At 51.2% G+C, this 52,364-nt stretch overlaps 13 protein-coding genes across 13 annotated transcripts; 6 read left to right on the top strand and 7 right to left on the bottom strand.

The window, feature by feature from the left end:
* Positions 1–494: 494 nt before the first annotated feature.
* On the bottom strand, positions 495–5,129 carry QC764_0074230 (uncharacterized protein; the record flags this gene model as incomplete). The annotated part of the gene is made up of 3 exons (XM_062940683.1): positions 495–554; positions 652–4,824; positions 4,896–5,129. 3 exons carry the CDS (start codon positions 5,127–5,129, stop codon positions 495–497), a joined length of 4,467 nt encoding a protein of 1,488 aa, XP_062798548.1.
* Positions 5,130–7,753: 2,624 nt separating this feature from the next.
* Positions 7,754–9,018, top strand: QC764_0074240 (uncharacterized protein; the record flags this gene model as incomplete). Its single annotated transcript, XM_062940684.1, has 3 exons — positions 7,754–8,060; positions 8,169–8,744; positions 8,807–9,018. The coding sequence occupies 3 exons, from the start codon at positions 7,754–7,756 to the stop codon at positions 9,016–9,018; spliced, it is 1,095 nt and encodes a 364-aa protein (XP_062798549.1).
* Positions 9,019–9,399: 381 nt separating this feature from the next.
* On the bottom strand, positions 9,400–10,544 carry QC764_0074250 (uncharacterized protein). The gene is made up of 2 exons (XM_062940685.1): positions 10,250–10,544; positions 9,400–10,176 (listed from the first exon to the last, which is right to left on the bottom strand). The coding sequence occupies exons 1-2, from the start codon at positions 10,455–10,457 to the stop codon at positions 9,407–9,409; spliced, it is 978 nt and encodes a 325-aa protein (XP_062798550.1). The 5' UTR covers positions 10,458–10,544; the 3' UTR covers positions 9,400–9,406.
* Positions 10,545–15,397: 4,853 nt separating this feature from the next.
* On the top strand, positions 15,398–19,031 carry PHO89 (Na+/Pi symporter). The gene is made up of 3 exons (XM_062947413.1): positions 15,398–16,961; positions 17,039–17,365; positions 17,426–19,031. Exons 1-3 carry the CDS (start codon positions 16,886–16,888, stop codon positions 18,790–18,792), a joined length of 1,770 nt encoding a protein of 589 aa, XP_062798551.1. The 5' UTR covers positions 15,398–16,885; the 3' UTR covers positions 18,793–19,031.
* An 816-nt stretch (positions 19,032–19,847) lies between these two features.
* Positions 19,848–22,061, bottom strand: QC764_501520 (uncharacterized protein; the record flags this gene model as incomplete). The annotated part of the gene is made up of 2 exons (XM_062947412.1): positions 19,848–20,396; positions 20,418–22,061. The coding sequence occupies 2 exons, from the start codon at positions 22,059–22,061 to the stop codon at positions 19,848–19,850; spliced, it is 2,193 nt and encodes a 730-aa protein (XP_062798552.1).
* A 3,628-nt stretch (positions 22,062–25,689) lies between these two features.
* Positions 25,690–28,833, top strand: QC764_501510 (uncharacterized protein). Its single transcript, XM_062947411.1, has 6 exons — positions 25,690–25,759; positions 25,843–25,872; positions 25,948–27,353; positions 27,402–27,898; positions 27,997–28,501; positions 28,591–28,833. Exons 3-6 carry the CDS (start codon positions 26,913–26,915, stop codon positions 28,699–28,701), a joined length of 1,554 nt encoding a protein of 517 aa, XP_062798553.1. The 5' UTR covers positions 25,690–25,759; positions 25,843–25,872; positions 25,948–26,912; the 3' UTR covers positions 28,702–28,833.
* Positions 28,834–28,845: 12 nt separating this feature from the next.
* QC764_501505 (uncharacterized protein) lies at positions 28,846–29,274 on the bottom strand (the record flags this gene model as incomplete). The annotated part of the gene is made up of 1 exon (XM_062947410.1): positions 28,846–29,274. The coding sequence occupies one exon, from the start codon at positions 29,272–29,274 to the stop codon at positions 28,846–28,848; it is 429 nt and encodes a 142-aa protein (XP_062798554.1).
* Positions 29,275–30,248: 974 nt separating this feature from the next.
* QC764_501502 (uncharacterized protein) lies at positions 30,249–32,889 on the top strand. The gene is made up of 3 exons (XM_062947409.1): positions 30,249–30,312; positions 30,560–32,010; positions 32,067–32,889. Exons 2-3 carry the CDS (start codon positions 30,918–30,920, stop codon positions 32,837–32,839), a joined length of 1,866 nt encoding a protein of 621 aa, XP_062798555.1. The 5' UTR covers positions 30,249–30,312; positions 30,560–30,917; the 3' UTR covers positions 32,840–32,889.
* Positions 32,890–33,093: 204 nt separating this feature from the next.
* Positions 33,094–36,052, bottom strand: QC764_501500 (uncharacterized protein). The gene is made up of 2 exons (XM_062947408.1): positions 35,553–36,052; positions 33,094–35,487 (listed from the first exon to the last, which is right to left on the bottom strand). The coding sequence occupies exons 1-2, from the start codon at positions 35,922–35,924 to the stop codon at positions 33,244–33,246; spliced, it is 2,616 nt and encodes an 871-aa protein (XP_062798556.1). The 5' UTR covers positions 35,925–36,052; the 3' UTR covers positions 33,094–33,243.
* A 413-nt stretch (positions 36,053–36,465) lies between these two features.
* Positions 36,466–37,782, top strand: QC764_501490 (uncharacterized protein; the record flags this gene model as incomplete). The annotated part of the gene is made up of 1 exon (XM_062947407.1): positions 36,466–37,782. The coding sequence occupies one exon, from the start codon at positions 36,466–36,468 to the stop codon at positions 37,780–37,782; it is 1,317 nt and encodes a 438-aa protein (XP_062798557.1).
* A 136-nt stretch (positions 37,783–37,918) lies between these two features.
* Positions 37,919–39,918, bottom strand: QC764_501480 (uncharacterized protein; the record flags this gene model as incomplete). Its single annotated transcript, XM_062947406.1, has 4 exons — positions 37,919–38,416; positions 38,511–39,069; positions 39,130–39,362; positions 39,417–39,918. The coding sequence occupies 4 exons, from the start codon at positions 39,916–39,918 to the stop codon at positions 38,319–38,321; spliced, it is 1,392 nt and encodes a 463-aa protein (XP_062798558.1). The 3' UTR covers positions 37,919–38,318.
* A 1,479-nt stretch (positions 39,919–41,397) lies between these two features.
* Positions 41,398–44,063, bottom strand: QC764_501470 (uncharacterized protein; the record flags this gene model as incomplete). Its single annotated transcript, XM_062947405.1, has 2 exons — positions 41,767–44,063; positions 41,398–41,695 (listed from the first exon to the last, which is right to left on the bottom strand). The coding sequence occupies exons 1-2, from the start codon at positions 42,114–42,116 to the stop codon at positions 41,398–41,400; spliced, it is 648 nt and encodes a 215-aa protein (XP_062798559.1). The 5' UTR covers positions 42,117–44,063.
* QC764_501460 (uncharacterized protein) lies at positions 42,720–45,797 on the top strand. Its single transcript, XM_062947404.1, has 2 exons — positions 42,720–43,947; positions 44,005–45,797. The coding sequence occupies exons 1-2, from the start codon at positions 42,730–42,732 to the stop codon at positions 45,670–45,672; spliced, it is 2,886 nt and encodes a 961-aa protein (XP_062798560.1). The 5' UTR covers positions 42,720–42,729; the 3' UTR covers positions 45,673–45,797.
* The last annotated feature ends 6,567 nt before the right edge of the window (positions 45,798–52,364 follow it).

Consider the following 52,364-nt stretch of genomic DNA (forward strand, 5'->3'; position numbering starts at 1 on the left):
CCTGGTGGTCAAAGTTGAAAGTCTCGCTCATTTAGAGCACCGAAGCATAAGGTAACAAGCATTTTCCCGCATGACATACCCCGATCCGAGGTTTCCTGGTCGCATCGGTTGCATCAGGAAGCAGTTGATTGCTATCTAGGTATTCTCAAGCTGAGCACCTATCCTGCCTGTGCGCAAACTTGAACGTGATGTAATCCGAACTTCAGGACCAATCTACCTCAGGTAATCAGCCAGAAATGACGCACCCGAGAGGGTACCTATCCAATCTAATATATACCTTTTATTTCTGCTACTTCAAATCCTCAATGTTACTTCTCTTTTCCCACAACTTTAACATGACTCTAATTGCCTGGCCCATTGTGTATTCCGCCGCACCAACACCACAAATCCTCATCCCTGACAGCAATTCTTGCACTCTACCGAATCAATCGGCGCTCCGCACTGTCCGCAATTAAACACATCACACGGATCCGTCGGTTCGTTGCCGAGTCCACCTACAAAACTGTACAAAAGGCACCCGACTTGAGTGGATCCACCAACGCCGCCATTGTCACCTGTTTACAAACAAGTAGTGTCAGCCAGGAGACCGTGAGAGAGAGAGAGAAAGCAGGTAAAAACAACCAACTTACACATTGTATAATCCTCCCTGACCAAAAGATAAGCCGTAATCAAACTCGGGCTTCCCAACGGGAACCCAAAGCTCTGCCTCGCCACCTCCGTTTCGCAACCGGCCACCCACTCAGCCTGGTAATCGTAGTTGACATCATTCCCGTCCGTCCAACGCAGGCGTATCGGGTTATCCCCCGGTCCGATCGTGTCGTCGTCGCCCATGTCAAGCCGGATGTCGCTGAAAGCGAGGGAGCCGTCGTTTTGTTCCCCGCTTTGGATGTCGCCGTGGCCGGGGAAGTCGGCCTCGTCGAAGCAGCCGATCGGGCCGCGGGTGAGAGGGGTGAAGTTAGGGTTGCTTGTGGGAGAGGAGGATGTGCTTGTGGTGTCGCTGATTGTTGTTGTCGGTGCGACGTAGCCTTCTGAACTGGGGTCTTTTGGGTCGCGGAAGCCTGGCGGTGGTGCGGTTGGGGACGGGTTGCACCAGTACCCGGAACAGACGGTGCCGCCGCAGGCGGTGCTCCCGCCTTGGCAGGTTGGTCCGGGGGTGGCGCCTGAGGTGAATTGGATGGTGGTGGCTCCGGCACTGGCCTCCTCGCGGGCGAGGCGTGATTCTAGAGCTGCTAACACCGCGTTGGTGTATTCATCACCCATCGTCATGGTGGCCCATGACTCGTCGTTGAATATGCCGATAGGGGCAGCTGTTTGGGTTCCAAACACATCGGTGGTGGAGTCCGAGACGCTGATGGAGCAACCGGTGATGGTCTCGCACCGTGTAGTCGAAGACCTTGTCGTGCCGTCCGTGACAAAGTTGGATGTGGTGCAAGCCTCGGCCGTCTGCTTGGTGCACTCGGGTTCCGACTCGGTGGTGAGGCGGTAGTCCCATCCGATGGTAATCCGCGGCCAGTTGGGGAGGTTACCGCGGATGTCGATTCCCGGAGGAGGGTGGATGATGCCAATCGGCGGGGGACCGGGCCCGTAGATTCCCGGAGGCAAGGTCCAGTGCCAGGAACCGATCCGGACCTCTCCAAAGGAGATGCAGAAGAAGAAGAACCAGGCCTTGCAGGGAACGTGTACGCCGTCGCCGTCCTCGTCCGGCTCAGGTTCGTCGATTTCCTCCTCTTCGGGCACGATCCTTCCACCTTGAGGCCAGGTAGTGAAGACAGGTAGCGGCTCCTCGGTCGAGGTAGACCCAGTCTTCCAGGCTGTCACTAGAGAGCAGTCAACGGTAGCATCCGCCAGGTCAGGACCGAGGAATGTGAACACCCGCGTAGTTGGGCACGCGAAGTTAAGCGTCAGTTCGGCACTTTCGGTACACGTAGTGGCAACTGCAATTGCTGGCGTGGCGAAGACCAACGATGTTGTCGCGGGACAGTCGATAGTAAAGACCTCTGTCGAAGCTGGAAACGTTACTGTTGTCACTGTGGCTCCCCGCACCGTAAAGAGGGTGCTGATGGGGGTGAAATACGTGGTATTCTTGGCCAGTTGGCCCGTACTGCTATTGAGTGTCGCCGGATCGGTGTACATAACTAAGGGACCGCCATCAATCTGAGGCCAAGGTGGAACGGTGACGGTTCGAGTGGTCTCGCTACCCTGACCATCTGGCAACGTGACAATAACAGGTGGGACGTTCACGCTTGGATAAAGGGTGATGGGCATCGCTCCTGTCGTTGAGACGTTGACGTTGGAAAAGGGGATGCCATCAGTGACAATCGGGGGGATCGAAAGAGTTACGGTAGTAGTTGTGGTCACAAAGACCGTCGTCGGAACTCCCCCGATAGTGGTGCTGGAGATTTCTCCATACTCCAGCGAGGTCGTGTAGCTGCTGGGATGGATGGTGGTCGATGATTCCAGGGAGCTTGTCGGGAGAATCATCATACAGGACTTGGCCGGGCAACTGAGAGTTGGTGTGTTCCACACATTGGTATCGACAAACACAATATCGACATTGTCTGACCCCGGAAGAGGTACCCACACGCTGATCTCGGTAGTGAAGCCACGCTGATTGCTATCCTGCGGGATACTGGTGTCGTCGATGCCAGTGGCGATGTTGACGGTGGCAACCGTAAACAAATTGAAGATGACCACGCCGGTCGAGCCCTTCACTTCGAGGATGCGGTCCTGGCAGTTGTGTGTAGGTATGCAGTCCTGAAGATACTCGTTGAAGAAACTGTAAAGGCCGGCAGAGTGAATCATGACATCCTTTGAATCAATGATCTGCAAGCCCCAGGCGTAGTTGCAACGATCATCCCGCCCATCGCCTGTGACCTCGCAGTCACTGAAATCTGGGTCGTTGGGAAAGGAGGCGGCAGCGCGGAAAGGCTCCGGAGGTCTGGGTCTGGGCTGATAATAAGGCGACTCGGTCTGGATATGGCCCAGGTACACGTTCTTGGCGCCGCTGATGAGGTAGTTGTAGAGAACCGAGTGCTCGGAGCCACCGCCATAGAACCAGGTTGGGCCCTGGGATTCAATGAGCATGCCCCGGGCACCAAAAATGGAAATTTGTGTGGAGCTTGAATCGGGGACGTCGACAATCGTCTTATCGTTGTCATGATCGCTGACCCACGCCCACACATTCTCAAAGTAGCCATTAGCCTGGGGGGTAATCCGGAACATTATAGAGGCGGCAATACACTCGGCTTTGTTGGTGAACTTTGGACATGTAGTGAGGTCAAGGTCAGTGCCCAAGGCGCCGCCGACACGGAAATGCGAATCCCACATCGCGGCTGCTCCTTGAGAGACCGCTGCAACGTTCCACTCCATCATAATGGCACCCGCAGTAGCGCCACGTACCGAAAATAACATGTCATTGATCTCCAGCGTGCCAATGTCGCCTTTGTTGCCGACTTGAACCATGACCTTTGGATTTTTCATGTCGCTGAAGTAGTACCCAGACCCAAGGATCTGAGACCACAAGGAGCCTTGCACGATGGACCCGGTAGGAATCAATACTGTAGATCCAACCGCATATACTCCGGCCGGAAAGTATGCGATCTTGTCTTCCTCCAGAGCACGTTGTAGGAAGCTGTTGATGCAGAAGGCCTGGTCACCGGTCGCGTCGTTCTTGCACTTCCCATCCGTAGTCGCGACCAAGAAGGCATCAGTACCACGGCTTCCGTACTGTGGCCGTGATCGTACAAAGAGCTTACCATCGTCGCCGTTGAGTCCTTCACCCCTGCCAGGTGCTTCAACGGGGCCGGTCTGGATAGAGCCTTCTGAGCCATTGTACCGCTTTCCCGTAGCCCACAGGTCTGTGTTTCCTCGGAGAAGGGTGCCACCGTTGCCTTCCGCGAGGACTGGGCTGACCACATTCTCGAAAACAGTGTTGTCGAGGACGATGTTTGGTGAACTGGGAAGGTCATTCGTCAGGATACCAATGATTACATCATTGATCTTGGAATCGATGATGGAAACACTGCCTATTCCTTGGCCGGCATCACCACCCACTCCTGAGATATTGAAGCCGACGCCACCACCGTTAACTGTGATTTGCTGCCAGTTCCAGCCCCAGTCCCAGATCATCTGAACAGCTGTCTTGCACTGGTTGAAAACAAGGTTGCGCGCAGTATATTGCTGAGAGCCCGCGCGCCAGCCGATGTTGCCCCCGTTGAATTCGATGTCAGAGACAAACCCGCCGCTGCCATTCTCGGTGAAGATACCCACAGCCGTTGTGCTGCTTGTCTTAGGCATATCAAACACCAGGTTTTGCAGTGATGTGGCTTGAGAGACCTGCCAATGGATTCCCGTGGGTGCCAGGTTCTGGTCATTCTCACCCGTCAACTCGGGCATCTCAGTGAGGTCAAAGCGAAAGTTTCGGATTTGCCGAAAGAACTGATTCTGATTGATATACCACTGCTTTCCTGAAGAACCAGGAATGTAGGGGTTCACGTCAAAGAGAGCGATGCCTTTGAAGTCATCGCACCCTTTAATGATGGGCATGTCGTTTGGGTTGCCTATGAACTGCGTGTAATAATACTGAACCACAGGCGAGCAGATCTTGTAGGTACCGGGAGGGAAGTAGACGATTGCGCCTTGCGAGAAAGTATTGCCGCATTCCTCGCCGCACCGCGTACGAGAGTCACCGGCTGAGTCTTTGTTCCAGCTGGCAGAGGCCGCGTTGAGGGCCTCACTGGCATCAGTTTCTCCCGTATTGTCAGCGCCAAAGTCATCGACGACATTACGGAAGAACTGGTAATTATCTCCGCCAGCATGTGGTTGCTATTTCAAAAGCAAAAGGTTAGATCATCAATGATGAGGGATTGACACTGAACAGCGAGGATGAGACTTACAGTGCCCAAAGGGCCTAAACTTGCGAGCCAAAAGTCTGACGACTGCCGCTTGCTTTTAGAAGTGAAACTCGTTGACTTGATGGCGCTGTCGCCTTTGTAGCCGCCGCGAAGGACAGTACCCTGACGGAGATTCCTGAGATAACTGTCCAGGCTCCCTGAGTAAGCCCAGACTGGGCCATTGTGTATTCCTTTATCAGGTGCTGCCTTGTAGTAGTTGTGTTGGTTGTCAACCATGTATGCCGGAGCGGGCTTTGAAGGGAGCTGTCAACATTCCATTTCTCATAGACAATGTAGGGCGGCATATCATACTTGCGAAGTGTAAGAAATTTTAGTCGTGTTGGAGTCGCGTGGTGCGCTGATGCTGCCAGCTGTGTGCGGGACCCAAACCGGGCTGGCCGACTGCACGAGGCTCCATAGTGTAGCTAGTATAGTAAAGAAAAAAGTCAAAGATGCCATCATGCTGCTGTACTGGTTCAGCATTCACAGCGATGGATCAATAGATGCAGAGCAACGTGTTAGCAGAAGAGAAAAGCCATGGTGGAGGGGAGGAAATCGTTGAAGATATCATCTAAAACAACGCTGACATAGAATGCCTCGCCATTGAACGGTCGTTGCGAGGCTATTGGAGCTACGACCAGTGTGAACGATACCCCGGCGTTAAAACCCCGTATCTTGGGACTAAGGACGGGCTATCGGAAGAGTCGGTCATGCGGGGTCATCCTTCGACATGGGGAAAGGAAGAGGACCGCATAAGCCTTGCTCGGGATGGTACAGTAGGCGCAGTGATCTTCAAAGCACCTCTTCACGTCCGAAAGTCCGAAGTGTCAGCCACATATTTCACGGTGATGAGGTCATGTACCGGCATTGATTCATGGTGTGATTCGGTAAGGTAGATAGGTAGCGACGATACCTGTACTACCTGCATGTGCAAAGCTGCGGCACATCCGTTTCAATTGCAACTTCCATCCCGCTCTATGAAATATGTTCACTACCTTACCTTACCTACCTACCTACGGTGATAATACCACAGACTCTATTCATGGCGATGTTGAACTGCCGAGGAAATCTAAATCCGAGCCTGGTTACCTGGCGGCCGTCGTGGGATGGGAGGACTGTGCCTAGGTACCTAGTAACCGGACAACAAGTCCGATCTTGTGATAATGCTTCCTCTAATGCTGACGAGGCTTTATTGGTACATGATATCTCTACCATTGGGAGTACCTCGAAGGATTCGGCAGGAGAGGTGGCTATAGTTTGGCATGATAAAGTTATTTCCTTCTTGTCCTAAGGAAAGCCAGAAGGGCAGTCCTTCTCAGAGTCTGCTGCTGTTCTCACCAAGTTTTTCCGCTCCATTTACACGCATTTCCACCACCATTGATGGCGGAATGAACTCATATTCCAGCGGCTACAGGACCAGTGGTAAGATAGGTACCTATCATGTTGTCGCTCTAGGCATGTGCAAGATCATGGTTCTGTAAAAGAGTAAGGTAGGTACAGTTGAGACTAACATAATCCAACACCCTTGGTTAAGCTTGGATTAGACAAGAATTTCCTGGTTTGCGTTGATGACAGGACGCTTCTTCCTGCGGCCTGGCATTTTTATGCTGTGTAATATCTATATGCGCATGGATGATTCGCCCAATATCGAGATGGATCATGATTCAGGCAACTGCTAGCCTGGAAATAATAAGATAGTATACCTACCTATTACATGGTCTCGGTACCTACCTAGTCTGTGTTACCATTGAAAACTTGAAATGCGACCTTTGTTGCAAAAAGTGGCTCATCCATCAGCCATTCATCAGCCTTGCTGGAGCAGCCTTGGAACCGCCTGCCACCCATTCTGCCTCGGACTTACAGATTGCGGGTCGCGATCTTTTTGTTCTTCTCTCTTCCTTCTTTTTGAGCTCTTACTGCACATACCCCACCATGGTACGACGAAGCACACAACATGGATCTTGGACCTCGGACTAAACCACATGACTAGGGTAGACATCGTTTCTCCAAACTTATATCATCTCGGACTCCACGCTACACATTACATAAGGTACCTTTCGAGCCGAGAGAGCTTCTGCTGAATCCAATCGCCAGGCGGTTGTTGGAGCATGACCTCACCTGGGTCAGACGGTTCGGTACACCACCAGTCAAACTATATCACGGCTTCGCAGTTGGCAGGATTCCCTCATAGCCTTAATCCAGAGTTAGAAGCCAACATTCGACAGGGCCAGCACCAATCAGCAGATCTTGTCATGCTACAGAATGGATCATCGGACAACCCCTTTCCGCCATGCGAGCCGGTGAGCAAAAGGTCGAGCCTTCAAAACAGGTTTATATCCCTGTTTCGTGAGTTCTTAATCGGCTGCACAGGCTTATCTGTCGGGCTGTAGCTCTGCCTTGCACGGCTGATCACTGGGAAGAACATAAGCGGGAGTTAGGCTACCTGCTTCATTCTCCTCACTGGGACCCTCGTTCCCTGATCCTGTAGAACCACGTGCCAACCCCTGTCATCCTGTAGGCGGGAAGCCTGGGGTCAGACTACATACCTGTTAGGCCCACTGAGTGTCACCGAACCCTTCAGGCGAAGCGGGCTTGTGCTCGAGAAGTGCGGGCTTGCAAAGCCCGACCGGAGCTATGTCACCAAGGCGTGGCATAAGTGATCCGAGATGACATCCGACGGGAGCGCTCAGCTTTGAGAGGAGCAGGATGTGCATCTTTACGCTTCATTAGAAGGTCATCCGCACGCTCATAGCTGTTCTACTTTTGACCAAACTGTGCCTGTCGAACTATCTCCTGCTCCAGTCGAGGATCGTCAACACTGGCCAGTTCTAAATTCCTCTAAGTCTTTGGCCTTGAAGAAAATGGCAACACTATCTTTTATTTTATCTTTGATTGCGTGTCTACTCACTCTCCTGCCACTGACAGTCGGAGTAGAGATCTACGACATCTTCGACGTAGAGCGGAATGCCGCCAACAATGGCGGCTGCGGGGCTCGAATGGCAACGCTAGATGTCTGGCTTTCAGACAGTCTCGAAAGCCTTGACGTAGCGTTGACCGCCATCGATAACTACCGTCAAAATGTCGGGGTCCGCAGAGCGTTGTCGACGTTCTTCGGTATCAGGAACACTGGAGGGCGAGCTACGCCAAAAGCTGTCAATGATATTAAAGGTAAGTGTTGACCGTCAACACCCTCATTCTCCCTAGAGCCCTTTGTTCCACGTTAGCTACAAGGCGACGGGAAGCACACGTACAAAACTGGACTGACGCGTTGACCAGATAACCTCGCCCACGTTTATGAATTTTTGAACCACCACCAGGAGAATGGCAACTTCTTCTACGACTCCACATACAACCACCTCCACTGCGACAGCACCTTCCTGGTGCCTCGCGCTCCAAACAGCCCAGCATTTGATTTCAATGGACAGGTCATAGTAGATCAGAACGGCAACCAAGTCACCATTGAGAATATACCAAGCTATCGCGCTGCTCTCGTCAAGGACGCACGTGCTTCGCCGTGGTGGGCTGGTGACTTTACCAACCTGAACGGCTATTACTTCGATGAACAGGGTGGTAACTTCTGCCAAGGGAACCATTTAGGCGCCACTGCTCACATTAAACCGCTGCTGACTGACGGCGCCACCGGAACCGATCCTAACAGACAGCATGCAAGCGTCATCATCTGTCCACACGCCTTTGTTGGAAGCACACAACCAGACAACTACAGGGATGCAAACAATCTTATCTCACAGGGCACAAACTTCGCCCTTGTTGTTCCCAAAAGCGCGACGCTCCTTCACGAGGTCTTTCACGTTGTAGGAGGCGATTACTATTTGTCGGGCCCAGCCGAAAAGTGTAAGCAGTGTGCATCCATATCTAGATCTGTTTCAGCATAGACACTAACTTGAAGATGTCAGATCCTCTCCTTGACGCTTTAGACCTTGCATCAAGAAGATCTGGACTAGCCCGGCGAAACCCGGAAAACTATGTCTTCTTCGTCGCCCACATGTACCACATGTTGGGTCAACCAGATGGGAATGAACCGTGGTCTATTGGGGGAAACTGGGACTTTAGTGTTACTGGCAGCGGCAGCAACCGCGTTTATGGGGCTACAGCGCCACCCCCGTAATAGGACCGTGGCGTAGAGTCTGATGAGGGTGACATTGGAGCGGACAAACAGAAATGTGCTTTTAGAGCATTGGGTGTCAGGAACAGTTATATACATTCTTTAGGTATGCTAGGAAACTCAGGGCACCAGCGGCGTGATTCGAACTGTGGACTTTGCTGCAAGAGGACCCAGCATCTTCAGTACAAGAACTGCACACTTGTATGTGATATACCCACCAGGTGACAAATAGGTACCTAAGGGACAAAGCAGTGAGCCAGGTCAACCTGGGCGAAGTTAAACATTTAACCAGATGTGTGAAAACCGCGCTGTTAATTCAGAACAACTAGCTACATACCTACCTGGGGAGAGTGTACAGATGGAATTGGTACTTTCAGGCTGAACTACAATGTCAGAAACGCGTTCCACACCACCTCACCTCCGGCTTGGGGTTTTCTCTGTGATACTTTATGAACTCCTCCAGCTTCCGGTGATGCTCAAGCTCCTCCTCAGTAGGCTCATAGGGCGGCTCGTAATACGGCAAAGGCAAAACATCCCAACGTTCTTGCACCCAAGCGGTAACGGGAGGCATGACCTTGGCCACGGCTTCATTCCATGACGCCGTCGCCTCCGGGTCCGATGCCGATACCTCCTCGTGCTCCGGCGTGGCACCATATTCCTGTGGCCAAAGGTGAAACTCGCAAATGACCGTCCGACCGTCTGTGCTCTCGTCCGTTTGCTCCGACTTCCCAAACTTGTTGTGCACCCATTGATCTTCCTCAAGCGCGAAGAACCACGTATTCATGTAACATTCCCAATGAAGACCTGTGCCTGCAATGAATTCAAAGCCGCGTGGTTGAAAACTGCAGAGTTCGTCCCTCAGGGCATGGTACGCGTTCCATGTGGTCTCGTGACCTTGTTTATGTGGTACCAGGAATGCGTTGAAGGTTACACGGCCTTCCACGTCCGACTTGGGTCGTTGGGTGGATTCTCGCAATGTGAGGAATCGCGACGCTGGAGATGAGGATGACGATGCGTCTTCAACAGATGAGGAGCTCTGTTCTGAAGAGGAGCCGTCTCTGGAAAGTTGCAAACTGTGGTCGTTTTCGGGTAGATTTTGCAGAAACGCGGCGCATGCAGGAGAAGACCGAAACTGTTTCAAGTGCTCCAGGTCTTCCCACTCTAGATTCATGATGACAGATTAGCCGTGGGCTCTAAAAGGACCTTTGCGCATGTGGCAGTGGAAAAACGCTACCGATGATATAGGCAGCCTGCTCAGGATCTTCCACCATTCTTCCCAACCATCCCTTTCTCACACCGGTCACGTCATCCAGTGGACCGAAGTGCACATTCTCGTGATCCACCGCCCATGTCGGCCACTCTCGCTCAACTGGTAGATGGAACCGTGTCCAGGTCACCAAACTGTCGCTGCGCCTCCTCGTTATTTCCTTTGTACGGGCCATATTGTGAATGCAGGAACTTGGCGATGATGAGGGTGCTGTTTGCTGATGATGGTGATCAATGTCAATGGCTGCGAGCAGCGAGGTTTGGTTTCTACAAGAGCGGCTCCTGGGGGGTACTTATAGTCTATATCTGACCACCAACAGTTGTTTTGCGCGCAGTGGCAAAAGCGGGGTACCTACCTGGCAATCCGAACCAGCGCCTCCATCAAGTCCGCTCATCAGTCCGAACTTCATCTGCGCTATGTAAATGAACCTCTAAGAACCCTAACCCATTCACACGCTGCAAGGCCCTTATTAATTGGAAATTCCTCTAAAGTCCACATTATGATGAAAATTTGGTCAAGACTTGGAAACAAGCTGCGTGATTTCAGGGACCGTATCTGCATAACTGATCACACTAAGTACGTAAAGTACTTTAGGCGTAATTGAGCCTCGACATACGCAGCGGCTCGTGTATTGACACGCTTTCTAGCGGAAGTTGATCGATCTGCTGACGCTTCTCATTCTATCTGGAATCAAAGTGGGACAATCAGTAGCCGTAAAAGCCACAAGTCCCCATATAGATGGTTTTTGTTTGTTGCAAGGTGGAGCTCAAAATTCAGGGGTTCAGGGGTTCAGGGGCTGGCTCCACTCTGGTAAACAAGGACATCAAACCTGAAGACAAAGGTGCCTAGGTAGCTATGCTGTCACTTTTATTCTTTTCATCACTGAACCTTATATTTCACAAGGTTTTCACCGAGGCATTAACGGCTTTCGCTCGCTCCATAAACCTTGGGGCATTGCACACAATGCAATCCTTGTCACAAGTGAGATAGTGCAACGCGAAATGCTAGGAGCGGACAAGACTAGTATCGTTTAACGGGTAATCACCTAGTACCCTAGATAGCTAAGGCAACAAAAGAGTGACGGGAAAACAGACTTGACAGCCCAAAATGCTGTCAAGTGGTTGTTGGGTGCAGATCCAGCGGTAGGCGTTTGATCCACCTCGACAAATCTCTAACCAAAGATCAGATTTACGCGATCTTTCTGTTTACCACAAGAACCATGATTAGCATTCTTATTCGCGTATCAAACGACGATTTCGACTCTGATATTAACCTTACTTTTTTATTCTTTTTAAGAGCCTTCGAATTAGTAACGTATTAAAAGCTCCTGTTAAAATAGGTGCTATTGAGGCTTGTAGATACAGGCTCAAATAGCTATCGGCGCTGTACACTGAGAGCGAAGAAGACTTTGACTGCAGCATTCGACAGTTGCCGTGGCAGTGAAAGAAGGTGGATTACAGGGGCGGCGCCCTATAATATATAGACGAGAATCACTGTAACATAGGCTTGTAAGGCACTAATAAGTGTGGTGAACCAGTATATTGATTGAACCTTATAGACTAAAAAATACCACAGTGGATAGGGTGTGAGGCAGAGGTCTTATAGGCCATCGGCCCTTTACTTGCTCCCCGAAGGTAATTCCGTTTCCGGGCCTGAACTGTCACAGACCAACCATATGGTAAGGCAGGATGGAGACTGCAGCCGGTCGTGGTGGCCAATCAAGTGGAAGGAAACGACGGAGCTGCAGGATAGTGGGGCGCTCACTCTTGGCAGAAGTGAGCCGGCTCACCTGGCTCACTGGTGAGCGTGGTGAGCCAGGTACGGAGGTACCTGGAGGATAGAGGTCTATATATACGGAGGAACTGGCTGGTGTAGATAGACAGTTCCGCAGTATGCAATACAAGTCACAATCGTTGGTATTCAGACTATTGTGATTGAGACAAGCCATTATTGTACACTTTTTAGCTGTACCGAACCAGGATTGTTCAGAAGTGCCTTCAACCAGTATCCCTTTCAGAGGTTCTGGATAAGGGTTCGTCACATTATATTTAGCCCTCTAGTAGTCGTATTTATATATAAAACACGTCCGGAGTTCTAGTTAACGCTTAACAAAGTTATAAGCCTATCGTACGCTAATAGGAGACCCGTCGCGTTCGCGTGGTAATCGATTAACTGTATCTTCCACATACGTAAACCGGGGATAGAATACGTATATATATAGCTTAATTATATATTTAATAATCGTCTTTTCCTTTAGATCCGTAAGCTTACGCGAATTGGCTGGAATATCGCGTCGTACAGGTTTACCATCACGTCGTGCAGGTTTACCATCGCGTCGACGCATTCGTGTTGCAGGATCAACACCGTAGATCTTTGCTGCAGCTCGAAGGCCAAGATTATTATCGTTTTTGAGAGCTGCTACGGCAAGAAAAAGCCTGCTTTTGTACGAAGGTTGTTCCATTATTAAACGTGGACAAATTTGTGGTTGAAGATGAAAGGTGCGCAATGCCGTGGAGCGTGTTTCACTCGCTTATCACGCACGTTATGCTTGTTTTGCTTGACATAAAGTCAGCTTGGGTAAGTCTTCGAAGAAAGAGTCCTCAATGTTTACTTTCAGAAACAAATTAAACATTGCGCATTTACCTGAAATCTTTGCGAGGTTTTATGATAGACGATAGCATGGAGAGATACTAAATTATATCGCTACAAATTTTGCCGGATTAATTCAAGTGGGCAGCAAAATGCATGAATGCATAACATCAGAGAATGGAAATCTGTGAAAGATTACCATCTTCAAGTCCAACAGGTCCTCTCCGGACGACAATTATGGCATAACTAAGGTGTGTGACATTCACATGAACAAATCAATCAAGATATATGTTTCCATCAACGTTATTCGTTGTTAAAAAAAAAACATCCATGTGTGTCATTTCAGAGTTTACTAAACTGGGTATATCGACTGTTCTCGCTATTACAAGCATCTCAATTGCTTACAAGTCTTGTCATCATGCAACTGCGTATGTGAATCGAGAACAGCTGCGATGAGAGAAGGTGACATAGGATCATATTGTGGCATTGCAAGTCTCAAAGCAGTACATGGTTGCCGTCAACGTCTACTATTATCAAATCTCGAGCGTTCCACAATTACTAACGTCACTGATCAGCACACATCAAATCATGAGTTTTCGTACGAGAATACATCAAATTGCCACAAGTGAGCTTGAATAGCACAATAGGTAGACAGAGAAAAAGAACACGATTGTGTCGACTGATGAAGGCGAACATGGTCCAATTATTCGCCGTTCACGCCTGACAAATTGTCACAACCTTTTCCCACAGGGCAGCAAGTCCTACTTGCGGGTCGTGCACGTGGCTGTCACGCTCAACAACCATTGGCTCCAGATTTCTCCCACTAACAGGTCGCTCTTCGCCCATTCGGCTTCTGATGGAACTTTTCTCGTCCAAGACATTACCATCACATCTGTGCCTCACCATCAGCTCAGAATTTTCACTCGGCGCCCGCCGCCAATCCAACAATGGGAAGAGTCCCGGAGCCTTGGTACTGGCGCCTGTGCCACGGTGCATGAGCAGACTATGCGTAACGAGATGAGTGGGAAAAGCAGTGACTAGGCGTCAGGCACCGCATGATGCCCACGCTTTTCTTATGACATGAGGTATACCCTCTGGGATCTTCATTGCACGACTTTAGACTGCAGCTGTATCCACTGTTTCTGATTAAGCCACGAGACTCGGATGTTACGGTGGACGGGACCCTGAATGTGGTGGTGTTGGTTCACAGGTGGGACGGCATGGGTGAGGATAGAACGACTCCCTGAGTTTGAAAAGAGAAAAAAAACATTCATCACATGTGTTGGGTCTCCATGAGAGCCTTTGGATGACATGAGAAACTACCTACGGATAGGGATGTTGAGAGAGGTGACTGGACATCAAGCCAGAGATCTCATTACGAGAGAGCTCTCTTCTCATACACCCAAAAGTTTCTCTAATACCTCTCTTAATCTCCATTCGGTAGCTCTTTTGAACAAGCTCGGTGACCAAACTGGTTTGACATCTTCACATGCCACTTTTTTTCTCCTGTAATATCCCGCTACCTTGCATCCCATGATGTTTAGGAACGGGCATGCACATCGTAAAGGGCGACATCCCGCGGACATGAGCCGTCGATCATACCATTCCGGTATCCCCAGCCGGGCTAGGGACGTAGCGCAGATGCTTGTTTCACTCATGATGCCGCCTTCGGAGCCGGAATGGGATTTTGAGGATGAAAACACACGTGGGCGTGGAAACACAGCGTCTCAGCCATGCTGTTACGCAACGCCCAGAGCCTAAAGCAACCTGATAGTGGAGGTTTCAAGCCATTCACACATGGCTATCGACTTGTCAACACACCACAAATGTCTTGTTCTGCTAGCCTTGCTCTCAACACTTCAAGGGCCTGCCCAAAGTGGAATCAAGACCATCCGAGGTTCATCTCCGGGGAAGACTGATGACTGCCCCCCCACGTATCATCAATGCAGGCTGGACGGGATAGGGCCCGTGAGCTCAGCCAGCACGAGCACAATGGGGAGGAGCTGATTGGACTGGTGTAAGCGTACACCCTGCCACATAAGTACGGAACAACCAATGGAATGGGGGGTACCATTTCCAGGGGTTGGCTTCGACTTTGAGCTTGAACCCCGCGAACCACTTGTGCCACCCGTTCTCTCGGCGATATGGGATTTAGACTTTTGGTGCAATTTGAACAGCAATAAGCCTTTTTGCCAAGTTCTTGGGAAGCCAACACTGGGACTGACATCCTCGCCCACCACGCCGCCGTAAATCGTAACGGGCGCCAACCATCAAACTGGGGAAGGAAACAGGCAGCATTCCATCATCATCCCTGTGGTGGTAGGTCATTGATTGTCCATACAAGTGTGCGGCACTCACCAACGTGGGACACTCACTGCTCCTGACGATCTCGAAGCCGGTGGTTCGTCTCGAACAGCCATGGAATATCAAAAGTCCAGGACGGAGGTTGGTTGGTCCAGACCCCGCAAAAATAGGTCCCGGCTCTTGTTATCGCCATCAGCCTCTTGATCGTGCACGTTGCTCAAACAAAGACTCCGATTGGATCATCTCATAGAGCCAAGACTTTCTGACCTCTGCCAAGGACATCGCCCGCATGGCCAAGAGCGGGACCTGGAGACTTGGCGACCGGGGGATTGAACCCCACGTGTGTCAAATCTCGAACGCCAAACGTCGAAGCTGGTTTTCCCTCATTGTCTGAACATTGCCATCCCTCAGCGCTCACTGGCTGCGAGAGCCCACCAAACGCACATCGTCGTCCCCGCGCGAACCATGATGCAAGCATATAAGGATGATCGCTTGTTCCGTCGCCCTCAGCCAAGCCTGCCAATGCTTGGCCCCGTGGGGTTCTCCTCTTCAATGGATCCGAGGTGGATTTCTCTTCCCAAAAAGAAGCGGTGTCGTTTTTTCCCATGATCCGCCCGCTATTGCCTCCCTCCCCGTCACTCCTCGGGTTGGCTTTTTTTTTTTCTCGGTGCTTGGCCTTTTTTTGTGGGACGGACTTCGAAACATACCGTTCATCCAACATCGAGATTCTCGGCTGACGGCTTCGTTGAGCTTCGGCCGGCCGGGGGATCACGGACGTCTCCTCTCTCACCTACTAGTATCTGACGACTGCCTAGGCAGGTGATATCTGCTCTAGCGGCATAGAACTACACACACTAAGAGGACAGGTTCAATATTCCATTTTTGAACGCGGCACGCGAGCATACCGCATACATACTGTGATGGTGCTCTCTTTCGAGTGCATATCCCACACATGTCCACGGCCCTAGTATATACACTACATCCGCCATCTATCGGCTTTGTACATGATGCAGCCAAGATGCACAAACGGATCTTTCTCGCTAAAGCTAGACAGCGGGAGGGTTGCGATATGCGTATTCCCCTCCCCTCTCGGGGGACCAAACGGAACCACTCATTGCGACGTCTCACATCACGCACATCAGAGAGTGCCTGCCAGCCTTGCCTCTTCTTCTGACCGAGGGAGGAACGAGTTGGATGTCAGAGAAAGAGACAAAAAGTCTCGGACGCGTGTGGGTTGGACGGGAACAGGGATGGAGGGAGACAGGCCTGGAAGCGCGATCGGCTCTACCCGCCAAGCCCCAGTGCCCCCGCCGTCAAAGGCCCACCCCTCCAGCAAGGGTTCCAGCAGCTCCCACCCACCAGGTTGTCCCGACCAGCATCTCGACCCCCCCGATGCAAGCAGAAGCAGCAGGCGAGCAGGTCTTGTTTTCGCCAAGGCACCAGTACTGTGGGGAGAGGCAAAAAAACCAGAACCATTCATTCGACAGCAGCAGAAGAGCTCGAAGAGCCAACCCACGTGTGTGCCACCGCTGGCTGATGTCCCCCTGCGCTGACCATCGCCTCTCCATATGTCCGTCTGGTTAAATACAGACGGCACAACCTGTGTTTCCTCCTGACTCTGCATCCCTCCTCAACAGGTCGATCAGCCACCCGCTACAACAACCTTCGCAGTCTCGTCTCTGAGCACGCGACATCCACCGTCCAACTACAATGGCGGTCCTCCACCAATTCGACTACCTCTTCGCCATTGGCACCATCTTCGCAGGCCTCGACGCCTGGAACATTGGTGAGTTGATACACCAACATGCAACCATCACCACCGCCTGATATCAGCTCCTAACCAGCTCTCTCTCTCCCCTCCAGGTGCCAACGATGTGGCCAACTCATGGGCCACCTCTGTGGCTTCCCAGTCCGTGACCTACCTCCAGGCCATGGTTCTCGCCTCTATCATGGAGTTTGCCGGCTCCGTTGGTGTTGGTGCCCGCGTTGCCGACACCATCCGCACCAAGATTGTCGACACGGCTCTCTTCAAAGATGATCCCGCTCTTCTCATGCTTGGCATGGTCTGCGCTGTTACCGCTTCTTCCATCTACCTCACCATGGCTACCAAGATTGGTCTTCCCGTCTCCACCACCCATTCCATCATGGGTGGTGTCATTGGCATGGGTGTTGCCGCCGTTGGCGCCGATGGTAAGGCTGACCAGGCTCTCGGGTACCTTTTTGACAGGCCGCTAACTTGGTGATCTCTAGGTGTCCAGTGGGTTGGCAAGGGTCCCGGTACTGGTGCCATCAACTCTGGTGTCGTCCAGGTCTTCCTCGCCTGGATCATCGCTCCTGGTCTCTCCGCTATCTTCGCCTCCATCATCTTCTTGATCACCAAGTATGGCGTCATGCTTCGCAAGAACCCCGTCTGGAAGGCCTTCATCTACGTGCCAGTCTACTTCGGTCTCGCCGCCGCGCTCCTTACCATGTTGCTTCTCTGGAAGGGTGGCAACTACGAGGTCAATCTCACTGATTCCCAGCTCCCCGGTGTCATTGTTGCCGTCGGTGTCGGTTTCGCCCTTCTCATGTGCGTCACTTTGATGCCCTGGCTCTACCGCGTTGTCATGCTCGACGACTGGCAGCTCCGCTGGTACCACATTCCTCTCGGTCTCCTCCTCCTCCGCCGCGGCCCCGTCCCTGAGAACCCCGACGACGAGTATGAGGATGAGCCTGTCCAGGAGATCAGCCCCAAGGATGAGCTCGCCGCCACCAAGGCCGCCCAGCGTGGTGATGTCGAGATCTCTGCCGCCGGTGCGCTCCCCGAGAAGACTGTTGGCGCCGCCGACTCTACCGATGGTGCTTCTGGCAACGACGCCGCTGCCCCTGTCCGCCGCAAGAAGCCCTCCGACTTCCGCAAGCCCCACAAGAAGCTCCTCAAGGGCAGACCCGAAGGCAAGTGGTACTCTTTGCCCGTTGTTTGGTACGGCATCAAGTGGGCTTTCCTCCACGGTATCGATCAGGATGTTGTCAACCTTGCTGGCCAGAAGAGCGCCCTCGCTGGTGATGTGGAGGAGATTCACGCCCACGCTGCTCGCTACGACAACAAGGCCGAATACATGTACAGCTTCCTCCAGGTCATGACTGCCGCCACTGCCTCTTTCACCCACGGTGCCAACGACATCGCTAACGCCATCGGTCCCTATGCCACCGTCTTCGAGATCTGGAACTCCGGCGTGCTCCCCGAAACTGGCAAGGCTGCCGTTCCCACCTGGATTCTCTGCTTCGGCGCTGCCATGCTCGTCCTCGGCATCTGGACTTATGGCTATAACATCATGAGGAACTTGGGTAACCGCCTCACCCTCCAGTCGCCATCCCGTGGTTTCTCCATGGAGCTTGGCTCTGCCATCACTGTCATTCTTGCCACCCGCTTGAAGCTCCCCGTCTCCACCACCCAGTGCATCACTGGTGCCACCGTCGGTGTCGGTCTCTGCTCTGGCACCTGGCGCACCGTCAACTGGCGCATGGTCGGCTGGATCTACTTCGGCTGGTTCATCACCCTCCCCGTCGCTGGTATCATCTCTGGCTGCCTCATGGGCATCATCATCAACGCTCCTCGCTGGGGCTACTCTGGTTAAATTGGGATTAGCATTGGCGTTTTTCTTTTGGATTTGATTGTTTGAGAGTGTGTGGGTTCGAAAAGTACAGGGATCTGCACATTGGTTGAAGGATGTGATTATTGGGAAGTATAATAGTTTGTGGTTCCGGTTTCAGAATACCCCCTGGGAGGCTTGGATATCTTGCGAGTAGTAATAAAAAAGGTCTTGGACCTGTACCTACCACTTTTGTCTTGATTTGTCTGATCTTCCACAGCCACATCTACTTTCTCCTTCCTTCCTACCGATCTTGCTGCTGCCCTCTTGAATGTGTTTTTGTCCCCGAACAACACTTATCGGATTCCATCCATGCCTAAGAGCTCCCCGTCAAGGCACCCAAGCTCACAACCAATAAAGAAAAGTTGCATGTCTGAAGTTCATCCCATCTTCAACTCAGCCACTTCCCATGGTTCTCTTTGTCTATCGTCTGAAGGCATATCAATTGCAAACAAAGGCCTATTCGCGTATCAACAAGGCGTTGTGATTGGCAACACTGCACGCCCTCTCACTATCATCGGAGGGTATTTTTACCCCCGTTTTAGGCCTTTAGCTCACAACTGCACGCCTCCTACTCCCATCTAAAGGCATGCCAACCCCCTTTTTCACGCCAATTCACATCCAAACAACATGTCACACGCTCAAGCAGCCAAATCGACAACTTAGAACCCCTTTTCCATCATACACCGCCCCTGTTATTATAAAAACTATATAATACACGGCAATGAATCCGCCAGTTTGACAACTCCCCAGATCATGTGAAAACCGAATGCAATGAACCCCCCAAAACGCAAGCCCAGACGCAAATAACTCCCCGGACTATTGTAAAACCAGAATGTAACCACCCAAATACCGCTTACTTTGGTGCATAATAAACCCACTTTTGCAATCCGTAAAAAAGGCCCATATGAACCTCTCTTGACCATGGGTATGTCCCAAAAACAAAACAAAACCGAGCCTGGAAAAAGGCAAATAACTCCCCCCAAATATCTTGACGTCCCTGGTGCTGCTGCTGTCATTCTCACGGGCGAAAAAACAGCTCAATTCTTGCGCTCCATCCACCCAACCGGAGCAGCGAGGTGCATATCCATGCCACCCTCATCCTCGTTCTTGTTCTCGTCGTCGACATTTCCGGGGGCCTGTTCGTCATTGTTAGTCTCGCGTGCATCTTCTCTTCCAAGCTGTTCATGTACAGTCTTACCTGCCTTCTTTTCCTCATTCTTCTGGACCACCACCTGGCCCTGCTCTTCATCAAACTCGGTATCATCAGCGTCATGCCCAACCCCTACAGTCGGGGGAGCGGGAGCCGCAGCCGCGGGGGCGGGGGTAAAAGCTGAGGAGGTAAATACCTCCTGAGCTGTGGTTGTACCAACCACCGTCGTTGCCGTCGTAACCGCCGGAGCGGGAGCAGCAGCCAGAGGTCGCAGCCCACCAGTGGTAGGCCGGCCAGGGCGCGCGGGACGAGGGTCCGTCACCGTCGTCACGGTGATCACGTTCTTGTTCTTCGGGAGACGACCACGGGTTCTCTTCGGGGCTGGGGCCGGGGCCGGAGGGGGGGATCCAGACCGGGCTCTCTTGGTATCGGCCCTCGGGGGAGGCTGTAAAGCCCCCGGGGAGGGGGTCACAGAACGGACACGGCGTCTCTTGTTCGGGCCTGGCGTCCCCGTGATGGTGCGGCTGACGCCGCCGGGTGCGGTGACCTCGAGGGAGGGGATTGGTCCGGCGAGGAGGGCAGGGTCGGGTCCAGCGGGGGTGGGGAAGACGACCTGGGCGCCGGGAGGGAGGTTGTAGGTGTTGCCCACGATAGTCACCGGCGCCACTGCCAAAGACTGGGGAGTTTCCCCCTGAGGGGCGGGCCTCACAATTCCAGCCGTGGGCTGGGGGCCGGACTTGGGGTGGGCGGGGAAGTAGTAATAGACCGGGCAGCCACACTCGATCTTCATCACCCTGATAAACTCCCAGACCTTGTTGCCTGGCTTGGGGATGCTGGCATCAAGTCTCTCGTCCGCAGTCATCTCGATGCTGTCGGCGTGGATACGCTCGACGTCGATGTTGGATTTGATAACTAACTGGAGCGTCTTAAACTCCTTTCTAACGTCCAAATCCATCCTCTCTGCGCCAAAACAGGCGAGCATATTCCGGATTCTGGCCAGGACGGTTTCTTGATGTTGGATATGCATCGTTGTTGTCTGAGCGGCGGCGGCTCGACGACCTTGCTCAACCCCGATGGGGAGAGCGGCTTGCCAGCCGAGGTCGTATCCGATCACCACCCGCTGATCCATATCGGCGACGAACTGGGGGGCGGTCTGACAGCCGCTGGGAAGGCTGTGATATGCCGACCGGGGGTCGAGGGCAGCCTCTCTCTTCGCCATCTCGGCCAGTCTTCTCTCGATCTCTTTCTCTTTTGCCGCGTTCTCCATGTCCTTCTTGACGAGGCTGGTGTTGACGGCGACGAAATTCCTGTTCTTCTTCTTCAACTCCTCCTCCTTCTCTTTCAGTGCCTTCTCCTTCTCTTTCAACGCCTCCTCCCTCATCCTCAACCCCTCTTCCTTCTTCCCCAGCTCCGTCTCCTCCGGGGGACGTCTCTCCTTCTCCTCCAGGGCCCTCTTCTTCTCCTCCAGGTTCTTCTCTTCCTCCTCCAGCTCCCTCTTCCTCGCCTCCAGGGCCTTGTTCTCGTCGTCCAAATCCTCCCTCCAAAGCCGGAGGGTGACCTTTTGGGTCTCGACAATCTTCTGCTGCTCAAGAATAGCAGCGGCAGCCTTCTCCCTTACCTCCAAATCCTCCTTTTCCTTGTCGAGGGCGTCCTCCCCAGCCGTGAGGGCATCTTCCCGCTCATTGAGAGCGGTTTCTCTCTCCACAGCCACAGCCTCCCGCTGGAGGAGTTCCGCCTCACGGGGCTCGAGACCCGCGAGCTGGTGCTTCTTCTCCTCGATGGCTCTGGTGAGGCTATCGAGGGAGGCTTTCGCCTCAACCTCGGCCTGGAGAAGCCGCTTCTCCCTCTGGCGGAGGATCTTCTCGAAGTCGGCGAGCCTCGCCCTCTCTCTGTTGAGAGAGGCGGCGGAGACGGAAGACAGGGCCGGAGAGACGACAGGGACGGCCGGGGCGACAGGGGCGTTGGTGGCGGTGGCGGTGGCGAGGTTTGCGAGGACCTCACCATACCGAACAATGTCGGTATGGGGGACACTAGCGTACCCCCAGGCGTTCTTCCCCTCCACAAACCTCTTCTCCAGGGCTGTCTGCTCCCTTCGGAGCATCCCCAGGATGTCGTGAGGATGTCCTCCGGGAGGACCAGCCGGCGAGCCGGCGAGAGGAACGGCGATGGTGGCAGGAAAGCTGCCGAGGGGAGTGGTGGGGGGAGGGAGAAGGAGAGAGGGAGAGGTGGGGTCGAGGGTAAGAAGGTCGGTGCCAACGGGAGTACCCATGATAACTGGGTACCTCGCGGCCGGGGTCGGAGTGTCCACCTGGAAGGGCGGACTCCCCGTGGTGGGGATGGGGGGGTCGGAGGATGGGTGGCCAGGAGTTTCCCCCTGGCCGGGGATCGAGGTAAACTCGAGAGGCATTATGTTCTCCTAGGAGAAAAAGAAGAGAATGTCAGTCCATGTTAAGCTGGGATGTTTCTTGGTCATTTGTGAACGCTGCTGTCTTGCGTGCAAACGACATGACTTGGTGAGGAAACGGTGTTATCTCGTGTGAAAACGGTGATATTTTGTAAGGAGACGATGAGGTATCGGTGTGTACACGGCTATGCATCGTTTGTGAATGTTTATGTAACTTCAGACTTTTAACTTGCACGTTTTCTCACGATCTTGGGGTTCATGAAAAAACAATGCTAAGTCAAAATCTGTGGTTTGGAAACGCCAAATCCTTGTGACTAGACGAATACCACAACTCGTGAGAAAACGCTGCTAAGTCAAAATCACACTCGTGAGAAACGTGCCAAGTAAAAATCGCACTTATAAGATAACGCAGCTGAGTTAAAATCACACTTGTAGTGAAACGCTGCTAACCTAAAATTGGTCTGGGAAAAGACAAGGTCCATGTGCCAGACAAATCTCAGATCCTAAGAATTGCAAACTTTAAGTTTGACTTGGATATCTCTTCACAATTTTAGAAATTGTGAAGAAACAGTGCCAAGTCAAAGACCAAAGTTTGAATCCTTATGGCCAGATCACACTCGCGAGAAAGCACTGCTACCTCAAGTCAAATTTGGGATTTGAAAACACAAAGTCCGTGTAAAGACAGATCTCAAATCCTTGACTTGAATTGTTTTTTTCTGTGCTCAAATTGACGAGAAAGTCCCACATATGTGAGAATAAATGCCAATTCTGAAAAGGGGGGTTTGGAAACAGACCTCACACTTGTGAGAACATGCTGCAAGGAAGACAGGGTTTGGGGGTTGAAAGGCAGAATGCTTGCCAGGAAGCAACGTTCAAAAGCATTTGCGGCAGTGCTCGTGTTGTGTGTAGACGGGGTGGACTTTTGTGAAGTCTTGTGGCGGTATGACGTTGCAAGAAAGGATATTGGTGTAAAGGCAATACTAAGATCAAAACCTTTTGTGCGTGACACAAAGGTAAGATCAAAGACTTGGTGCGGAAGCAATGCTGAGCCCAAAAGGCTTCCATGCATGGGGAGGATGCCGGTGTAGAGGAAGGGAGGAAAGGGTGTTGATGTAGAAGGTATGTCCAGATAGAGGATCTTGGTGTGGGAACAATGTCAAGACACAAACTCTTGTGTGGAGACAAGATGGATGGAAGTGTGATGCGAATATCAGACTGGAATAGGAATGGTGTGCGGGAATGGTGGAATAATACGTACTCTCGAGCGGGCGAAATTTGGTTGGTTGTCTGCGAGAACAGTTAGCAAAGGATCCGAAAGTGGTAGTGCTGTAAGCAATTGACAAGACATTCGCCCAATCATCTGAAAGAGGTAACCCCAACTCTTAATAAGACGACTCGGAGTTGCCAGTGCTCGTGAAAAGATGTATTCCCTTGCAGAGGGAATCTCGGCCTCGGGGAAGTAGGAATCCCTCGCTTGAGAGTTGACGTTGAACAGGCAGTGTGCCCCAACATCGTAATTTCATAGCTTTGATACCATCTTCTTCAAGATAGACCTTGCTTCCATGCAGACTGAGGATGCAAACTGTGACGTCACCCTTGTGATCGAGTGGTAGATAGTCAGGAAAACGGCCAGGAGTCGCGACTCGACGACCCTGGAGTTGATTTGACCGCAAACAAGCCAAGCAGGAGACTTCAAGCCATCATGATAAAGAAAACAACAAGAAGAAAAGGAAATACCTACGATCGTTCTTGCGGGGCGATAGCGGGGGCGGGCGAAGCAGAAGCAGAGGCGAAGGCGAGCGAGGGCGAGAACAGAAAATTCTCGCGGGCGTGGAGGTGAATAAATGAAAAAGGAAAAGCATCGGGGCTAGACGAAGACCTTAAGTAAACAAACCCCCTCAGAGAAGTACTGAAAATTACAGAAGGCCTACCGCCTATAGGCCAGGGCATCTACTAGCGTGGTTTATGAGCAGGAAGACCGTTCTTGAGGTAGGAACGTCCTTATCGCGCCATTGTCTGCTAACGATACTCGTGTCTTCTTAATCTCCCGGTATGCGTCTCATCTGTCTCCTGAAGACATCTTGAGATCTGGTTTATCTTGTTCCATCCCGAACAGTGGCATACACCATAGGGTGGAAGAGCCCAGTCTCCTCATCTCGAACCCCTATTTTCAGAGAGCAACCAGGCATGGCAGCAAAAGTGGAGCCAGTTATTTGGGTAAAACAACACAAAGATGGTGGGAGACGAGCAGCCCTGATATTTATAAGAGAAAGAAGATAGCTGGGTATTAATTATTGAGTATAAGGTATGTTACTATATAAGACTCCTGGGGCCAGATCAGCCCCAGCTTTTGGATGAAGGCTTGTGAAATATGATTATATATACCCTTATTGACGTCCAAAAATCATAAGGCTTTTATAGGCTTCCATAGGTAAGCATGTACAGGGAGCCCTTGACGCTCAGAATCCAATATGCGCTTACATTGAAGCTTAAAGGTCTATCTGTGTGTCTATATTGCCAACGAATAGATCACGAACCCAAACAACAAGCCACAAACTCTATCCAATTTCGTTTGCTGAGTACCATCCCAGCGAGCGATGCCACTGTTCCAAAACTCCCAGACTGACCAGGTACTTCGTTGTATCTGAGACAAGGGGCTCGGCGGCGACAAGGATTATTATTAGGGTGAGTGATACTTGCAAATAACGAGTCAGTTGCAGAAACAACATCAAGCTTTGTCAGTCCTGGTCCATCATCATCGGGAAGTAGGGTAGTTATTGTTGGCTAAATGCACAAGACCGATCCCAACGTTGTCTGCTTACTGAATTTGTGAACCAGATGCGGGCGCATGATGGCAGAATGGATGGTTTACTCTACGTCTTCCATTGTATGCCCCTTTCCGGTTGCCGGGAAAGGAGACAATTGGCTGTGACATATACTAGAACATAATCCTACAAACCTTGTTCGCCGTGGCAAAAGCCAATAGCACCTGGGGCTGGCCCCTTATTAGAAACTGAAGAAAACTATAAAGTGACATTCAAGAGCCCTACATGATATGACCGAACCTCTTTCAGCAACAACCCCAAAGATGTTGCCTCAGCGGCTGTCTATCCTGTGGAAGACTCACCAGCAGTTACCGCTTCTTTGCTGAAGGGGTCTGTTGGTGATATCGGCCACTGCCCATCCCGTCACTTCCTCCAGTGTATCGTGTCCTTCTTCTTCTTCTTCTTCGTATTCCAGACTACTTGGGCATCTTATGCAAGGGATAACAATCGTGGCTTGTTGCGGCGCACAATCACACGGACTCACATGATCGTTTTGACCAGGCAGCATGTGCATTCACCAGCATCGTTGGGGGCCGGGGACTGTTGGAATCGTTGGTGACGAGATGCTGTGTAACCACACCTTTGACCACAGAAATGGTTCGTCCGCGAGGCGGGCAGTTTGAACCGGGATGATGGGATGGCTGACAGAGCAGTCTGACTGTGCCTGCTGTTGGATGATGCAGGTACGTGTATCTTTTTCGACTGATGACTGTGTTATATTCACGCCTTGTACCTCTCTGATCTGACAGCTTTGCGGGTCTTGGGGAGGAAATCGCACTGCGGTGGAGTGAGGGAGTGTCAGCGTTGAGGTCATGGGGACAGAAATTGAGGTGCAGAGGACATACTTCTTGATCGATGTAGAGGAAGTGCCACAGACAGGCAGGCAGCAACCGATCCGTCACAGAAACCTGTGCCGCTGGGTGGAAGACATACCAGAAAAATAAGCACAGAACAGATCAAAACCATGTGGCTCCCGGCGAGCCCCGTAGGGCTGAAGAGCAATCCCTGTCACACCACACGGCAGCTCTTTGCTCGCGTGCCGCACAGTATTTTCTTCCTTCAGGATTCTCGGTTTTTCGGGTGGTGAGGGACAGCCGAGGAGGGGCCCCCAACTACAGGGCACAGCACCACAAAAAGGCAGTTTTATTCACTCGGATATCGGGGCTAGCATCGGCATTCAATCACTTCCCGCACCGACTCCAGGTTCAGCGGCGCATACCGCGGCAGGACACGACTGCGGATATGTCTTGCGATGAAAAGCCACATGGGATTGAAAGCACATGCTTGGTACGAATCATTGCCCATCCCGACACACCCACTAGATTGCCGACACATCCAGATCTAGTTAGGCACTCGCATATCACACTCCTCCTTTGCCTGGCAAACATGGACGCCACAGACATCGAGTATGGACAACCCCGACGTGGCTCAGCCATTGAAGAATGTTAGTGGAGGTAGAGGGGGATGCCTGCTTGGGGTTGGGGGTCTAAGCCAACACCAAGAGCTACCTAGAGGGATACGTACGTTGCCCGGTCTCACGGAAGTACCTAGCAGGTTGGAGGATTACCTGGTGGGTGTACAAGCCTCCTTGGTGCTACTAATCAAGGTATACTAACTCTAAGACAGGCCGTCATCCATAACATGGAGCTGTTCCTCGTTTCTCCCCTGGGTCTGTTGTGCCTGGGTTCCAGCATTTCTCTAGATACCAGCATAGTCACCAAAGATGGCCTCCATACTCCTACCATCCCCTCAGCTTCCCCGTCTAGCCAACCTCCTCACAAGTTCAACACTCCTCCACCTCCTCATCGCCCTCCTCCTCCTAAGTCTCGCCTACCGTGTCCACCGCTGGCATAAACTCTGTCATGTCCCTGGCCCCTTCCTAGCAGGATGGACCTCCCTCTGGCTCACCCGCGGCTTCATCAGCTACAAAGTCTACGAAGATATGCACGCCCTCACCAAGAAATATGGTCCTGTCGTCCGTGTAGCTCCAAACAAGGTGATCATCAACAACATTGACTCCATCTACCGCATCACCAGCGCGCGGTCAGAGTACAAAAAGAGTGACTGGTACCTCCTCGCACGGGTGATGCCCGGGGCGGATAATCTCCTCTCAATGAGAGATCCAAAGCTGAGAGCCAAGAGGTTGAGACATGTCCTCCCAGCAGTAAGTTCCCTCCAGCCTTTCAAGTAGGAGCGACACTGACAGAGATAGTTCTCGGGCAAAAACCAAGACGACTTCGAACCCGCCATTGACAAAACCATCTCCACCCTCCTCGACCTCATCGACACCAAGTACCTCTCATCCCCCTCCCAACACCGCCTCATGAACCTGGCCCAGAAATCCCACTTCTACACCTTGGACTCGTTCGGTGAAATAGCCTACAGCCAGTCATTCGGCTCCCTCGACACCGACAGCGACGTCCTCGGCATCGTCAAAACAGGCGACGCGACATTCCCTCTGCTCAGCGCGGTGCACAACCACCACAAGATCTTCCAGACGATTCAAAAATGGCCTTTTTACTACCTCTTACCCAGGGAAGGGGACAAAGTCGGTTTTGGGAGGGTGTTTGGCCTGGCGCTGGAGATTGTGAACAAGAGGTCGAGGGAGGTTGGGAAGGAGGGGGTGGATAAAAAGAGGGATATGCTGCAGAGCATGATGGACAATGGGCTGGAGGGCGATGAGCTGAGGAGTGAGGTTGCCATGTCTTTGTATGCCTCCCTTCCCTTCCCTTCCTTTCCTTTCCTTTCCTTTCATCTACTCACTCATATGGGACAAAAACGGAAGCTAACCTATGTGTGTGTGATAGTTTTGTCGGGTCGGACACGGTTGCATCTGCCATCAGAATGACGATGTTGTTGCTCATGACACACCCCGCTGTGTATAGGCGTTTACAAGAGCAAATCGACGACGCCGCAGAGAAGGGCAAAATCAGCCGGCCGGTGACGAACGATGAGGCAAAGAGGCATCTTCCGTACATGCAGGCTGTGATTCAAGAGTCACTCCGGTTATTCCCCCCCTCGTCAATCGTCCCGTTTTTCAAGGAGGTCCCTGAGACGGGGGATACAGTCGACGGGTACTACCTCCCCAAGGGAACCACCATCGGCACAGGGTGTGTCATGTGGAGTATGAACCGCGACGAAGACTTCTGGGGTCCGGACGCGAACCTCTTCCGACCGGAGAGGTGGCTTGAAGCGAACGAGGAGAGACGGGCTGAGATGGAACGGTGTGTGGATTTGATCTTTGGGAGTGGCAAGTTTGTCTGTGCTGGGAAGAAGATTGCGTTTATGCAGATGTACAAGTTGTTTCCCGAGGTGAGTTTCATCTTACACATTACACTGTTTTTTTTTTTTTTTGGTAGCTGAAGTATGGGATGATGGTGGCTGACGTTTATTGATTGTAGTTACTGAGAGGGTATAACTGGTCTCTGCCAGATCCGTTACGCCTGCCAACGATTGATAACCCTACCATCTGGGATATCCACGGGTTGATGGTGCGGATAGAGAAGAGGTAGAGCAACGGTGGGCTCTCTCGGACAAAGATTTCTCGTCAGCAGGATGCACACCAGGCGCGTTTGGGGAGGGGGAGCAATTCACAAGTTCGGATACCTTGAATCTGAAACAATCCAGATGGCGCAGGAAATTCCACTGTTGCATTCTTACATCATTCCCCCATCTCCGCACACGTCGTGACTCCGCTTCAGGACCTTGTTACCCGTGTCCAACGCCGGGTCAAATGCAACCCTCGGTTTGTACGCATGTCGAGGCTTTGGCGCCTTGAGGAGGATGCCCTTTATCCTCCCTCCTTCGGCAGAAGAAGGTTTGCTCGGCTCGGCAGTATGGAAATGGCTGACGGCGAGGACCATCACAAGCAGTGCGGCCCCTCCAACGAGAAACTCAACCGGGGAGGTCTTGCTGCGAAGCCATACCATGGGGACCAGCCCCTTGAGCGCCAAGATGGCCATCTCGACGAAGGCCTCGCCCGGACTGGGGACCCGGGCTTGGTGTGGCTGACTTGAGATCATGGCGGAGATGAATCGAACGAAGTTATCTACTACAGCCATCACCGTAACCATGGTTGTGTCCATGTCGCCCGCCCCCTTTTACAAGCAGAGGTCCTACAGCATATGGTAGTTGGTATTGTCCCGCCTCGTGCCGTTAGTATTGTCAACGCCACGTGAGGTCTTTGTATCCACTACCAACGTGGCCAGTGGTCCATGTGGTTTTGCTTTGTTGTTCGAGCGCTTGTGTTCGGTTCGGTAGATCGTCGGCCGTTGGGTATTGACGACATGCCCCTGCTTGAACCCAGTTCTGGTTGACAGACAGGGGGTAAGGTGCCAAGGGAGCCCGAACTTTGGTTCGCAAGCCTTGGTTTTTTCTGCTGCTGCTGGTGGCTATTCGGCTATGGATGATGAGCTGGAGAGTCCTTGATCCTGTGGGAACTTTTTAGTGGTCGGTCCTATTACGTTTGCAGTCCAGCATGCGAGGCAGTGGTACATTACGCAGGGGCCGGTTGGGTGGCTCCTTTGGATATTTAGGTGTGGAGGAGGTCCAGACTTGCCTTGAGAGAAGGCGATCGTTTCCCAACCTTTCAAAGCGCGATCGAAGTTTGTGTGATCTCTTCGGGAGAGCAGCATCACCATGCTCATGGGCCATGGTCATGTTGATCCGACGGGGAGCTTATCGTATCGCTTCTGAGGGGAACTGCGCAGTGTTTTCCCTATGAAGTGTGGGATTGGCGAGGTGTCATTTTCTGGGGGCGGAGACGGAGTGGGAGACAAGATTTGATAAGTATCGAAATTGGAGGGGGAATTCGGTGATCTGCATTCCTCGTTTCTGAAACAGGCAGATAAACTCGATGCCGGCCAGACGCCTGCTACGGTGCTTGACAGAGAGGGGGACCCATGCAGCGGGGAGAGGGGGGGGGGCCTGCAGCGAGGTGGCCACTATCACGGAAGGATGTGCCAGGTAAATTTGATAAGGTGCCAATCTCGTGTTGTGCTCGGCGTGATTCCTGCCCACGTTCTGTCCCGTCTTGCAGTTCTTTTCTCGCGCTATTGACGGTGGGCGTGTTCCAAATTTTCCGTGACTGTCTTTTTGCTCCGAAGCGGCAGCCCGGAGTTTATGTGAGTTTCTTCTGGTGATGGATGCACAGCACTGACGGTGGACTGGAACAACGGGAGACCTCTCGGGACAGACAGACACAAACACGCCCCCCCCCGCCCCCCCACCGCCGGGTTGGCCGTGCATGTGCCGGGGTTGGCAGAGAATGACAAGAGGGCCTAGTCCGGGAATGGCATAGTTCCAGGAACCGAACCGACGATCCCTTCCCGAAACATGGGGACGACATGGGTGCTAACCGTTGTTGTCCAGACCCCCAATGTCACCCAGCTGTGGGGCTCGGTTGTTGCTTCTTCCAAGTGCCACTCATCACAGCGAAACCTAGCAGGTTTTCTTCAGTCACCAGCATGCTGACACCGCATACAATACCGACAACCCCGCGGCGATGTCTCTCCCGTCTCTTCTCCTCCTCCTTGATGCCACTCTGGAGTCTTCACTCGTTCGTCTCTAGAAGCTGGCTTCCCTCGTTATACCCTCCTTTTGAGAAGATACAACACCACTAACAATCATAAACAACAACAACAACAACAACAACAACAACACGTCCAACACAGCAAGCATGTGGCCTTGATCATCCTTCTATTCATTTCGCAAATCTGGAGTCACAAGAATGCATCTTCCAACCTCTGGCCAAGAGCTAGAGAAAAGGGACATCAAGGAGTTCTGGAACAAGCTCATCAGCCCATGGTGCAAGACGTTTCCCAAGTCGCTGGGATGTCCCAAGCCTGAGGAGCCCACCCCCCAGCCGGAGCCGAGCCCGACGACACCCACGCCGACGAACCCTCCATTGGAAGCCCCCGTGGTGCCGGTGCCCGCGCCGGTTCCTACCACGCCGGCATCGGCCCCGGATACGGAGAAGCCTCCTGTCAACAATACTCCGGTTACTAATCCAGTCAAGACACCAGCGGAGGACCCGCCAAAGAACAGTGCGCCTACGCCTGGGAACTCGGGAGGTGGAGGAGGGTCAGGAAATGGGTCGGGCAATGGGTCTAGTCCTGGAACAGGATCTGGTGCAGGGAACGGGTCGGGCGGTGGTTCTGGCAATGGCTCGGGGAATGGTTCAGGCAGTGGGTCGGGTTCAGGATCAGGTTCGGGCTCAACTCCCAGCCCTGGTGTAGGACAGGGTTCTGGTTCTGGTTCTGGTTCTGGTTCTGGTTCGGGTTCAAATCAAGGATCGAACCCAGGGACTGGCTCCGGCTCCGGCTCCGGCTCCAGCAATGGGTCTGGTTCAGGATCGAGCTCTGGCAATGGCTCTGGTTCGCCAACCCCAACCTCTGGGAACTCCAACTCTGGATCTTCTGGCTCGGGTTCATCTGGCAATGGCAACTCAGGATCCAACAGCAATTCAGGCAATGGCAACCAGGGAGCCGGCTCAACAACAACAGGGCCCCAAAAGGCGTTTCCCTCCACCGCAGGAAACGCCCTCTTGGCTGTGGATGGCACCCAGGACGGACAGAACCAAGTCACCCAGAAAGGCGCCGACTCAGCCACAGGCGGCGGCTATGTTCCTGGCTCAGATTACACCTCCACCGACGAGTTTGGTTACACCTATCATGGCGAGCTTGACCAGAACTCAGGGGGCGTTCGGGGGACGTCAGGAACAGGCACCAACAACGGCTCAAATCCCGGCAGTAACGACAACACCAATAACCCCAACGAGAAAGGCTCCAGCCCCATGATCGGCATCATCGGCGCCGTAGTCTGTCCGTCTTTCCCTTCATCCATCCCTTCTGTCCCCTCTTACTGACACCTCTTCCAGCCCTCCTGGTAGTGCTCCTCCTCCTCATCGCCCTCCTTTACCGCTACCGCCGCACCCGCCGCGTCCAAGCCTTCCTGACAAGATGCACCCCCTTCAAAATCGCCCCTTACAGCAAGAAGGAAAAGAAACGCTCATCAATGGGCAACGGCCTCTTATTCAGCGACGTCGGTGATGCAGCTGACTCGGCAATGTACGAGAAGCGAAGCAGCATGAACTACGGCACCGCCACTGCCCCCCCTCCCCCAGTCTCCTCATCGGTTACTCTCCCCGCCGCAGCCACGATCCCCCCCCTCAGGCTGGATTGCGCCCCTAGTAACAACAACAACAACAACAACAACAACTTATCCCTAATAGACAAACGCGCCTCCTCCCCCACGAGCGGTCTGCTCATTGACTTTTCCCCTCTGACGCCAGGATTGCCAACTATTCCGTCTCCGACGATCCCCCGGCGGTCGAGTCAGGATTCCATCGGGGCGGCGAGTATAGCCTCTAGCGGGGTGTTTTCCCCTTCGTTGATCAGCTGGCCTATGCCGCCTTCTACGCCAGGGAATTCAAGACCGACGACGGGAACGGGGTGTAACTGGCCGGTGTTGCAGCCAGAGACGGTGCCGGCTGTGCCCCCGGTTATTCAACAGACATCTGCTGCTGCTGCTAGTGCACCGCCTTCGAGGCCGACAACGGGGGGCTCGCACAGATACAGTCTTATGCCTGTTATCAAGCCTGCTCAGCCGGCGTTGCCGAGCAACTGGGTTAAGCCCAAGGGGTGGGATTAGCAATGACTCGTGGGGGTGTCTATCAAACAAAGTGACAAGTGGAAAAGGTGAAGAGGGAGAGGAGGGGAAACATGGTTGTCATGATAATCTACTTTACCTACCTTATTTATGATGAGATCAGTGTGTAATATTGGAAGATGGAGAGGGAAGGAGGGGGAGGAAGGGGGGGGTTTAATACTGTGGTTTTGGGTTTTGGGGTGTAATTCTTGGTCCTCTGGTCTTGGGGACGTACATATCACTTTTTATATATGTTTTCTTATTGGTTCCTTTGTACCTACTTGCTGATGTCAAAATAACTGATGGAATGGGGATTCATATTCTCATATTCTCTTATATACTCGAGCAAAGTTCCAGCTGTCTTGCCTTTTTCCAATGCCACGCCAGCCCAGGCAGCATCAGCATCATCAGTCCTTCTTTTTCCGTCTGCTGTCAGTGACAAACGTCGTGGAAAGGCTCTTCCGCAGGCTCTCCCTCTTTCTGGCAAGCATTTCCTTCCTGATCCGCTCTTGTTCCTCTTCCTCCAGTTTCCTCTTTCTCTCCTCCTCCTCCTCCTCCAGTTTCCTCTTCCTCTGCTGCTCCTCCCTCTCCCTCTTCTTCTCCTCTGCCGCCCATTGCTCCCTTGCTTTTTCCTCAATGTCGTCCTGCATTTTGCGAACTCTTTCCCTGGCTTTGTCTTGCGGCAGATCGTAGCTCCAGCTCTTGGTAGAATCGCTGTTGCCATCGACGTTGGGCTGATAGCCTCGGCCCCAGTCGCGGGTAGAGTACATGTCCTTGTGGGCTTCGATGTCGGTGTAACCGTCCTTGAAGCCTAGGGTGGTCTCTTTGATGTCGAATGAGCAGTTGATAAAGTCGTCCTGCCCGTCGGTAAAGGTGGCGGACCCCTCGATGATGTGGATTGCGCCCCGCTTGATTCTGATGGAACTCAATATCTTCTTGGCGTGGGCCAAACCCTCCTCTCCGGTGACCTTGATGGAGCCGTCGTTGATTTCGATATAACCCTCGGTGATCTTGATCTTCGCGTCCGTGAGGCTGATCAGGTCCGGATTGCCATCAGCGTCGTCGACGTTGATCCCCCGACGAGAAACACCATCTTCAAAACTGATGGACACCGTGCCGAGATCCTCTTGGAAACGCTTCCGGTCGTCACGGTGCAGAAAGTCAATGTCGCCGCTGACCATGTTGACGAAGCCGGTCTTGATGATGATGGAGCCGTCCCGCTTGTTCAGGAACCCGCCCATCACGTCAATAGAGCCTTCCGTCTCGATGCAAATCGCGCCATCTGTGATGTTGATGGAGCCCTCGCTGAGTTGAGCCTCCTCGGTCTCATTTTCGGCGTCATCGGCCGAAGCGTGCTCGGCGTCATCGACCAAGACGCGTTCACCGACTGACTCCTCCTTGCGCAGGGAGGCGTCAATCTCATACTGAACTGCAGCCTCAAACATGCTCTCGACGTCCTTTTGGATTTTGAGCCGCTCCCGCTCGGCCGCTCTCCGTCGCTTCTCGGCTTCCTTCTCCATCTTCCTCTCGTGCTGTATCCTAGCTTGTCGCTCCTCCTCCTCCTTCTTCCGGGCCTTGGCCAACTTTCTTTGGCGCTCTTCTTCTCTCCGCGCCTTCTCAGCTTCTTCTCGCTCTCGCATTTTCCTTTGCTCGTTCTGGGAGAGGAACTTTTCCATGAGTCGTTTGAGCATTTCGTCCTCCTGAGCGGTAGTCTCGGGCACTGGCTCCTCGACAACGGGTGCCGGTCTCAGAGGCGGCTTGAACACGATTTCGGTCGCAAACGTCTCGCGCACTTTCTCGTCCCGGTGGTTAAAGATGCGGTCGTATAGCCTCCGGCCCATCAATGAGACGATAACAGCTGTATCTTGTTTCATGTTTGCCGAAACCTCCTCCAATAGCAGCCGGGTCGGTTTTTGCGGGAGCTCTGTCGATACGTGGATCACGATTGTCGTTCCACGCCATTTCTCCAGTGCCCTGGCAATGAGCACCCTGCAGTGGTTCTCTGCCTTTTGCGGGAGGAATTTGGAATAGTCCTTCGGAGGCCATGCCTTCTTGATGATTTCAGCTAGCCAGAGCTGCTTTACTGTTGTGCTACGAACCCGCCCCATCTCCTTGAACTTTTGCGCTAGCCTTTGCGCAGCAGCAGCCATGCGCCGCTTTTCGTCCTCTGTGTTTTCGATCTGTGAAAAGACAACGGCTGTGCGGTCTTCAAAGGGCCAACGACCCGGCGGCAAGTATATCTTCTGGTGGCCGTGGTAATAGACGTCGGCACGACCAACAGCGGGTTCCCCAAGCGCCGGACAAAAGGCAAGAAACTCTCGAGTGGACGGGCCATGATCGCCTGTCGGGTCAAGGCGGTCGATTGATTCTCTAGTTAAGGCAAACCAGCGGTGGGGAAGCGGAGTGCTCAAGTGCTTGACCGGTATGGTGAGTGCCCCGGGTGCCAAGACAGGGCGGCTGACTTCTTTCTGGAACATGCGGGCCACCTTGGTGATCGGGAGGTTGGGATTCTCCTCGGGTCGGAACTCGTACTCGATGGAGGGGGTCAGCTGCCAGGGATCCTGATCTCCCAGCATGGGTTCTCTGTCAAGGTCGGACCACCGAATGCTGAAATGGTTGTTTTTCGCATTCAAAGCGCCAGTGCTAGTAAGCTAGACGGCCACAGCTGCGTATTAGTCGGCCGTCCAATACAAGATGATTGGATATAAAAACAAACCATGAAGACGTCCACCGTCAAGACTGGCTCTTGTTGTGGATCATCCAGCCTCACTGACAGCGACACGCGGTCCAGCAAGATGACATAGTGCTTCAGATTCAAGGCGTGCACAACTATGCCTCGCTTGTAGATGTATGGCCTTGAGGGCAGGCCCCAGGCTACGTCATCACGTTTTGCTTTCACTGCCTCTTCGTGTTCCTTGAGCAAACGAAGATAGACTGTTTGGTCCCATGGTAGAGTCTTCCACTTGTCCTTGGTGTGTAGCCACAAATTCAGCCATCTCCGCTGCGACCGAGCATTGGCAAGCTTCAGTCGAGAGGCCACGACAGTAGCAGCTGGGAGCCGGCGGGTTGGGCATAGCAGTATCAGCATGGTGGGCGAGGAGGGATCTGAAAAGGTATCATTTTCCGGGATGTTGCCGTCGCGAGCCTCCCAGATGGTTTGAGCCTTGGACGTGTGTCGTCGTGCAGTGGTGTGGTTGCTTGTGTTTGAGAGAGTATTATATATATATATCTATATATATATTTACATGTATATATGTATATATCTATATAATTTTTTTTGGGATCTTGGCAACACGTGACGCAGCGAGATCCCCTGCCCCACCAGCCCGCTCACTGGAAAATGGGAGATTGATCTTTTTTCTCCCTGTCCCTGTCCTGCGCCTCGTGCTTCGCCACTGGCTGTCCCGGCGACACGGCCCCATCACGTGTGGCCAGCCAATGAGCTCCCATGACAGGTCTCGCGGCCGCCAACCGGGATGCCCTCATCATCATTCGAGGCCAGGCGACCTCACATGAGATTTGGAGAGCAAAAGAATAAATACGATGCCCATCCATCGTTTGCCGTCATTCAACCACTCTCATCTTCCACACTCTGAAGTTTATCAAAATCAACAACACCGTAACACAAGATGCACATATCACCACCCCCCCCACCACCCCTCCTCCTCCCCTTGGAGGACACCACCCTCATAAACCACCACCACCAAAACAACAGCACCCACAACCTCACCCACGAACTCCTCATCGCCTCCCTCGCCATCCAGCGCGCCTCCCTCCTAACCAAACGCGTCCTCCAAACTCTCACCTCCAACAACAACAACCCACCCTCACCAACAACCTGCCCCTCCACCCCCGTAACCGGCCACCCTTTCTTCCCCTCCACCACCACCTGCCTCAACCCATCCTACGACCCCTCCTCCCGCCGCCTCTCCATCGCCAAACCCGACGCCTCCCCGGTAACGATAGCCGACTTTGCCTCCCAAGCGCTCCTCATCTCCACCATCCACCACCATTTCCCGTCCGACACCTTCATCGGGGAAGAAGACTCCTCCTCCCTCCGCCACAACCCCGACCTCTGCTCCCAGGTCTTTGATCTCGTCTCCACCACTTACCTCTCGGACCCTGCCGCGGAGGCGTTGCTGGGCCCGCGACCGGGGAGCATACCCGAGATGCTGGGGTTGATTGATCTGGGCTGTGGGAGGGGGACAAGGGGGAAGAGGTGCTGGAGTATGGATCCCATTGACGGGACGAGCGCGTTTCTGAAAGGGGAGCAGTACGCTGTTAGCTTGGCGTTGTTGGATGGGGAGGGGAGGGAGCTGATGGGGTTGCTGGGGTGTCCTAATCTGGGGATTGGGGTGGTGGTCGGCGGGGGGAGGATTGAGGAGAGCGAGGTGGACAGGGAGGGGTGGGGGGTTATGTTGAGTGCTGTGCGGGGGGAGGGGTGCGCACTTGTGAGATCGATGGGGCAGGCGGGGTTGAACAAGGTTGTCAAGAGGATCAACAGGCGAAAGGCGAAACAGCGGGAGATCAGGACGGAGGAGTTGCATTTTGTGGATTCGAGGGTGAGCTGTGCTACGGATAGTGGGATGGTGGAACAGCTTGCGAGGAGGGCCGGGGCGGGGAGGACGGGGGAGAGGACCGAGATTTACTCTTCGCACATGAGGTATGCGGCTATGGTTTTGGGAGGGCGGGAGTTTGTCCAGGTGAGGTTTCCGAAGCGACCGAGAGGGGAGGCGGCGCCGTGGTGCGTCTGGGATCATGCGGGTTCGCAGCTTATCTACACGGAGTCGGGGGCCGGGAAGGTGACAGACCTGGAAGGGAGACCGATAGATTTCGGGACGGGGAGGAAGTTGACGAATAACTGGGGGCTGATAACGGCCGATGAGAGCGTGCATGGCAAGATGCTCGAGCTGGCGGGGGAGGTGCTGAAGGAGGCAGGGAGGTAGATGGATCTAGGGTTGCATTTTCTTCTCGACATCACATGGGCAGGCGTTTTGGTTCCAGATGATACCCCTCATGATAGACAGATATATACACATTACAATCAATCATCAGATTGGCATCATCACACTGACTTCCACCTCCACATGTTTGCAATCGTGCTCGCCCGACTCGGCCGTCTTCCTCCCTGTGGTTCCGCGCCGGCGTTCCGATGCAACGGCAACGCCCCGCTAGCCAGAGCAACACCATTCTCCTGATCTCTGATCTCCAGTTCTCTTCGTTTCTCAATCATAAACTCTCGCAGAGCACGCGGTGAGGCGTTCGACAACTGTGTTGCAGTTCGGGCAGACTGTTTGCCCCCGACCTTGTTCGCAGCATCAAAGATGGCCCGGAATGCAGAAAAAAATGCTGTCCGAGCCCAGGTGTTGAATGCGAGAGCCAGTGAGGCGCAGATGACGATACTTGACAGGACAACTGTGGCAGTACAACGTCAGCCGCTCGGCCCGTACCTACTCAAAAGTCCGTATTTTGCTCCAAAAACTCACACATGTATACAAGTTGGGTACTCAGCCTCATGTAGCCCTCGTTTAACTCTTGCGCGTTCATGCCAAAGAAGGTGGCGAAGAAGGAAAGAGGAAGCTGATGATGTGCGCAGCTGGTCAGCACCCGTGTCACAAGGCTATAATATAGCGGAGCGGGGGGGGGGGGCAGTGAGGAGGACAGGTCAGCTTACGAAGAAAATGGTCACCACGGTGAAGACGACAATCGATCTGCCTTGCACAACGCTCTCGTCTGCCCTGCGGATGGCGGCCTTGGCCTCGATAATTCCCGACTGCTGTTGCTTCATGTCGAGGAGTTCTCGCAGCTACAGGAATTGCTGTCAGCATACCCAGATCCGCGATAACGACGTGAGAGGAGGCAGTCACCTGACTCCGAGTATTGGCCTGTCTCTTCTCCAAATTCCAAAGCTCATCCCGGCGTAGTTTCATGTCCTCAATCAGAGCCGCTGCCCGTGCGAGGGCAGGCTTGAGATCAGAAGGGCCCTGAGATTCCGAGCTCATGGCCCTGAGCGCCTTCTCAAAGTCGCCCATCACGGTTATCTGCTGGGTGAATATCTCTTGCATGATCTGAAGTTGGTCTATGAGGTTCTGCGCCTCCATCAGCACCGACCATTCGAACTTGATGTTGAGAGACTTTCTCAGCAGTTCCTCTGCCGTTTGGAGTGGGTCTTGGGTGTTCATTCTCTTGACATCTCTTCCAAAACGTTCGTAAGCGTCGGTCTTCTTCTCTGACTGGACGCCTTCCATGTCAGTGGCTGGCTTGCGGACGCACTGCCAGGTTGGTGAACTTACAATGCTTGAAATGGCAGAGCTAAACATGTCTACCACTTCGGGTCGGAGGTCCGGCTTGGTGCGGTCGAAGAACACTTTGGAACATTCGTCGATAATGATCAACGCCAAGTCGTAGACCGAGGTGATTTGGGCATGGTCGATGGCCCCCAGGTGATCTCGAATGGCGCGATGCACAGCAGACGGGTCTGGCTTATTGCGGCCCCACCGGCGGGGAAAGGCAGATAGAATGGTGTCTGTAACTTTTCCTTAGCAAAAGTCTGGAGCCAAGTCGTAAGCAAGCAGCTCACTCTCGTCCAAGATCCACAGCCATAACTGGTCAACCATCACCACCCTTGGGATAGCCTCTGGGTCACTTCTCATCTGCGTGGCCCGGTAAACAACTTGTTGACGATCTCTCTGCGTTGTGTCGTCCGCCGTCCAGTAGTAGTATTGCTCAAGCGTCCTTCGTGGGTGAAGGGGCGATGGAGAGTAAAGGTGGTTTGTGATCAGGCGCCAGTCTGCCGCTTCGTCTATGAGCTGATACAGCTTCGACGCCTGCCACAGGTAGCTCCCGAGAGGCGATTGCGGCCTCCATGATGGGGACCCTTCGTCCCATTCCCCGAATTCCGACGTGGTGCTGTTCATCCGTTGAGCTCGGGCTCGAGCTCTGTCGACAACGCTGCCCCAAGTCCCTTTCCGCTTGCTCAGACGCTCGTAGGCAAACTCCTCTTCGTTCTCGAGTCGTGTCTTGCGCATCACATTGGTCATTCTGACAAGCCTCTTCTCGATTTCCCAGTGCAGGTAAGGCATCTGCACCTCTGGTCAGACCATGGGCAGTTGTCAGTGTCATCTGGAGGAGGCTCACTCACAAAAAGCACAACATCTTGCGGCTGCGAGGAAGAATGATGATACGCGTGTGTTGCAGACGCGGCCGGAGGCTTGGCTCCCTGCTTCGGCGGAGGGGATGGAATAAGAGCGCAACGGGGGCGTATCTGGCGTGAGTGAGGAGGCATGTGACTATCACCACCGCCTCGTTCTTGGCCGTGCCACAGCTCGCGCTTCAGAAGCTTCTCAGTATTCGACTCGGACTTCTTGGCCCCCGGCTGGAACAGTTTCCTCTGGTGCAGTCCTCGGTGAGCGTCAAACCGAGAGTCGTCTTCGCCATAGTATCGCGAGATGGCATCCTTGAGCTTGGTCAGCAAGCATACAGCGCCACGGACCGCATGGTCTGCTCCATACCTCAACCCACTTCATGTTATTAGCCTGAAGGTGAAAGTATCGTAGCTTTGTCCGGTCTTGGCTTCGTCTCAACGGTGTTTGATTCTTGTCGTACAGAAGCTTCTGCACAGCAATCTTTTGGTGTGGAAACCTGCCGTGGCAGAGGGGATGGTCCAGGTCCACGCCGCCTTTGCCCTTCTCAAACTGAATCAGCCAACCATTGTAGCCGTAATTCGACACGGTGTGGTCATCGTCGATGCTGTCTTCCTGCGAGTAAAGGCCCTCAATGTAGCTGTCGGGTGCCACTGATCGCTGAAGGCTGGTATACTGCTGAGTCGGCCATTGCTGCACTTGCTTGAGAATGAGACGGTCCCGGTTATGCTGCTGCCGGCGGGTCCCAGATGACCTGGCAATCTCAACCTCGATACGGGGGAGATCCTCCTTGCAACGACGAGAAGCTCTCTCTCTCCAAGTGGTGTGAGCTCGTTGGAGAGACTCGAGCAGCGTGATCCGGTCAGATTGGGAGAGCCGATGGCCCGAGAAATAGTCCCTCAAGAAGCCGATGCGACGCAGCTCCTTTCTGACAATTTCTTTCTCCGGGCCGGAAAAGCTTGCATAGAGATCTTTTCTCTTGGAGAACCTGGCGGCGAGGAATGCTGCCCATGCGTCGATGATAGGCACGGGGTCAGCGTACTGGTCCTCGACGATGTACGGCTGCATCTGAGTTCACGGGCCTCAACGGCGCGAGGGTGGTTTAGGGTGTCCCCAGCATCTGCGACGGAATAGTTGAGAGATGGATAGAGAGGAGGTTGGTGCTGGAGTTGGCGAGATTGTGGATGCGTTGTCGTGCAGAGTTGCAGATGCTGCGGCCCAATCCGAATGGCATGTTGCAGTGCTATGGCGAGACTTGGCGGGGCTCCCTCCAGCTGCACGTCGGGCGTCTTGTCACGTCCTATTCGCGGATACGGCGTGGCATGTCGGGGGCTTTGCAGCAACCATTGATCCACCTTTCCTTCTTCCGGAAGGGGGCTCTGCAGCATCGTAATCTTGGTCAATTGTTGATCTCGGACACTACATCAAGATACACGATTTAGAATCCTCGACCTGTTTCTGTTCCTGGAGACCTCTCGTCCCGGTGCCACATTGTGACATGACTGTGCTCGAGAAAGGCCCCGAGTCCAGCTGTTTCAAGTCCACACATGTTCTTGCACCTGCTTTTGCTCCGGTTCCCTTGTTCCAAAACATTCCACCCCTTGGTTCATTATTCGTGGCATCATTAGGCATTATCATGTTGCGTTTACTCGTCTCGTCATCCTCCAAGCCGTCGCCGACATCCTTGCTGATCAGACGAATCGCACCCGCGCTGGCGCTGTCGGACCGTCAGCACTGGTTCAAGGCAGAGAACAGAAGAGATAGCAGGAAGAAAAAGCTGCAGGTTACCCAGGCTTGACAGAAAGCGACGGAGATGAAGATGGACTGCTCGTACTGGGAACCGTGATGTGGGATTCGCCTGAACAAGTTGAGCAATAGTCGTTGCTATTGTCCGGCGCCCACACTACTTCCACAGGCCGAGGTGCAGATATTGGGTAGTAGGTACCTGAATACCACCACGCGTCCCAGTAGCAGCGCTTCACTGCCCAAAAGAACAAGAGAGCAAACACGGCGCTTCCCAGGACGGCCAGCAGGATCACCACTCCTGATGTCTCTTCGGGTGTCGGTGGTGATGTGGATGTGCCATCTCGCAGGGCGAGTTTGGCCGTGGTCGATGAGGCATAGTATCCTGGCGGCATATTGTCGTAGTCATCCCCGAGGGCGTGTGCTCGAACAGGGTACTCTTCCACCGGGCAAGGAGAGGGTTGTTATTATCGAGGGCATTTTATGAGGTTGGCCCGAGAGAGCCGCAGCCCGGCCCGGTTGTTTGGTGATTGCCTTGGGAGCACCAGAGTAGCCATTGTTGCGCCATGCTCATTTCTGCAGTGGATTGTTGACATTGGTTGCTAGTCGTGGTCAACCGCATTTGAGGCTACACCTGGCGCCCTTCAGGTACACCTCATGGTTTGTCAACCTTGATGTTGAGATAAGCCTTGGAGCAGAGGGGCACACCACCCACCCTGGAAGGCTGATGGCGCAACTGGTGTGTGCCCCATGGCCTGGAGAGCCAACTTGCACTATCTTCTTCCCTGCAAGATATGGCGCTTCAAAGTTAGCAGCAGATAGTCAGTGGGTTCTCTTATTCATCTGTCAACAACCCCTCATTGGCTCGCTTGGCCGATCACATCGCCGCCAGCAGATGCCCCCCACTCAGCGCAAACAACGGGCACTGGATGGATGAGGTGACGATTCCATCCCCTCTTCTCTTCTCTTCTCTTCTTCTCTCCATCCAACAGTCTTCCGTTGGTCAAAATGGACGTGGACGGAAAGCGCCGTCTGTCTCTTCAACAGCCCGTGCCTGGCCGTCCGCGCTGGCAAGGGCGCAGCAGGCCTCGGAGGACAGCTCGGAGAACAGCCGGCCTGTTGCTCTCAGCGTGTTTGTGCTTTATCGCGTACGCCCAGTGGAGGCAGCTCCCACACTCACCATCTTCTGTGCCGCCGGCCGGCTCGGACATCACAGTACACGGCCTCTCGGTCAAGCGCCTGCAGGACGACCTTGCCACGTGTAGTGCCCTGCGCAGGAAACCTCAGGATCCCATCGGCCTCGGACGCAAGGAGAACAGCCGCTACATCGACGGCCATGCCCCCACGCTCGTCAAGAACGCCACCGTCTGGGTTGGCGAACCAAAAGAAGGCACCGACCCCGAGGCTGCTCGCAACGGAAAAGGCTACGGCTGGATTCGCTCTGATGTCTACCTGGAATACGGACTCATCAAGAAGGTCGAGGCCGCCATCGGCCTGTCCTCTGTCGCGTCTGACACCATCGTGTTCGACGCACGTGGCCGGCCCTTGACGGCCGGCATCATCGACATGCACAGTCACGCTGGTGTGGGATCGCTGCCTAGTCTCTGGGGTAACGAGGATACCAACGAGATGTCGGCCAACATTAGTCCCTTTGTGCGTTCCATCGACGCCCTTCACCCAGGTGACCCTCAGATCCAGGTGATCAAGTCCGGCGGCGTAACCACAAGTCTTGTGCTGCCAGGGTCTGGAAACAACATGGGCGGTGAGGCATACGTGATCAAGCACGCTGTTGGAAAGGCTGATGGGAGAAACGAGACAAGCGCCGCCGACCTGCTGGCTGACCCTGACCGGAACTGGAGGTACATGAAGATGGCGTGCGGTGAGAATGCCAAACGAGTCTACGGAAGACCAGGAGAGGCGGGGCCAATGAGCCGGATGGGCGAGAGCTGGGACTTTCGCCACGCCTTTGAACAAGCAACCAAAGTGGTGCGGGAGCAAGATGACTGGTGTGACACCGCTGCGGCCCACGGCGTGCACAATCACAGGAGCTACCTTCCACAGGAGCTAAGGTGGGAGTCGCTCGGTGCTCTGTTACGCGGCCAGGTGCACCTGAACACGCACTGTTACACCATCAGCGATTTGGAGGCGTTCATCGACCACACGAACGAGTTCAAGTTCAAGCTCCGAGCATTCCACCATGCCCACCAGACATTTCTGGTCCCCGAGGTGAGTGCTTGTCTGTGACATGATGGGTGTGTCGCCTCAAGACTAACGGTCTGCCAGATCCTCAAACGTGCCTATGGTGGAGACCCTCCTGCCTCCGCTTTGTTTGCGGATAACATGTATTACAAGGCCGAGGCCAATGTTGCGAGCGAATTTGCTGGGAAAATGCTGTGGGACAGCGGCCTGACGCCCATCTATGTCAGCGACAACCCGGTGTTGAATGCCCAGCATGTTCTTTTCGAGGCTGCCAAAGCGTACAAATACGGTCTGCCATACCATGCGGCTCTTGCTTCCGTCACCGCAGCGCCCGCAGAGCGCCTCGGGTTCGGGCAGCGGCTGGGGAAGATCAAGCCCGGATATGACGCCGACGTTGTGGTCTGGGACAGTGACCCGTTGAGCGTCGGTGCCACGCCAGTCCAAGTTTGGATTGACGGAACAGCCCAGCTCGAGGACCCAGTGGAGTTGGACAAGCCGGCCGTGGAGCTTATTGTTCCCGACCAAGATCTTGCCCATCTCCCAGGCGAGCCTGTTCAGGCGGACGAGGTGGTATTCACCGGGGTGACTCATGTCCTTCTCGACGAGACCAGTGTGGATCGCAAGATCGGTGCCAAGGGAATTGCTGTGGTCTTTTCCAAGGGCCGGTTGACCTGTCTTGGGGACTGTCAAGACGAACTGCAGGCTGCCACCAAGTCGAACACCCCCGTCATCCAGCTCAAGAACGGATACCTGACCGAGTCCTTTACGGCCTTTGGCTCCAAGATCGGCCTCAACGCTATCGACGCAGAGAATGATACCGACGACGGGCCGAATCCCAATACGTTTGTCCGAGCAGAGGACGGTCTTGTTCTCGACAATCAAAAGACAAACGCGTCCTACACGTATGGTGTCACCAAGGCGATTTCAGCTCCCTCATTCAGGGGTGGTTTCAGTCACCGTGGCACGAGCGTGGGGTTCTTGACCGGCGCAAAGACGGTGGTGGGACAGGACGCTGTTTTCGCAAGTGATGTGTCAGCCCACTACACTTTCGATACTTCAGTCAAACAGGATGGCACGCCGTCTATTTCGGCCGCTGTTGGAAGCCTTCGTCGGAAGCTTTTGGAGGCCCACGCTTCGTCGAGCTCTGATGAGACGACAAAGGATGTGCACTCGGAGTCGGCATTCCTCCAAAAGGTGGTCAATGGCTCTCTGCCTCTTGTCATCACAGTCCACAGCGCCGATACCATCGGGGCTCTGATCAAGGTCAAAAAGGCGGTGGATGAGGTGACGAAGGCGTCTATTCGACTGGTCATCTTGGGTGGTGCTGAATCTTGGCTCGTCGCCGAGGAGCTGGCGGCTGCCAAGGTCGGTGTGGTATTAGCCCCCTTGCAGTCGTATGCTGTCAGCTGGGATCAGAGGCGGGCTTTGACCGGTGCTCCCCTCACCAACGGAACCGCCGTTGACAAGCTGTTGGAGGCTGGTGTGGTGACAGCCATCGGGTTGGAGGAGGACTGGCTGGTGAGGGACTTGGGCTTGCTGGCCGGGATTGTGTACCGGAACGGCGGTGGCAAGGTGGATGAGAAGGGAGCCCTTGACTTGGTAAGTGGTAACATTTACAAGCTTCTGGGACTGAAGCAGCCTGGATCTAAGTCCGGACATTTTGTAATCTCCGAAGGGAGTCCGTTGGATATTGGGTCGAGGGTGAAGGCCGTTGGGGGCGGGGCTGGCCAGGTCACGATGTTTGCCAAGTAAACAGTGGCGTGCGGTTTCATTCTTGTCGGTGATAATACGAGACATTCACGTAATGTGTATGTAGCCACCTGTAGCCGCTTGCTAGGCATCAGTGTCGATGTTCTGATATCTGTGAACATCCAGACTGTCATTTACAGGGAAATCCGATACAGATTTCGCATACTGCCAAACGCTGAAGAAGATTTCTCTCCCTATCTTCTACATTCACACCCCTGAGTCTTCCAATAAACCTGAAGCATATAACCGCCGACAGAAAATAGAAATCGAAAATAAAACGGGCTGTAGAAAATAGAGGTACTTCGGCACAGCCCAGGCCCTTACCTTAGGTATATAGTCGTTTGTTCCTCCCAGCCTACCCGCAAATCTCGGGTCTTGGGGTTTTTAATATCGGGCCGATATACTATAATCCTGTAAGATTTCGAAGGCTTTTGGGAAACCGGCGGTAGGACGGACTATCCCCTTCTTAAGTACGTACTGTTTATCCTAGTTTAGTAACCCCCTTTACTCGCCTATCTAGCATATACTTCCTACTCACTCGTACTACATTTTAATCCTACTATTAACTCGATATAACCTAAATAGTATTATTCGGCCTATCTTTTCGTGGAGCTAATTATAGATTTAGCACCGACGACTTCCTAACTCGCAATAAGGTTTAAATAGCCCCAATATATATCTATATCTAAATTAACGCAGCTAATAAACCTATTCCGAACTTATTAAGGAAGAGTGTCACAGTTAACCTAACGGCAGGCCGCGCAGTATGTGGGGCGCAGGACGTCCCCAGCCAATCATTAGAAAAGTCAGGAGACAGCTAATTGGGGCTAGCCAGAGAGTGCTATGGCGCCAAGGCCCACGAGCACTCTGCAGGATACAAGATGCTCGGGGTGATCGAAGGCATAGCACGACGAGCACTCTGCAGGATGCAATGTGCTAGGAGTGATCGAGGGCATAGCACGACGAGCACTTTAGGGTCTTAAGGTTTATATATACGGAGGAACTGGCTAGTATAGATAGATAGTTCCGCAATATATAATATAAGTTATAATCGTTAGTATTTAGACTATTATAATAGAGATAAGCCGTTATTATATACTATTTAGCTATGCCGAATTAAGATTATTTAGAAGTACCTTTAATTAGTATCCTTTTTAAAGGTTCTAGATAGAGGTTCGTTATACGTTATATATTTACTTTAACTCGATTATAAATAAATTAAAAGTATTTTTTTATTATTATAGTCAAACCTAAAAACGTTTAAATAGAAAGCGTCCCGCCTAGCCTAAATACCGAGGGACTTTCTATTAAACCTATATTTTTTACCGTAAAATAGGGTTTTAAGCGTTTTAAAGAATTTAAAAACGAAACTTAATAAACCTAAAAACAAGTTCTCGTTATTTTAATTACGTTTAAATCGATTATTAAGTTTCCGGTATTAAAGTACTATAAAGGAGAAAAGGTAAAACTTAAAAGATTCTTAATTTAGTTTAAAATTTATTTTCGTTAATACCTAAATTAATTTATTAGCGAAAAATAAAAAGTAATTTTCGCGGTTATTAGGTTTAAAGATAGGGCTTTTATATAATTCGAATTTATTTTCGATAATTATTATAAGTAAAAGCTAGAAAATTAAAAAAAGATTACCGTAAAATACTTCGAGAATTACCGTATTTTTAAAGCTAAATTTAAGGAAGTATTTAAAGAGTATAATAAAGTAAAGCGCGTGTAAAGAAAGCTTTTAAGCTTACGCTAAACGCGTTCGGCAGTTAATTACGTAACTTAATTTAAAATTAATAATTTACGTAATACTATTAACGATAAAAAGTTAATATAACTTTTTTATTATAGCTTTAAAGAAAAAGTAAAAAATAAATTATAAAAAAATCGAAGCCCGATACTATTAATAAATATATTATTATAGCTATACGGATCGATAATTAGTAATTTAAGCGTTATATAAAAAAGAAAAGCTATAGTAAAGGTATTTACGGTAATAACTATAAGAAATATTTTAATAATAATTATTTTAACGATAAATATAAATAAAAATATTTTAATATTAATTATTCCGGTACTATATATTTAAGACCGATAAACGTCGATATTATATAGTAGTAAAGGCCGTAAGGCCGGAGCTAAGATAGAAATAACCTTAAATATTTTAATTATAGTAAAGTAAAATACTTTGAGAAAGACTATAGGGTACCTAAACGGCTCGGATAAAAAAAAAGATTATATTAATTATTATATCGAAAAAACGAGGATTATAAAAGTAATAATTATCGGATATTAATAAAGTAAAGTAGTAAACTCCGAAAAGAACTTTAATTAATATACCGAATAAAAAAATATAAAGTTTTAAAAAATGGAAGAAATACTAAAAAGGCTAAAGGCAAAGTATAAAGAAAGAAACATTTAAATATAAATATTATAGGATTAATTAATATAGATCGCTATAGAAATTATTACGGAAATCGTTAAAAGTAATAATCTCGTATAAAAACTTATTAAATAAATATATTAAAAAGGTAATATAGTAAATATAAAATTATTATTTTATAAAATATATTATAACCTATAAAGCTCTTATATAAAAGTTAAAAAAATATTGAAAAGGTAGGAAAGTCGTTAATATTAAGATCGCGAAATTATTAAGAAATATATTAATATTTATATAGTATATACTTTATAAAGGAAATATAATATAGCTTTAATCTAAGTATCTAGAATATCGGAAAGTACTTTAGTTTTAATATATTATATATAGATATATAAAATATTATTAAAGTAAATTACTATATAGCTATTAGCCGGTATAAAAAGTAAGTAACGAAAGTAAATTATAATAAATTAAAAGGATTATAATTTAATAGAAAAAAACCTAATAAAAGGACCTAAACTATTATATTTTATAAAGGATTTAAACCTAATTAAATTAAAGAATAACCTCTAAATTATCTAAATTATATTAAAATATATAAGGTATTACGTTAAATATATAAATAATTAAAATATAAACGATAATATATATTTATAAAAAAAATAATATTAAAATAATATTTAAGTCTAAACTACGTTATATATTTACGAGAAAAAGTTAAGTAATATTATTAAACTAAAACGCTTAAAACTAAATAAAAAAATCGCTATCGAGCGTAAATACGAAAGAATATTAAAAACGGAAAATAAAAGGAAGTTAAGCGGATATAGTTAAAAAACTTTATATTATTAAATAACCCGGAGTAGGAAAACTGTCACAGACCAACTATATGGTAAGGCAGGATGGAGACTGCAGCCGGCCGTGGTGGCCAATCAGGTGGAAGGAAACGACGGACCTGCAGGACAGTGGGGCGCTCACTCTTGGCAGAAGTGAGCCGGCTTACCTGGCTCACTGGTGAGCGTGGTGAGCCAGGTACGGAGGTACCTGGAGGATAGAGGTCTATATATACGGAGGAACTGGCTGGTCTAGATAGACAGTTCCGCAGTATGCAATACAAATCACAATCGTTGGTATTCAGACTATTGTGATAGAGACAAGCTATTGTTGTACACTGTTTAGCTGTACCGAACCAGGATTGTTTAGAAGTGCCTTCAACCAGTATCCCTTTCAAAGGTTCTGGATAGGGGTTCGTCACAAAAACGCTTTTAAATAATATATCTATTTAAAAAAAATAATTCGCGGCCTTTTATAAAAGCCGTTAACCTTTAATAAACTATAAATAGTATTTTCGAAGGTATTAATATAAAGTACAAGTATAGGATAACGACTCGGTACTCGTTAGCGAAGTCGTTACTATATAAAGAAAAAATAAAAAAAAATAAACGCTTTTAAATTATAATATTTTAAAAAAATCTTTAAATAGTAATATTAGTAAATAGTAATATAGAAACGATTTTAATTTCGTTATAGTTCGTATATTAAACCTATATACTATAAAAGAAAAAAAAGAAATAAATTATTATATAAAAACTATTTTGTATATAAAAGGTTTATAAGAAAATATTAATTTTGAATATTATAATTAAAGGAAAAATAATATTAATTATATTAAATATTATAAATATAAAACCCTTAAAGAATATAATCTTAAAGTAATTATAGTATAAAGACTATAATTTAAATATTAATTAAAGGAACGGTAATTACTTATAATTAAAAAAGCTTTAAAAGTTGTCACAGTTAACCCAACAGCAGGCCGCGCCACATGTGGGGCGCAGGACGCCCCTAACCTATCGTTAAGGAGGTCAGGGGATGACTAATCAGGGGTAAGCAGAAGTGTTATAGCGCCAAGGCTCATGAGCACTCTGCAGGATGCAATGTGCTAGGAGTGATTAGAGGGATAGCACGACGAGCACTTCGCAGGATGCAATGTGCTAGGAGTGATCAGGGGGATAGCACGACGAGCACTTCGCAGGATGCAATATGCTAGGAGTGATCGGGGCCGTAGCAGGGCGAGCACCTCACGGTCCTAAGGTCTATATATACGGAGGAACTGGCCGGTGTAGATAGACAGTTCCGTAGTATGCAATTCAAGCTTGTATTCACGGTATCTAGTGTTTACATTGAGACATCTTATTGTGCACTGTTTAACTGCACCGAGCCACGATTATTTAGAAGTGCCTTCGACCAGTATCCCTTTCAGAGGTTCTGGATAGGGGTTCGTCACACGTTGTATACTCACTTTAACTCTATCACGGATAAGTTAAAGGCGTCTTTTTACCACTATGGCCGGACCTGAGAATATTTAGATGGGAGGCGTCCCGCCTAGCCCAGGCGGCGAGGGACCTTCCACTAGCACCAGACCTACACTCACTACTGCAGAATAGGTCGTTAAACGCCTTAGGGAGCTTAAGGAAGAGGCTTAGTAGACCCGGGAGCAGATTATCGCTATCACGACCGCACCTAAGTCAACCGTTAAGTTCCCGGCACCGGAGCGCTATGGAGGAGGAAAGGCAGAGCTTAGAGGATTCTTAATCTAGCTCAAAACCTATTTTCATTACTACCTAGACCAGTTCACTAACGAAGAGTTAAAGGTAATCTTCGCGGCTACTAGACTTAAAGATAGGGCTCTCGCGTGGTTTAAGCCTATCCTCGATAACTACTACGAGTAGGAGCCGGAGGACTAAGAGAAAATTACTATAGAATATTTCGAGAGCTATCGTGTCTTTAAGACTAAGCTTAAGGAAGTATTTAGGGAGTACGATAAGGCAAGGCGCGCGTAGGAGAGGCTAGCAAACCTATGCCAGACGCGCTTAGCGGCTAATTACGCGGCTCTATTTAAGATCGATAGCCTGCGTAGTACCATTAACGATAAGGGGTTAATATAACTTTTCTACAACGGCCTTAAGGAAGAGATAAAGGATAAGTTATATAAGGAGTTAAGGCCTAATACTATCGATAAATATATCGCTATAGCTATTTGGATCGACGATCGGTAGTTTTAGCGACGTACGGAGAAGAGAGGTAATAGGGGTTATTACGGCAATAATAATAATAAGGGACATTTCGGCAATAACCGTCCTAACGATAAGTAAAAGAGAAGATACCCTAGCACTAACTACTCCGGCACTATATACGTAGGACCGATGGAGGTCGACGCTATATAGTAATAGAGACTATAAGGTAGGGGCTAGGGCAGAAATAACCTTAAGTGTTTTAACTGCGGTAAGGCAGGACACTTTAAGAAGGATTACAGGGCACCTAAACGGCTCGGATAGAAGAAGGAGATCGCATTAACTACCATATCGAAAGGACCGAGGGTTATGGAGGTAGCAACCATCGGGTATTAGCAAGGCGGAGCGGTAAGCTCCGAGGAAGACTCCAACTGGCACGCCGGATAAAAAGATATAGAGTTCCAGGAGGTGAAGGAAGCCCTGGAAAGGCTAAAGGCAAAGCACGAGGAAGGAGATCTTTAGATATAAGCATTACAGGATCAACTAGTACAGATCGCTGCGGAAGTCACCACGGAGGTCGCCAAAGACGAGGGTCTTACGCAAGGACCTACTAGGTGGACGATACCAAAGAGGCAGTATAGTAAGTACGGAATTACTATCTTATAGGATACATTATAGCCTGTAAAGCTCTTATATAAAAGCTGGGAAGAGTACTGGAAAGGTAGGAAGGTCGTTAGCATTGGGATCGCGAAGTTGCTAAGGGATGCACCAACACCCATATGGTATATACCCTATGAGGGAGATACGGCATAGCTTCATCCTAAGCATCCGGAGCATCAGAAAGTACCTTGGTTCCAGTATATTATATACGGATATGTGGAGCACTACCAGAGTAAGTCGCTATACGGCTACTGGCCGGTACGTAAGGTGGGCAAGGAGGGCAAACCATAGCTAGTTAGAAGGACTATGGCCTGATGGGAAAAGGCCTAATAGGAGGACCTAAACGACTACGTCTTATAGAAGGTTTAGGATCCGGTTAAACTAAAGGATAGCCTTTAGGTTATACAGATTGCACTAAGGTATACGAGATACTGCGTCGAGTACGTAGACGGTTGGAACACAGACGATAGTGTACGCTCGTGGGAGGAAGTAATACTGGGATAGTGCCTAAGCCCAGACTACGCTATATACCTGCGGGAGAAGGTTAAGCGATATTATTAAGCTAAGACGCCTAAAACTAAGTAAAGGAACCGCTATCGAGTATAAATACGAGAGAATGCTAGAGACGGAAGATAGGA

Source organism: Podospora pseudoanserina, chromosome 5 (assembly GCF_035222485.1).
Source record: "Podospora pseudoanserina strain CBS 124.78 chromosome 5, whole genome shotgun sequence".
In the NCBI taxonomy this organism is placed as follows: domain Eukaryota; kingdom Fungi; phylum Ascomycota; class Sordariomycetes; order Sordariales; family Podosporaceae; genus Podospora; species Podospora pseudoanserina.

Excerpts from the sequence above, each read along its gene's own strand:
- QC764_501460 (XM_062947404.1), top strand. The coding sequence starts at position 42,730 with ATGGACGTGGACGGAAAGCGCCGTCTGTCTCTTCAACAGCCCGTGCCT. Across the intron at positions 43,948-44,004 it reads AGACATTTCTGGTCCCCGAG|ATCCTCAAACGTGCCTATGG; the intron begins GTGAGTGCTTGT and ends ACGGTCTGCCAG.
- PHO89 (XM_062947413.1), top strand. The coding sequence starts at position 16,886 with ATGGCGGTCCTCCACCAATTCGACTACCTCTTCGCCATTGGCACCATC. Across the intron at positions 16,962-17,038 it reads CCTCGACGCCTGGAACATTG|GTGCCAACGATGTGGCCAAC; the intron begins GTGAGTTGATAC and ends TCTCCCCTCCAG. Across the intron at positions 17,366-17,425 it reads TGCCGCCGTTGGCGCCGATG|GTGTCCAGTGGGTTGGCAAG; the intron begins GTAAGGCTGACC and ends GGTGATCTCTAG.
- QC764_501510 (XM_062947411.1), top strand. The coding sequence starts at position 26,913 with ATGGCCTCCATACTCCTACCATCCCCTCAGCTTCCCCGTCTAGCCAAC. Across the intron at positions 27,354-27,401 it reads TGAGACATGTCCTCCCAGCA|TTCTCGGGCAAAAACCAAGA; the intron begins GTAAGTTCCCTC and ends TGACAGAGATAG. Across the intron at positions 27,899-27,996 it reads AGTGAGGTTGCCATGTCTTT|TTTTGTCGGGTCGGACACGG; the intron begins GTATGCCTCCCT and ends TGTGTGTGATAG.
- QC764_0074250 (XM_062940685.1), bottom strand. The coding sequence starts at position 10,457 with ATGGCCCGTACAAAGGAAATAACGAGGAGGCGCAGCGACAGTTTGGTG. Across the intron at positions 10,177-10,249 it reads GCAGGCTGCCTATATCATCG|AGTGGGAAGACCTGGAGCAC; the intron begins GTAGCGTTTTTC and ends TCATGAATCTAG.
- QC764_501500 (XM_062947408.1), bottom strand. The coding sequence starts at position 35,924 with ATGCTGATACTGCTATGCCCAACCCGCCGGCTCCCAGCTGCTACTGTC. Across the intron at positions 35,488-35,552 it reads TGACGGTGGACGTCTTCATG|CTTACTAGCACTGGCGCTTT; the intron begins GTTTGTTTTTAT and ends GTGGCCGTCTAG.
- QC764_501502 (XM_062947409.1), top strand. The coding sequence starts at position 30,918 with ATGCATCTTCCAACCTCTGGCCAAGAGCTAGAGAAAAGGGACATCAAG. Across the intron at positions 32,011-32,066 it reads CATCATCGGCGCCGTAGTCT|CCCTCCTGGTAGTGCTCCTC; the intron begins GTCCGTCTTTCC and ends CACCTCTTCCAG.